This window comes from Schistocerca americana, chromosome 2 (assembly GCF_021461395.2).
Source record: "Schistocerca americana isolate TAMUIC-IGC-003095 chromosome 2, iqSchAmer2.1, whole genome shotgun sequence".
Classification (NCBI taxonomy): domain Eukaryota; kingdom Metazoa; phylum Arthropoda; class Insecta; order Orthoptera; family Acrididae; genus Schistocerca; species Schistocerca americana.
The window spans coordinates 44,351,994-44,424,082 of record NC_060120.1 but is presented as its reverse complement, the minus strand read 5'-3'; positions in this window follow the sequence as shown (position 1 = coordinate 44,424,082).

The window sequence follows — 72,089 nt, the reverse complement described above, 5'->3', positions numbered from 1 at the left end:
CATACACATTTCAGGCAACTAAATTATCGAGTCAGTGTAGACATATCCTTGATACATAGCTACCACATTAAATTCTTCTTTCGTTGATAATTTCGTGTCAAAATAGTTTCGTAGTTATGAGTTTGTTGTCATTGGCAATTTCGACAGTCACTTGTACATTTCTCCCCATAGATAGTAACCGAAACCATTAGCCGTGCTTATGAGATACTAGAGTACGCCACCACACGGTTTAGTGGCTTGACCCGGCGGATTGTAAGGGTGTTACAGACCCTTTGCCCCTGGTGAAAGACTGCGCTGCAAATACTATTACTTTCAGTCCATCAGCTGTGGTGGTGGAGTCGGCAGCTCCCACCGTTACATATCTCTTCCAAACACCCTGGCAACCTGCCACCTTCTGAAAAAGACGACTCTACCCCGCCTCTCCCCCTCCCCCTCAAAATGCTCCGCGAGCGTTCTAGCCTCACCCAGTGAAACGTTCTGATTGGCTATCCTCTACACTGTTAATTCACTTGAATATATTAACTTTTTGAGTGATTTATTTTCTTACTAACTCTGAACAGTTATTGCTACACCTTAATAAATTATTATTGTTTTATTTATCTGTAATTACCGATACTGTAAAGTGTTACGACGTTGATGTAAATCACACAGTTTGAATTTCCCTCTTGTGGTTTCCGCCAATGGCAGGATTACTGTTAATTTCGAGAGAAACTCAACCCATTGTTCATGCGTGTGCTCTGCAAAATATTCGAACATGTCCATCTTGGTGTAGCTTAGCTACATGTGTAAACAACAGGACATGTGGCCTATAACAGAAAAAGTGTCATGATGATCTCTCCATTGGCAAAAGATTCTGGATTAAGATCTCTGGAAAGAGACTCGCAAGGGTAACTGTGGTGTCACCGCCAGACACCACACTTGCTAGGTGGTAGCTTTAAATCGGCCGCGGTCCATTAGTACATGTCGGACCCGCGTGTCGCCACTTTCAGTGATAGCAGACCGAGCGCCACCACACGGCAGGTCTCGAGAGACTTACGAGCACTCGCCCCAGTTGTACGGACGACGTAGCTAGCGATGCACACTGACGAAGCCTCGCTCATTTGCAGAGCAGACAGTTAGAATAGCCTTCAGCTAAGTCCATGGCTACGACCTAGCAAGGCGTCATTAGTAACATTGCATGTATCTATGGAGTCTCACTTGTATCGTCAATAGCGATGTACCACAAGGACGGATTAAAATTAAGTATTCCAGCTGCTACGTACTTTTCTTTATAGCGTGTATTTCGGTCTCCTCCAACCACACTGTGTCGGCACTTCTGTCGACACATCAGTAACATTCTACAGGCTGGTACATGGAATGTCAGAAGTTAGATAGGGAAGCTAGAAAATCTGAAAAGATATATTGGGGGACAGTTACCTGCAATGGAAAGACGAATATCAGATAATATCCAAAGCAGCAAAAAATGGTATAACGGGAGTAGGATTCGTTATAAATAGGAAGGTAGGGCAGAGAGCGAATTGCTTTGAACAGTTCTTTTTCTCATCAGAACCGGCAGCACACGAACTACACTTTAGATACATGTGCCAATGTCGCAAGCTCCCTCTCTCTCAGTCCATCCCCTCCTCACCCCTTTCTATTTTCTTCTTCTCTCTGACTATATCCTCCTGTCCCTCTCTTTGTCCATTCCCTCCTCACCCCTTGCCCTACCTGCTCCTCTTCTCTCTTTGTCCATCCTCTCCTCACCCTCCTTACCCCTCTCTACCCATCCCCTCCTCAACCCTCACTCTACACATCTCCTGTACCATCATTGTGGTGTCCACCTTTTACTCCTCCAGCTTCTCTGTCTCCTCCACACTCACTCTCTGTCTTCCTCTTACCCCTGTCTCTGCCCCTACCCTCCTTTCCCCTTCTCTTTATCCATCCTCTCCTGCCTCCTTCACTCCTTCTTTCATCCCTCCATGCAGGCTGAAGCAAGTCGATCCGCCAGGTTCTACAGAAACATTCTCTGTACCTTACCTCCTGTTGGAGCTGTGTGAGTTGTGAATATCCAACGTGTGAGAGGCTGCAGGAATCCTTTGTAGTCCTGCTTAACATGAATGGCGAGGGCAGGAAGCTGATGCTCGGACTGCGTGCAGGGAGTGCCGTGATGGGAGCTTGCCACATCTTCTGCGAGATGGTTTTCAGCCTTTTGCACGGCCTTCCTGTATTCTGTCACCAGCAGCTGATGTCAGGTGGCGACTGGGGTGAAGGTGGCCGCTTTTGTGGCCAGAATGTTTGGTCGAATAGAAAAGGTATTCAGCACTAAAGTCATAATTACGTCACTGGCTGATTGCAATACTACAACGAACTGTTCAAGAATCACGGAATAGTTCTCCAGTTTGGAACAGATGACGACAATAGTTGCCAGAAGGACGTAGTTGCTGAACTAATGAAGCCACGTAGTCAGTGGTAGTGAATTGAAGAATTTCTCCTGTAAAACAGTTTGTAATCGCCAGAAGTAATAACAGAAACGCAGTGGTAAGAGGTGAAGTGACCTACGTTATGGATGCTGGTAAAGGAAGAGGATATACAGACGAGAAAAAGCTTACTTGTCCATTCCCTCCTCACTCCTCTCCTTACCTGCTCGTCCTCTCTCCTTGTCTATCCTCTATTCGCCCTCCTTAGCCCTCTCTGGATTCTTGAAGGCTTAAAAGCATTTCGAGCAGACTTGAGAAGATAACGAAAATATTTCTCTCTATAAGAATATAATCGATTGTCAAACAGCTATGAAAAGTGGAATGGGGAACTCAGATTTTCAAATAACTTGCCAATGTCCTTTAGACGTGAGGTTGTGGCGTTTGAAGTACTTTTAGACCTTTGTTCGATGTCACATACTTTGTAATCACAGTCAATTGTCGTTGAACGGTATTTACTCCTTTCTACCATTACTAAGGTGTCATTTTACATATACATTATGATAAAAAAAATATGTGTACATCTATACGCACGGAAGCAAAACTCCATAAATTCGTGAGAACAGAAGAAAAACACAGTAAATCCAAATTATTTTAGGTTACATCTAGTACAATAAAAGCCGAATATTTCGGGGATTGTCAGAATTACACTGCTTTGGTCAACGTAAATCTATGATGAAAAGGAAATACGAATATCTGCCAAATGAAGCAAGAAGGAATTTTTCTGCGTTTTCTGTAAAACACGTTCTGCAGCACTCACTACATTTCGTTTCTGGACCCTTCAAATAGTTGTTTATCGAAACAAGTTCCCATCTATGGTACTCAATTAACATCACCTGACGATTTGAGTATGTAAATGTGCTTTTTCAAAGCGTGCATTTACGGCTATTACTTAACATAAATATCTTAAGGATACGACACTGAACGCTCCCTCAGAGCTACAGAACAATAAATGGATTCATTGGTCACTCCTCTAATTTAAGGTTGCCGGAAACGTATTTCTATTAAAGTAATTTTTACAAAAGATTTATATTAAGGTGATTAGTAACACAATAACTTTTTTGGTCACATTGCGCTGCATAATTCTGTATTAGTACCGAGTATGCTACAAGTGTCCTCAGGGAGTCACACCTAGTGATACGTGGCTGGCGACCACGGGGCCCCGAGCTGAGTCCTGGCATTGCTTCCACTTACTTATGCCAGGCTCCTCACTTTTATGTTTCCTATCTGGCCACCCTCGGCCAGCTCTTGTTCTTTTCCGACCCTGACGCTATTAGGTTTCGAGGGCTAGCGGTCTTTCATTTTCCAACCTATACTTCTCATGCAGCGTCTGACCCGGAGCGGGCGGCTGCAAAAGGCGTCTGTATCCCATGTTAGGGGCGGCCTCCAGAACTGCGGAAGGCAACGGAATACCACCTCAGATTATCTTCCCTGCATAATGCAGTCTCCATTTTATGCACAAAAAATGGCTTCCTCTCATGTTAAATCAGTGTCCGGAGGTAAAATAGTCCCCCATTCGGATCTCCGGGGGGGACAACTTGAAAGGAGGCAAAAAATCAAAACGAGAATTGGTACGTGGAATGTCAGAACTCTGCTACAAGCAGGAAAACTAGAAAACCTTAAAAGAGAGATGGAAAAGAATCATATGGACCTCGTAGGAGTTGCTGAGGTAAGATGGAATGGACATGGAGAGTTGCAGTCAGATGAATATGTATTCTACTACTCAGGAGGAGAAGTAAAAGGAATTAATGGAGTAGGAATGATTATGACAAAGGAATTGTCTAAATGTGTGGAAAATCTAGACTATGCAAATGACCGGGTTATTGGTGTGAGGCTGATTGTCCAGGTGTATATGTCAACTTCAGAACATGATGACCAAATTGTAGAGGAAACGTACAGTGTAATAGAGAGAATAATGGACGAAAATAAAAAATGCTGCAAAATAGTGATGGGAGACTGGAACGCCATTGTGGGAGAAGGGAAAGAGGGAAACATAGTAGGCAGTCATGGTCCTGGAAAGAGAAATGACAGAGGTGAATGGTTAATTGACTTCTGCAGGGAAAGGCAGCTGATAACGGCAAACACATGGTTCAAGAACCATAAGAGGAGGCTCTACACTTGGAAATCACCAGGGGATAAATACAGAAACCAAATCGATTTTATACTGGTAGAAGAAAGATACAGGAATGGAATCAAGAAGGTGCACACATTACCAGGTGCAGATATTAATAGTGACCACAACTGACTTATGGCAGAAATAGAAATAAGAATGAAAAAACTGAAAAAGGCGACAATGGTGAAGAAGTGGGATTTAGAGAAGATAAGGTCCAACAAAGAACAAATTACAGAAATGCTGTCTCAGGACTTTCTAAACACATTACGAGACAAAGAAGCACCTGATAATGCCAACGAGTACTGGAATATGCTGAAAGAAGGAATCATTAAAGCAGGACAGCAAAATATAGGATATGTAAAAGGGAAAAGGTCAAAAGATCCATGGGTCACACAAGAAATGATTTCCAAGATGGAGGAGAGAAGAAAATTGAAAAACATGAACACTGAAGATGCAAGAAAGATATACCGAAGGTTAAATAACGAACTGCGAAGAGAAACAGAGCAGGCTAGGAAAAAATGGCTAAAAGACGAATGTGATGAAATTGAAGAACTGAACAGGAAGGGAAGATACGACTTACTATACAACAGAGTAAAGACTATGACATGGGAACAAAACAGAGCAGGAAGTGCTACTATGGAAATTTTGAGTAAAGACGAAGAGGTAGTGTACAAATATCGTGACGATGTCCTCCAGAGATGGGAAGAATATATAAAAGAGCTATATTACACAAATAGCAAACCAGAAACTCTGGAACTTGAATCACACAACAGTGTAAGTGATGAAGAGAAAGGACCGACCATCATAATGGAAGAAGTAAAGTCTGCCATTGCTGCAATGAAAATTGGCAAAGCAGTAGGTACAGATACAATACCGGGAGAAATACTAAAATGCTTGAACCACAATGGAATAAGAGAAATATTGAGGTTATGTAATAAAATATATGACAGTGGTGAATGGCCTGAGGACTTTTTGACAACAGTAATGATTCCATTACCGAAAAAACAAGGAACCAAGAAATGCAGCGAGCACAGGACAATCAGCCTTATTTCACATGCGGCCAAAGTGATGTTAAGAATAATTAATAAAAGACTTGAAAAAGCAATAGAGGAGAATCTCGGCGAGGAGCAGTTTGGGTTTAGACGGAATACGGGCACCAGAGATGCAATAGGGCTCCTACGAATCTTGGGAGAAAGGTTTATTGAAAAAGGAAGAGACCTATATATGTGCTTCATCGATTTAGAAAAGGCATTTGACAATGTGGTTTGGAACAAGCTGGCGACTATTATGAGGGAAAAGAGAGTGGACTGGAAAGCCAGAAGACTTATAAACTCATTGTACCTTAATCAAAAAGTTTCAGTTAAAGTGAGAGGAGAAAGTATAAACTGGATCAGACTAGGGAAAGGAGTAAGACAAGGATGCTGTTTATCACCTACTCTTTTCAACCTGTACTTGGAAAATATGATTGACCAATGCTCATTAGATGACAAAGGAGTAGAAATTGGAGGAAGAAGAGTAGGGTGCTTGAGATTTGCTGATGACATGGTCCATCTAGCCACAGGGGAAAAAGAATTACAGTATTTGGTGGACACCATTGCAGCTAACGGAAAAAATATGGAATGAAAATTAACACAAATAAAACAAAAGTATTAGCAATAGGAAGAAATAAGGAAATAAAAATTGTGCTGAATGGAGAAACACTAGAACAGATGCAAAATTTTAAGTATCTTGGAAGCAGGATAGACACCGACTGGAAGTGCACCACAGAAATTAAAACAAGGATAGCAATGGCAAAAGAGACGTTTTATAAGAAAAAGAGAATCTTCTGCAGCGGTCAGGACAGAGAACTCAGAAAGAGACTCATAAAATGTCTTGTATGGAGTGTTCTTCTATATGGCGCTGAAACATGGACTATGAGCAAAAAAGACAGAGAAAGGCTGGAGGCTTTTGAAATCTGGACATGGCGGAAGATGGAAAGAATAAGTTGGATGGACAGAGTAATAAATGAAGAGGTACTGAGAAGAGTGGGAGAGAAAAGACAGTTACTAGATGTAATAAAGAGAAGAAAAAGAAATTGGATTGGGCATATATTAAGAAAGAATGACGGACTGATAAAAACAGTTTTAGAAGGTTATGTAGAAGGGAAAAGGAAGCGAGGAAGGAAGAGATTCCAGATACTGGATGACATGATGGACGGTACAACATACAGCAGCCTTAAGAAGGAAGCAATGGATCGCAGAATATGGAGAGGCAAAGGTCCTGCTAATATAGCAGATAAATGATGATGATGATGATGCTATAAGTGAAGTCTGCTTATCCATCTTGTGTTCGACTTTGCAGAAATTTAACATAAAAATATGTGAACAATTGAGTGCAAATGTCGTGTGACTAGGGCCTCCCGTCGGGTAGACCGGTCGCCGGGTGTAAGTCTTTCCATTTGACGCCACTTCGGCGACTTGCGCGTCGATGGGGACGAAATGATGATAATTAGGACAACACAACACCCAGTCCCGGTGCGGAGAAAATCTCCGACCCAGCCAGGAATCGAACCCGGGCCCTTACGATTGACATTTTGTTGCGCTGACCACTCAGCTACCGGGGGGCGGACAAACAATTGAGTTAAAATATAAATATTTTCTTTAAAGCAAAGAACTCGAATAAATTAAAGCTGAATATTTAATTAGTTTCAGGTTTCCTTCTGAAACGTTGAATAACATTCGCTCCTTCAGATCTTCGCATTATTAGTTCGATTTTCAGAGGATTTCTCGCACTAAGCGATGGTCACTCTCTTCGAGCCTTTCAGAGGTTACGTGTGTTGCGAAGGCTGATAGGAATAACGATGTGCTGATGTATTGTGTAAGGTAGCCAGCGTGTTACTTCGTGTGACGATTGAAGCAGTGCTCTGTCACGGATCAAACTGTCTGCTTAGCTCTACGTTTTGGTAACAATTGTCGGTAGTATAAAGTGCCTTGTCAAATTATGAAGACTCACTAAGAATATGGTCAAAACGTCACTAAATATTCTGTAGTTAAAAACGCAAGATGGATTTCGTATCGTTAAGTGAAGGAACACTTATCGGCTCTACTGGGAGAGTAACAGAGTAAGTTTACAGGGTTGCGACACGCGTCAGATCGGGCAGGTGGCTAAAATTTATTGTGGCAGTCGCGCTACTAGCGACAGCGGCAAGAAAGAGGCGCACACGCTCACCAAAGACACAGCGCAACGCGGCGCAGTCTGTAACCTTCCTCAGAGTAAACAATTTCCTCGCGTTAAACGCTGAAGTGACAAAGTCACTAGGATACCTCCTGATGTCGTGTCGGAGCTCCTTCTTCCCGGTGTAGTGCAGCAGCTCGACGTAGAATGGACTCAAAACGTCGTTGGAAGTCCCCTGCAACAATACTCAGCCATGCTGCCTCTCTTGCCATCTATAACTGCGAAGGTGTAGCCAGTGGAGGATTTTGGGTACGAACTGACCTCTAGATAATGTCCCATTTCGGGCGATCTGTGTGGTCAGATCTTTCGCTCGAACGGTATAGAATGTTCTTCAAACCAGTCGCGAACAGTTGTGGCACGGTGTCATGGCTCATTGTCATCCATAAAAATTCCATCGTTGTTTGGGAACATGAAGTACAGAACGGCTGAAAATAGTCTCCAAGTAGCCGAGCATAACAATTTACAGTCAATGATTGGTTCAGCTGAACCAGATGACCTAATCGATTCCGTGTAAACGCAGCTCACACCATTATCGAGCACAACGAGCTTGCACAATGCCTTGGTGACAGGGCTTAACAACTGGCCGGTTTTGAGCGCGAGTACTCGCGTCTGCTTAGGCACGTGCTCGCGAGCAGGTGCAAGGTCGCGGAGTAGGGAGGGAGGGGAGGGAGGGGAAATGCGCGCGCACGTTTGAATGTGATCTCGCGTTCTTAGCAGATTTAACTAGCCATCTGAATGCTTTGAACATTTTACTACAAGGTAAAGATCTGCTAATTACTCATTTCATAGATCGAATACGAGCTTTTAAAATGAAATTGACACTTTGGGTGAGTCAGCTGGAAACAGGAAACCTAGCTCATTTTCCTAAATTGTCATCCATGCAAGATGTTCACAAAGACTGTGAACGTTATTCACAAAGTTTAGTTGATCAGCGCTTTCAAGATCTGACAGCACTAGACAGTGATGGCTGACATCGAAATAAGTGTCCAAGGAATAGAAAAGCAACTGGAATCACTCAATAGAGGAAAGTCCACTGGACCTGACGGGATACCAATTCGATTCTACACAGAGTACGCGAAAGAACTTGCCCCCCTTCTAACAGCCGTGTACCGCAAGTCTCTAGAGGAACGGAGGGTTCCAAATGATTGGAAAAGAGCACAGATAGTCCCAGTCTTCAAGAAGGGTCGTCGAGCAGATGCGCAAAACTATAGACCTATATCTCTTACGTCGATCTCTTGTAGAATTTTAGAACATGTTTTTTGCTCGCGTATCATGTCATTTCTGGAAACCCAGAATCTACTATGTAGGAATCAACATGGATTCCGGAAACAGCGATCGTGTGAGACCCAACTCGCCTTATTTGTTCATGAGACCCAGAAAATATTAGATACAGGCTCCCAGGTAGATGCTATTTTTCTTGACTTCCGGAAGGCGTTCGATACAGTTCCGCACTGTCGCCTGATAAACAAAGTAAGAGCCTACGGAATATCAGACCAGCTGTGTGGCTGGATTGAAGAGTTTTTAGCAAACAGAACACAGCATGTTGTTATCAATGGAGAGGCGTCTACAGACGTTAAAGTAACCTCTGGCGTGCCACAGGGGAGTGTTATGGGACCATTGCTTTTCACAATATATATAAATGACTTAGTAGATAGTGTCGGAAGTTCCATGCGGCTTTTCGCGGATGATGCTGTAGTATACAGAGAAGTTGCTGCATTAGAAAATTGTAGCGAAATACAGGAAGATCTGCAGCGGATAGGCACTTGGTGCAGGGAGTGGCAACTGACCCTTAACATAGACAAATGTAATGTATTGCGAATACATAGAAAGAAGGATCCTTTATTGTATGATTATATGATAGCGGAACAAACACTGGTAGCAGTTACTTCCGTAAAATATCTGGGAGTATGCGTACGGAACGATTTGAAGTGGAATGATCATATAAAACTAATTGTTGGTAAGGCGGGTACCAGGTTGAGATTCATTGGGAGAGTGCTTAGAAAATGTAGTCCATCAACAAAGGAGGTGGCTTACAAAACACTCGTTCGACCTATACTTGAGTATTGCTCATCAGTGTGGGATCCGTACCAGGTCGGGTTGACGGAGGAGATAGAGAAGATCCAAAGAAGAGCGGTGCGTTTCGTCACAGGGTTATTTGGTAACCGTGATAGCGTTACGGAGATGTTTAATAAACTCAAGTGGCAGACTCTGCAAGAGAGGCGCTCTGCATCGCGGTGTAGCTTGCTCGCCAGGTTTCGAGAGGGTGCGTTTCTGGATGAGGTATCGAATATATTGCTTCCCCCTACTTATACTTCCCGAGGAGATCACGAATGTAAAATTAGAGAGATTAGAGCGCGCACGGAGGCTTTCAGACAGTCATTCTTCCCGCGAACCATACGCGACTGGAACAGGAAAGGGAGGTAATGACAGTGGCACGTAAAGTGCCCTCCGCCACACACCGTTGGGTGGCTTGCGGAGTATCAATGTAGATGTAGATGTAGATGTAGATCTGTTCTCTCCATATTCAGCGAATATTTAAGAGATTCGTCCTGAGCTGCAGCAGGAAATTATTGACCTGCAGTGTGACAGAGAATACAGAGACAAATTTCAGAACAAGAAAAACATTTTGGAATTCTACAGACACTTCCCTCAGGATAGATTTCCTCATTTGCACAAACTGGCTACAATAATATCAATGTTCGGTTCCACGTATGTTCGTGAACAACTGTTCTCTGCAATGAAATGTAACAAGACGCGTCTGAGAAACGCATTGTCTGATCGAAATTTAAACTGCACGCTGTGCCTAAAATGCACAAAAACAATTACTCCGAACATAGACGCAATTGTAAAGGGCAAAAAGTACAATATAACCGAGAATCCCACACTTCAGTGACACCTTTTATTGTGTAACAGTTCACAAATTAATGCGAATGTAGAGGCATACACTAAGCTAATAAAATTACGTGGCACGTGTACATTCTCCTTATTTGTTTCATTTGTCGAAGTAATAATTCGTGAGTGATATCCCTGCAGGTGGCCGCGGATTTACATTGACTGCCGGCAGCTGTTGTGTGCCCCACGTGACTTTCCCCACTCTCCACTCTGGTCCGGTAGTGGGGGTAGCGTGCTCGCGCTGCTCGGTGCTCGCGCCTTGCTGCTCACAGCTTGCTCTGCGAGCACGTATGTTGTGAAGCCCTGCTTGGTGACAACATGGCTCCACGGCTTTTTTTTTTTTTTTTTTTTTCAGGACGGCGCGAAGGCAATCCCGACTACCAAAAATTATGCGTCTGAGGGACGCGCTTAGTTTTAATTTATTTATTGATGAATATAAAATCGTTACAACAGTACATGAACAGAAAAATGTAGTTCTGAATAGCTGGTCAATATTTCACATAATCGGAATCCTTTAAAAACAGAAGTAAATAAAAACAATTGAAATGTGTGACAAGTTATTCACAGAGAGCTTTTTGGTAACAATTCTAGAAAAAATCAGTATGAGTTGTGAAATGTAAACAAAAACTGAGATAAGTAAATGAAGAGAAAATGGAAAACTCAAATGGGAAAGGAGAAACAAAAGGGATACTTCTAACGATAGTATTCTCTGTAAGTAAAGAGCCCTCTGATATCTGTACAATAACGCAACCGATTCGTGGGATCTGCTCCACACTCGACCCCCACTACCAGCTCTTACAACTGAGAACGGGACACGTCTGACAGGGCCCTGTTTTCCAGTCATCTAGGGGCCAACCGCGATGGTCACGAGTCCAGGAGAGGCGCTGCAGACGATGCCATGCTGTCAGCAACGGCACTCGCGTCCGTCGTTGCTGCCATACGGCCAGATTTCACAGCACTATGCTAATTGATACGTTCATCGTACGTCCCGCATTGGACTCTGCTGTTACTTCACGCAGATTTGCTTGTCTGTTAGCACTGACAACTCTACACAGACACCACTGCTCTCGGTTGTAAAGTAAAAGTCGTCAGCCACTGCGTCGTCCGTGGTGAGAGGTAATGCCTGAGATGTGGTATTCTCGACGCACTCTTCACACTATGCAACTCGGGATATTGAATTTACTAACGATTTCCGAAATGGCATGACCCATGCGTCTACCTCCAACCAGCAATCTCCGTCCAAATTCTGTTAATTCCCGTCGTACGGCCACAATTACGTCGGAAACATTTCACATGGTTCACCAATTCGCTGCCCTTTTACACCTTGTACTCGCAGTACTACCGCCGTCTGCGTATGTGCATATCGCTGTTCCATTAATTCTGTCACTTCAGTATAAAATCCGAGCAATAAATATGGCGATAAGCTCACAGGTGCGTAAGCTAATGCCTTTTCGTAGTTAAAATTGATAAAAATGCTGCTAAAAAGATAAAAATGGTCGGTCTTACATGAATTTGTAATTCTAAACTTGTGTACGTGAGTTCATGTTTGCCGAAAGAAGCGACGGAACGGTTCTGTCGTACGCCGTACTAAATACTTGTACTACCAATGACAATCAACTTGAAACAGTAGTCCTATTATACTTGGAGATTAGGAATTTCGAGTGTGCAGTTCAGCTTGTTATATCTTCACTGAAATCATTAGCTCGAAATCGTTCATACAAACGTCCTCTGCAAAATATACTGCTGCACGTGAAATAGCCTGTATTATATCGATCACTGCCCATTTACAGCGATTACAACTCACTGTCATTATTTCCTGTTTTAGTTTTAGTTTTAGAAAGACATCCTTACCAATACCTTCAGCTGCTTTTTCTGGAATGGGATTTATCATAACACTCGTGCCTTCTGCAAAAAGCACTAGTTCCGCTTGCTCAACATTAAGTGGGAGGTTATTCACATGAATAAGGAACAGCAGAGGACCTAAAATTGAACTCTGTGGGACTCCCTTTGTGATAACTCCCCATTCACTAGAATTTACCACCCTCCCAACATTATTTGTGATATTCAGCGCAACAAAATGGTTCAAATGGCTCTGAGCACTATGGGACTTAACTTCTGAGGTCATTAGTCCCCTAGAACTTAGAACTAGTTAAACCTAACTAACCTAAGGACATCACACACATCCATGCCCGAGGCAGGACTCGAACCTGCAACCGTAGCGGCCGCGCGGTTCCAGACTGTAGCGCCTTTAACCGCTTGACCACCACGGCCGGCTTCAGCACAACATTTTTGCTTTCTGTTCATTAAGTATAATTCAAACCAGCTGTGTGTATAGCCTCCAATTTCATAAAACCTGAGTTTTTCTAAGAGTGTGACACGATACACGCAGTCAAATGCCTTGGAGAGATCACAAAAAATACCAAGTGGCGATAATTTGTTATTTAGGGGCTTGTACTATTTAATGGGTAAATGTCTAGATAGCATTCTCAGTCGAGTGGCCCTTCCGGAATCCGAACTGTGACATGCTCAGTAAATTATTTTCACTTAAATGTGAGACCACTCTTGAATACATAACTTCATCGAATATTTTAGAAAATGAAGTCAGCAATGAGATTGGTCTATAATTATTTAAGTCAGTCTTGTTCCCTTTCTTATGAAGAGGTTTGACAATTGCGTATTTCAATCTGTCTGGAAAAATTCCCTGTGCCAGCGAAGCATTACATATATCGCTAAGGACTCCACTTATAATTTAATAAGTGGAGTCCTTAGCGATATATGTAATGCTTCACAACACAATGTTTCCATTCAAAAATATCATATAGAAAACACTCGACTGCAAAACTCCTCTTCTCAGAGTAGCCCCTACCCCACATACTCAGTTCTTCATTGAATTTATTCCACCACACACAATTTACACTCGTACAAAAGTTATGTTATAGAAAAGTTACTGTCTTCAAAAAGTCACTGGGATTTACAATTTAAGTTATTGATCACACTAAGCTTCATCGAACATCGTAGTATTGTGGAGAGCTCATTTGACAGCGACACTAGTCCAGAATTACTCCACAATCCGATGTTTGCGCCAATGCAACTCATTAACACTGGGCAGTGGCGTAAACTGCAACGGGAGTTTTTTCTCCAACCCACGAGTGTAGCACTTAAGAGAAACTCACATACTGTTTGATCGCGCTACACAAATCCACGTTCGTGCAGTCGCGGTTCAAACACGCCTCTAACGACCCGATTAGCGGCCGAATAATCTCTCTGCGATCACAGCATGCAGCCGCGCATACCAAGCTTCAAAGACATTGTTAGAATAACGCACCGCTTAGGACTGGTACGTCAACCTAACCATGCCTGTGAAATTTGGCATGTGCAGTAGCATACGGCGAGAGGCTACTTTTATAACATTGTCTTTGCCATTCTTCTTTGCTCTATCGTATCCAGCGGTTACAGTATTTACATATTAACATTATAATCACGAAGTTATCTGATGAAAGTGCGATCTTCAAGCAGCAAGAATGATAAATCTTTATTTTATATTTGGGAAAGAGAAAGATGTACGCACATGACTCTGTGTTGGAACTTCCAGGTTCTTTTGTGTGTGTTTGTGTGTGTATGTGTGTGTGTGTGTGTGTGTGTGTGTGTGTGAGGAGGGGGCGTGGAAGGGGGGAGGGTGCAGGATGGTGTTCAGTAGTTTTACAAGACCGTGCAGTGGCTAGACTAGTACGAGCCTGCCGTTTACGAGTATGTACGTTTCTCTTGCTAATTACTTTTTAGTTACAACAGGAATCATTATGTTGTTGAATCGGGCTCAACGCCACAAAAAAACCGAGTCTGACTGCCGAAGAATTGTTGTGATTGTAGTAAGAAAACAGTTTTGTCACCGTTTATCGCTCGGAAAACTCACAAAAACCGAGGCAGGAGTTCAGAACCCCTTTGCAGCAAAGAACCATGACATCAACGAGACCAAGCGGCAGAATTACATTTGGAATGGGAGGGAGGGTAAAATTCCATAACAGTAATTTTGCATATAACTGAGTCAAGCATATAGTTGCCGCGAGTTAACTGATAAGTCTTCTGCTAAATCATGATAGTATATTCACTATTAGAATTGGGAGTTACAGTTTTTACCTACCGCCCCAAGGATGATGATGGACGCGAGACCAAGCAAATGTGAACCGAATTTTCCATCAATCGATGGCGATATCGTTCCATTGCTGCAACAGCATCCATAGTACCCCAAACGAGGGAGACAGGTAGACTATGATTTGCTCGTATGTCTCACCACCTGCAGGCTGTCGAAGAAGATCCAAGTGTCAGCGCATGATACGTCCAACACACTGAGGTGACAAAAGTCGTGGGATAACATTGTGCCCACATACAAATGGCGGTAATATTGCGTGCACAAGGCACAAAACGGCAGTGCATTAGTGGAGCTACAATTTGTACTCAGGTGATTCACGTGGCAGCGTTTCCGACGTGATTATGGCTGCACGACAGGAATTATTAACAGACTTTGAACGTGGAATGGTAGCTGGAGTTGGACCCATGGGACATTCCATTTGAGAAATCGTTGGTGTCAAGAGTGCGCAGAGAATACCACATTTCAGGCATTATCTCTCAGCACGGACAACGCAGTGCCCGACATCCGAACCTCAAAGGCTGAGAGCGGCGACGTTTACCTAAAATTGTCAGTGCTAACAGATCAGCGACTTTAAACGCGCATTTGTAGTATGGGCGTGGATATATTGTAAAAACGTAGATACAAGTTCAGAATGTAAATAAAGAATTACTTAAGACATTAATTAGTATAAGCGGTTGTATCGGTTGTGACGAGCAACAGCTGAAACATTTAAATAATTACGCAGTTCAGTTGTCTTGCCGAGAAGACGTCATCTTCTTTTGTTACGGAAGCCTTCCTAATCTGACGCATATCTGCCATCGATGCAGATAATTATTTGTCACGTCACCATTATTATACACTCCTGGAAATTGAAATAAGAACACCGTGAATTCATTGTCCCAGGAAGGGGAAACTTTATTGACACATTCCTGGGGTCAGATACATCACATGATCACACTGACAGAACCACAGGCACATAGACACAGGCAACAGAGCATGCACAATGTCGGCACTAGTACAGTTTATATCCACCTTTCGCAGCAATGCAGGCTGCTATTCTCCCATGGAGACGATTGTAGAGATGCTGGATGTAGTCCTGTGGAACGGCTTGCCATGCCATTTCCACCTGGCGCCTCAGTTAGACCTGCGTTCGTGCTGGACGTGCAGACCGCGTGAGACGACGCTTCATCCAGTCCCAAACATGCTCAATGGGGGACAGATCCGGAGATCTTGCTGGCCAGGGTAGTTGACTTACACCTTCTAGAGCACGTTGGGTGGCGCGGGATACATGCGGACGTGCATTGTCCTGTTGGAACAGCAAGTTCCCTTGCCGGTCTAGGAATGGTAGAACGATGGGTTCGATGACGGTTTGGATGTACCGTGCACTATTCAGTGTCCCCTCGACGATCACCAGTGGTGTACGGCCAGTGTAGGAGATCGCTCCCCACACCATGATGCCGGGTGTTGGCCCTGTGTGCCTCGGTCGTATGCAGTCCTGATTGTGGCGCTCACCTGCACGGCGCCAAACACGCATACGACCATCATTGGCACCAAGGCAGAAGCGACTCTCATCGCTGAAGACGACACGTCTCCATTCGTTCCTCCATTCACGCTTGTCGCGACACCACTGGAGGCGGGCTGCACGATGTTGGGGCGTGAGCGGAAGACGCCCTAACGGTGTGCGGGACCGTAGCCCAGCTTCATGGAGACGGTTGCGAATGGTCCTCGCCGATACACCAGGAGCAACAGTGTCCCTAATTTGCTGGGAAGTGGCGGTGCGGTCCCCTACGGCACTGCGTAGGATCCTACGGTCTTGGCGTGCATCCGTGCGTCGCTGCGGTCCGGTACCAGGTCGACGGGCACGTGCACCTTCCGCCGACCACTGGCGACAACATCGATGTACTGTGGAGACCTCACGCCCCACGTGTTGAGCAATTCGGCGGTACGTCCACCCGGCCTCCCGCATGTCCACTATACGCCCTCGCTCAAAGTCCGTCAACTGCACATACGGTTCACGTCCACGCTGTCGCGGCATGCTACCAGTGTTAAAGACTGCGATGGAGCTCCGTATGCCACGGCAAACTGGCTGACACTGACGGCGGCGGTGCACAAATGCTGCGCAGCTAGCGCCATTCGACGGCCAACACCGCGGTTCCTGGTGTGTCCGCTGTGCCGTGCGTGTGATCATTGCTTGTACAGCCCTCTCGCAGTGTCCGGAGCAAGTATGGTGGGTCTGACACACCGGTGTCAATGTGTTCTTTTTTCCATTTCCAGGAGTGTATTTTATTGAGGCGCAAACTCACTACGCGTAATCATAGTTGCACACAGCGACACAATTAATGTGTCTTTGTAATTTAATTTAGTATAATATTCTATGAATACAGCGATATTGCCGGCCGGAGTGGCCGTGCGGTTCTAGGCGCTACAGTCTGGAACCGAGAGACCGCTACGGTCGCAGGTTCAAATCCTGCCTCGGGCATGGATGTGTAAGATGTCCTTAGGTTAGTTAGGTTTAATTAGTTCTAGGCGACTGAAGACTTCATACGTTAATTCGCATAGTGCTCAGAGCCATTTGAACCATTTTGAACAGTGATATTATTTAATCTTGCGTTTCGTTTATGTTGCAAGCTATTGCTCCAATTAAACGGCGTCTTGGCAAGGCTAAAGGGTCCGTGTTACAAATTATATCAAAGGTCCAATACGAACCAGCGCTTTGGAATTATTCAGTCTACGAAGTCCGATAAAGAAATATTTTCAGAGAAATCACTTACGGTGAAACTTACAATGAACGGACCGTAGGCAAAAAGTCATTGTCAAGCACCCAAACTTTGTGTCAACTTATCACATACTATCATCGTTATTTACTATTATTAGTCTGTTCTCTGATATTCGCTAACCAGACAGGAAAAGCCACGATAAATCAAACTGGCGACTTCGTATCTTGACATTTTATTGTATTTTCGTCCGCCCCAGTAGCTGAGTGGTCAGCGTGACGGATTGCCGTCCTCTGGGCCCGGGTTCGATTCCCGGCTGGGTCGGAGATTTTCTCCGCTCAGGGACTGGGTGTTGTGTTGTGTTCATCATCATTTCATCCCCATCCGGCGTGCAGGTCGCCCAATGTGGCGCCGAATGTAATAAGACCTGCGATATGGCGGCCGGAAAGTCATTGTCAAGCACCCAAACTTTGTGTCAACTTATCACATACTATCATCGTTATTTACTATTATTAGTCTGTTCTCTGATATTCGCTAACCAGACAGGAAAAGCCACGATAAATCAAACTGGCGACTTCGTATCTTGACATTTTATTGTATTTTCGTCCGCCCCAGTAGCTGAGTGGTCAGCGTGACGGATTGCCGTCCTCTGGGCCCGGGTTCGATTCCCGGCTGGGTCGGAGATTTTCTCCGCTCAGGGACTGGGTGTTGTGTTGTGTTCATCATCATTTCATCCCCATCCGGCGTGCAGGTCGCCCAATGTGGCGCCGAATGTAATAAGACCTGCGATATGGCGGCCGGACCTGCCCCGCGAGGGGCCTCCCGGCCAATGACGCCAAACGCTCACCATCATCATCATTGTATTTTCTACATTGCTTTTCTTTGTTGCAAGGATAATGGGATCATATCTGACGAATCATTGCCACTGAATATTTGTAAAGACCAGAAAAAAAGACGAACCACAGGAATTGTTGTCAGGCCAGCTGAATTGTTGCCAGCGCTGCTAACCGAGCGGGAAGGCGTGCCGCTCCCCGGCAGAAATCCGCCCGGCGGATTGGTGTCGAGGTCCGGTGTACCGGCCAGCTTGTGGATGGTTTTTAAGGCGGTTTTCCATCCACCTCGGCGAATGCGGGCTGGCTCCAGTTATTCCGCCTCAGTTACACTGTGTCGGCGATTGCTACACACACAGCGTTTCCACGTACGTATATACCATAATTACTCTACCACGCAAAAATTTGGGGTTACACTCGTCTGATATGGGACGTTCTCGGCGCTAGTCAAATAGTTAAATCCAGCTCAGAGACCATTCTTGTCCGTGACGTCATATCAAACGACATGACGGGGGCAGAGCAGTTTCAGTTGGAAAATATTGCCAGTATATTTGACACTATTATCAAGCAAATGACAGAAAACAAAAATCACTTGACATCAATGCAAAATCAGATGACTGAAAACAAAAATCAGATGCCTCATGAGAGTATTAAAAATGCGACATGACGAGATTAAGGCTGAATTAAGAGCACTAAAAACTTGTAACGACGCTTTATGTGAAAGAGTAGACGCGTTTAACACGAGACTGAGCGGCCAAGTGTCTGAACCTGACTCACAATTTTCCGAATTGAACTTACAGCAGGAAAAAGCCACAAAAGACGTAAATGGTATTCAAACTGAAGTCAAACATTTAAACGCTAAATGCGACGCTGTTGCCACTCGAGTCTACATCTGCATCTACATGGTTACTCTGCAAATCACATTTAAGTGCCTGGCAGAGGGTTCATCGAACCACCTTCACAATTCTCTATTACTCCAGTCTCGTATAGCGCGCGGAAAGAATGAACACCTATATCTTACCTTACGAGCTCTGATTTCCCTTATTTTATCTTGATGATCGTTCCTCCCTATACAAGTCGGTGTCAGCAAAATATTTTCGCATTCGGAGGAGAAAGTTGGTGATTGGAATTTCGTGAGAAGATTCCGTCGCAACGAAAAACGCCTTTCTTTTAATGATGTCCATCCCAAATCCTGTATCATTTCTGTGACGCTCTCTCCCATATTTCGTGATAATACAAAACGTGCTGCCTTTTTTTGAACTTTTTCAATGTACTCCGTCAGTCCTATCTGCTAAGGATCCCACACCGCGCAGCAGTATTCTAGAAGACAAGCGTAGTGTAGGCAGTCTCCTTAGTAGGTCTGTCAATAAAACGCAATCTTTGGTTAGCCTTACCCACAATATTTTCTATGTGTTCTTTTCAAATTAAGTTGTTCGTAATTGTAATAGCTCGGTATTTAGTTGAATTTAGAGTAGACTGATTTATCGAGTAACCGAAGTTCCTTTTAGTACGCATGTGGAAGACCTCACACTTTTCGTTACTTACGGTCAACTGCCACTTTTCGCACAGAATTCAGGTATTTTTTTCTAAATCGTTTTGCAGTTTTTTTTATCTACTGATGACTTTATTAGTCGATAAACGACAGCGTCATCTGCAAACAACAGAAGACGGCTGCTCAGATTGTTTCCCAAATCGTTTATATAGATAAGGAACAGCGCAGAGCCTATAACACTAGCTTGGGGAACGCCAGAAATCTCTTCTGTTTTACTAGATGACTTTCCGTCAATTACTACAAACTGTGACCCCTCTGACAGGAAATCACAGATCCAGTCACATAATTGAGACGACATTCCATAAGCACTCAATTTCACTACGAGCCGCTTGTGTGGTACAGTGTCAAAAGCCTTCCGGAAGTCCAGAAATACGGAATCGATCTGAACTCCCTTATCAATAGCACTCAGCACTTCATGTGAATAAAGAGCTAGTTGTGTTTCACAAGAACGATGTTTTCTAAACCCGTATTGACTGTGTGTCAATAGACCGTTTTCTTCGAGGTACTTCATAATTTTCGAACGCAATATATGTTCAAAAATCCTGCTGCATATCGACGTTAACGATATGGGCCTGCAATTTAGTGGGTGATTCCTATTACCTTTCTTGACTATTGGTTTGACCTGTGCAACTTTCCAGTCTTTCGGTATGGATCTTTCGTAGAGCGAACGGTTGTATATGATTGTTAAGTATGGAGCTAATGCATGAGCATACTCCGAAAGGAACCTATTTGGTATACTGTCTGGACCAGAAGACTTGCTTTTATTAAGTGATTTAAGTTGCTTCACTACTCCGAGGATATTTACTTCTCAGCTGTTCTCGATTCGAATTCTGGAATATTTACTTCGTCTTCTTTTGTGAAGGCCTATCGGAAGGCTGTGTTTAGTAACTCTGCTTTGGCAGCACTGTCTTCGATAGTATCTCCATTGCTATCGCACAGAGAAGGCATTGATTGTTTCTTGCCGCTAACATACTTCACATACGACCAGAATCTCTTTGGATTTTCTGCCTGGTTTCGAGACGAAGTTTCATTGTGGAAATTGTTACAAGCATCTCGCATTGAAGTCCGGGTTAAATATCGAGCTTCTGTAAAAGATCGCCAATCTTGTGGATTTTGCGTCTGTTTAAATTTGGCATGTTTGTTTCGTTGTTTCTGCAACAGTGTTCTAACCCGTTTTGTGTACCAAGGAGGATCAGCTCCGTCGTTTGTTAATTTATTTGGTATAAATGTCTCAATTGCTGCCGATACTATTTCTTTGAATTCAAGCCACATCTGCTCTACACTTACATTATTATCTTGGAATGAGAGGAGATTGTCTCTCAGGAAGGCGTCAAGTGAATTTTTATCTGCTTTTTTGATAGGTATATTTTTCGCTTACTTTTCGAGGATATGGGGATTACAATATTCAATCTCGCTACGACAACCTTGTGTTCCCTAATCCCTGAGTCGGTTCTGATGCTCTTTATTAACTCAAGATTATTTGTTGCTATGAGGTCAAGTGTGTTTTCACAACCGTTTACTATTCGCTTGGGCTCATGAACTAATTGCTCGAAATAATTTTCAGAGAATTCGTTTAGCACAGTTTCGGATGATATTTTATGCGTACCTCCGGAATTAAACTTGTATTTTCGCCAACTATTATCGTATGAGTCGGGTCGTGTTTGAAATCAAATTCAAGTTTTCTTTGAACCTTTCAGCTACTGTATCATCTGAATTGGGATGTCGGTAAAAGGATCAAACTATTATTTCATTCCGGTTGCCAACAATGACCTCTGCCCATACTAACTCACAAGAAGTATCTACTTCAATTTCGCGACAAGTTAAACTACTTCTGACAGCAACAAACACGCCACCGCCAACCGTGTTTAGCCTATCCTTTCGGAACACCGCTAGGTTCTCCGAAAAAATGTCAGCTGAGCTTATAACTGGATTTAGTCAGCTTTCAGTGCCTATAACGATTTTAGTATCAGTGCTTCCTGTTAGCACTTGGAGCTCTGGTACTTTCCCAACACAGCTACGACAATTTACAACTGTTATACCAATGGTTCCTGCATCTACGTTTTTCCTGTGTTCACCCTGCACCCTTTGTGACTGAAGCCCTTCTTGTGTTTTCCCGAGACCCTCTAACCTAAAAAACCACCCAGTCCACGCCACACAGCCCCTGATACCCGTGTAGCCGCCTCCTGTGTATAGTGGACATCTGACCTATTCAGTGGAGCCCGAAACCCAACCACCCTTTGGCGCAAGTCGAGGAATCTGCAGCCTACACGGTCGCAGAACCGTCTGAGCCTCTAATTCAGACCCTCCACTCGGCTCTGTACCAGAGGTCCGCAATCGGTCCTGTCGACTATGCTGCAAATGGTCAGCTCTGCTTTCATCTCGCAAGCAAGACTGGCAGCCTTTACCACTTCTGTTAGCCGCTCGAAACCAGAGAGAATCTCTTCCGATTCAAAGTGACACACGTCATTGGTACCGACGTGAGCCACCACCTGCAGGTGGCTGCACCCTGTACTCTTCATGGCATCCGGAAGCACCCTTTCCACATCTGGAATGACTCCACACGGTATGCACACGGAGTGCACATTCGATTTCTTACCTTCTTGTCAGCCAAGTCCCTAAGGGGCCCCATAATGCACCTAACGTTGGAGCTCCCAACTACCAATAATCCCACCCTCTGCGATTTCCGGGATCTTGCAGGCTGAGTGGTTTCCTCTGAAACAGGACAGGCAACAGCATCTGGCTCAGTGACAGTGTCAGCCACAGACAGCACCTGGAACCTGTTTGTCGGACAAACGGAGGAGGCCTTACGTGCGGCCGCCTGGGAAGTCTTTCGCCGCCTGCTTCGCTCCGGAGCGAAATCTCACTCGACCACAGGTGAGTGGTCAGCCTCAGCGCGAGCCGTAGCTGGGTTGGCCACCAGTGAAGACCGATCGGAGGACTCTGACGTGCTGGACGTCCGTTGGATCCCCACGGCCGGCCCACAACAGTGGTGCTCATCCACTGCAGCCTCAAGCTGTGTAACCGAAGCCATCACAGCCTGAAGCTGAGAGGGCAGTGCCACCAACTCGGCTCGCATCCGCACACAACAGTCGCAGTCCCTGTCCATACTAAAGACCGTGGAAAACTGAACTACGCAGATAAACACACTATCGGCACGTGCTGCGCAACTCTACTCTAGACCCTGACGAAACGCAGGAACTGTGTCTAGTAATACGCACATATTCAAAAGCCTAACTACCAAAGCACTCAGGTGAAATTAAATAATTTGATCCTGGTCTGTAACTTTTAATATGTCACAAAATCGGTTTACTTTCCGACGCAAACTAAAAACGCGACATCCGTGGCTATTACATATTACATTTACTCAAGAAACTGAACTGTTAAAGCACACAGATGATATAATAAACTTAGCTCCTGGTTAGGAACTCGGAAATGACAAATGCGGTTATTTGCCAGTTGCTGGGTCTGTCTCGGTCGGCTACTGCTGCCCTATCCGTCAGTTCAAGACTCAATAAAAACACGCATTACTGTAACTGAAGGCAAAGTTAACACTACTTACAGACAAACTGCAATTACACACTGATAACCATTTTGCCAACAGAAATAAAGAATTTCATGACTGGGTTGATCAGAAAAATAAATATTTTGACCAACGTATAGAGGAAAAATTACCGACGATTGTGCATTACACCGAATCCGAATTTGTCAAAACCAATAAACATGTTATAGCTGAGGCAGCTCAATCCAACGCAGCACAGCAGAAACAACTAAACGATGACATACAAGCGGAGCGTAGTAATGCTAATGATCATAATGCTCTCTTTGGTAATGAAAAAAGACTTATGTATGACACGTATCCTCCATACACAACACGCACATCACAGCAACAACAATACACATGACACCTAATTAAAATCGTGACATTTATAGGCAGTACATTCCCTTCCATTCACCAGCAATTCACTACAATAATTACAGTGAAAGCAATCGACATAACAGTGCCAAAGAGAAAGAAAATCAGATTAAACATCGGCAATTTCAACCTTTCATCCAAGATAAACGTACTGTAAATCCTACAATTTTCTGAAACCGTTTAGAAATGCGTTCCCAAGAGCATGGAGTGGCCGGAAGACAATTTCTTACGTTGTAGGTTACATCCAGGGTGACGCAACTGTCTAGGCATATAATGAAGCCGACAGATGCGTGATATACCCTTTTTTTCATCTATCTTCTGACTAGTTTGATGGGGCTCGCTACGAATTCCTCTCCTGTGCTAACCCCTTCATCTCAGAGTAGCAATTGCAACCTACATCCTCAGTTATTTACTGGATGTATTCCAACCTCTGTCTCCCTCTACAGTGGTTCCCTTCTACAGCTCCCTCTGGTACCATGGAAGTCATTCCTTCATGTCTTAACAGATGTCCTATCATCCTGTGCCTTCTGCATATCACTGCGTTCCACATATTCCTTTCCTCTCCGATTCTGCGCAGAACTTTGAACATCCGTCTGTAGCACCACACCTCAAATGCTTCGATTCTCTTCTGTTCCGGTTTTCCCACAGTCCATGTTTCGCTACCATGCAATACTGTACTCCAGATGTACATTTTCAGAAATTTCTTCCTCAAATTAAGGCTGATATTTAATATTAGCAGACTTTCTTGGCCAGGAATGCCATGCTAGTCTGCTTTTGATGTCCTCCTTGCTCTGTCCATCATTGATTATTTTACTGTGTAGGTAGCAGAATTCCTCAGCTTCATCTACTTTGTGACCATCAATCTTGATGTTAAGTTTCTCGTTGTTCTCATTTCTACTACTTCTCACTATCTTTGTCTTTCTTCGATTTACTCTCAATCCATACTCTGTACTCATTAAACTGTTTATTCCGATCTGCAGATCATGTAATTCTTCTTCTCTTGCAATCAGGATAGCAATGTCATCAGCGAATCGTATCACTGATATCCTTTCGCCTTGAATTTTAATTCTACTCTTGAACTTTTCTTTTATTTTCATCATTGCTTCCTCGACGTATAGATTGAACAGTAGGGCGAAAGGCTACATCCTTGTCTTACACCCTTTTTAGTACGAGTACTTCGTTCTTGAGCAGCCATTCTTATTATTCCCTCTTGGCTGTTGTACATATTGTATATAACCCGTCTCTCCCTGTAGCTTACCCCTACTTTGAATGTAACTCCATCTTCTACCTGGAGTGTGGGACTACGGCTGGCCAATATCCAATAAAACAATACCAATCGCCGTTATTTAGGTTTTATTTGTAGGCTACCAGTTTCAACGATACATTACGTTATCTTCAGGTCTGCTTCAATCGAGTAACGTTCGTGTTAAAGATACAGCAGCAGTTTTAGCAGGTCAGGTGTCCAAGGACCACGCATGCCCGTAAAATCGTTAATCGTTACGAGACCGGTTAAAAGTGCTGCTGTATCTTGTAACACGAAGGTCACTCGATTGAAGCAGGCCTGAAGATTACGTAATGTATAGTTGCAACTGGTAGTCTAAAACTAAAAATAAAATAAAACCTAAATAACGGCGATTTGTATTGTTTTATTGGGTACCCCTACTTTTCTGAGAATTTCGAACATCTTGCACAGTTTTACATTGTCTAACGCTTTTTCCAGGTCGACAAATTCTATAAACGTGTCTTGATTTTTCTTTGGTCTTGCTTCTGTTATTAACCACAACGTCAGAATTGCCTCTCTCGTGCATTTACCTTTCCTAAAGCCAAACTGATCGTCATCTAGCGCATCCTCAATTTTCTTTTCGATTCCTCTGTATATAGTTCTTTTAAGCAACTTGGATGCATGAGCTGTTAAGCTGATTGTGCGGTAATTCTCGCACCTGTCAGCTCTTGCCGTCTTCGGAACTGTGTGGATGATGCTTTTCCGAAAGTCAGATGGTATGTCGCCAGACTCATATATTCTACACACCAACGTGAATAGTCGTTTTGTTGCCACTTCCCCCAATGATTTTAGAAATTCTGATGGAATGTTATCCATCCCTTCTGCCTTATTTGATCTTAAGTCCTCCAAAGCTCTTATAAATTCTGATTCTAATACTGGATCCCCTATCTCTTCTAAATCGACTCCTGTTCCTTCTTCTATCGTATCAGACAAATCTTCCCCCCTCGTAGAGGTTTTCAATGTATTCTTTTACCTATCCGCTCTCGCCTCTGCATTTAACAGTGGAATTCCCGTTGTTGTTGTTGTTGTTGTGGTCTTCAGTCCTGAGACTGGTTTGATGCAGCTCTCCATGCTACTCTATCCTGTGCAAGCTTCTTCATCTCCCAGTACCTACTGCAACCTACATCCTTCTGATTCTGCTTAGTGTATTCATCTCTTAGTCTCCCTCTACGATTTTTACCCTCCACGCTGCCCTCCAATGCTAAATTTGTGATCCCTTGATGCCCCAGAACATGTCCTACTAACCGGTCCCTTCTTTTTGTCAAGTTGTGCCACAAACTACTCATCTCCCCAATTCTATTCGATACCTAATCATTAGTTATGTGATCTACCCATCTAATCTTCAGCATTCTTCTGTAGCACCACACTTCGAAAGCTTCTATTCTCTTCTTGTCCAAACTATTTATCGTCCATGTTTCACTTCCAAACATGGCTACACTCCATACAAATACTTTCAGAAACGACTTCCTGACACTTAAATCTATACTCGATGTTAACAAATTTCTCTTCTTCAGAAACGCTTTCCTTGCCATTGCCAGTCTACATTTTATATCTTCTCTACTTCGACCATCATCAGTTATTTTGCTCCCCAAATAGCAAAACTCCTTTACTATTTTAAGTGTCTCATTTCCTAATCTAATTCCCTCAGCATCACCCGACTTAATTCGACTACATTCCATTATCCTTGTTTTGCTTTTGTTGATGTTCATCTTATATCCTCCTTTCAAGACACTGTCCATTCCGTTCAACTGCTGTTCCAAGTCCTTTGCTGTCTCTGACAGAATTACAAAGTCATCGGCGAAACTCAAAGGTTTTACTTCTTCTCCATGAATTTAATACCTACTCCGAATTTTTCTTTTGTTTCCTTTACTGCTTGCTCAATATACAGATTGAATAACATCGGGGGGAGGCTACAACCCTATCTCACTCCTTTCCCAACCACTGCTTCCCTTTCATGCCCCTCGACTCTTATAACTGCCATCTGGTTTCTGTACAAATTGTAAATAGCCTTTCGCTCCCTGTATTTTACCCCTGCCACCTTCAGAATTTGAAAGAGAGTATTCCAGTTAACGTTGTCAAAAGCTTTCTCTAAGTCTACAAATGCTAGAAACGTAGGTTTGCCTTTCCTTAATCTTTCTTCTAAGATGAGTCGTAAGGTTAGTATTGCCTCACGTGTTCCAACATTTCTACGGAATCCAAACTGATCTTCCCCGAGGTCCGCTTCTACCAGTTTTTCCATTCGTCTGTAAAGAATTCGCGTTAGTATTTTGCAGCTGTGACTTATTAAACTGATAGTTCGGTAATTTTCACATCTGTCAACACCTGCTTTTAATGTCACCAATGGTTGTTTTGACTTTCCTGTATGCTGAGTCTGTCCTTCCGACAATCATATCTTTTTCGATGTCTTCACATTTTTCCTGCAGCCATTTCGTCTTAGCTTCCCTGCACTTCCTATTTATTTCATTCCTCGGTGACTTGTATTTCTGTATTCCTGATTTTCCCGGAACATGTTTGCACTTCCTCCTTTCATCAATGAACTGAAGTATTTCTTCTGTTACCCATGGTTTCTTCGCAGTTACCTTCTTGGTACCTATGTTTTCCTTCCAAACTTCTGTTACTGCCCCGTTTAGGGATGCCCATTCCTCTTCAGCTGTTCTGCCTACTGAGCTATTCTTTATTGCTTTTTCTGTAGCCTTTGAGAACTTCAACCGTATCTCGTCATTCCTTAGTACTTCCGTATCTTTGCGTATTGATTCTTCCTGACTAATGCCTTGAACTTCAGCCTACGCTTCATCACTACTGAGACCTGGTGGCCAAGGAAGGCAGGATTCGGTTACGATTGTGGACGGGGACGTAATCAGTTGCTATTGGTTGGCTTTTCTTTTAATCAGAATTTATTTAAAGTCAACAACAAATTAGAATAATGGAAATAATTTAAGAATTGCTTCACGGCTGAAGGCCTTAATGGCAATAATTAAGAACTGATTAAACTTGCTGCAACTTACAATTACATTTATTAAAATATAAAAGACAAGTGACCAAGGTCTTAAAGCTCGCTGCAAAAATACAATTGCCAAATTAAAATTCCAAGACAAGTAACGACACTCACAGCTGAAGGCCTTAATGGCAATAAATTAAGAATTGTTTAACTTGTTACAGCTTACAAACCACAGTTATTAAAATATTGAAAACAAATCACCAAGGTCTTAAAGGTTTACTGCTAAAATACAATTGGCACATTAGAATTTTAAGACAAGTAGCGACAGTCACGGCTGAAGGCCTTTAACGCCAAGAATGGCAATTATTTAAAAAAATTAACAAACTTTGGAAGGTGGCTACATTGAGCCACAGCGCCAGAGATCGCGCCAGAGAGTACTGTTCCGCCACCTCCACTGGTGTGATTATTGAGAGGTAGCGGCAGGCAGTTCTTGCCGAGAAGTTGTGGTGGGCACTGCTTGTCGTGAAGTCGGAGTGGATATGTGGTAGTAGGGAGTGTTTGTTCCATGTTTTATGCAGTTATTTGATGGGAGAGATGGCAGATGTTATTCTAATGAAGATATTGTAATGATCAGAGTGCATTTCGTCAATATATATGAAGGTAAAAACCACTATGTTCTTTTATTATTTGTGTGTCTCAAATAATGCATCATTACAGGTTCAGTCAACAAAGCATCTGGCTTGTGTTCTTGTATTAGAGTGTAATTCTGATTTCATTACGCGATTATAGTAATTGTAATTTTCTTTTATCACGTTAGTAAAATTGGTATTTAAAAATTCTTGTCTTGTTGAAGAAGAACCGTGCCAGTGTGCGTTGAGGCATACTTCCACATACAGAACAGTGATACTTGTGCTTGGTTTAGTAGGTTTTATAGTTGCTGGGGACTTAATTAATTAATTGTGTTAATGAAAATTTTCATTTCATTCTTTGTTGTTGTTCTATGCAGTCAGATAGCGTATTTATACTAGTCAGGGCCAACCGTTTACGAGACACAGCGTAATCGGACATACAGCTACTAAAAAGCTAAAAAATAGTTTCATTTTATTTAATTAAGCCCCCATGCACGTGGCGACCGCTGCTTCGGATCGTCCCTTGGAATCTTCTGATTGTAAAAATAGTAGACCGTAGTATTGTTGTAGTAATTTGAGTTTAGTAATTGTAGTCTGTATTGCATGTGTTGATTTGGTAATTGTCATTCTTCTAATGGTATTTTTCAAAATTTAAATTTGTTGTCTTGTCTACGGGTTTGACAATTTAGTGCAATTATTTCAATTGTTCGATTAATCGTGTTTGAGGGAAACTTTTCATGTAAATGGTATTGTTGGAGATAAGGAGTCATTGTGTGTAATTTTCGTACAGTGACGAATTTTTTGTGTTTTGTAAATGATTACGCATTCAATGAAACAGGCAAAAATGATGAATAGTCAGAATAACGCAATTGTTGACATGGCGAACTCGCCAACACAGGACAACAGTATGATGAATAATGGTGTTGAAAACAATTTAATAAGCAGGGAAAATAGTCAGGAAACCATTTCAAAATTTTTCTCAATCAGAAAATTCACAGAATATGAGATTAACGACAGAAGATTCTGGAATAGTATCGAACACAGATAGCCTTATGGCTATGCAGAAGGAAGTTAGTTTTGCGGGAAATGTTAGGGACGAAAGGAATTTCGAACAAGTTAATATGGAGCAGTTGATGAGTGTAATATTAAATTTTCGATCTGAATTTAAAACTGAGATGGGAACAATTAAAACTGATATGGGAACAATGGAAACACGGTTAGGATCTGAATTAAAAACAGTGGCAACACGTTTAGAAACAGAGATGGAAACAATGGAAACACGGTTAGATTCACGAATAGGGACATGTTTCAAGAACATGAAAGATGAATTAAAGAAAGAAATCAGAGAAGAAGTACAACCGATTTTGAATGCTCATAATAATAGATTAGTTGCAGTAGAGATTAGACAAAGGGAACAGGATAGAGAACAGGAAGAAAGAGATCGCGTGATAGTACAGAAATTTTCAGAGTTAAATTTACAACGTGCAAAAGATAAGGAAGAAATATTTGAGAGAATCGAGGAATCCGTACCGAATGACAGAATAAATAATCTAACACAACAATATGAACAGTTAACTACTAAATGTGTTAATACTGAAACGCGAGTCACGAAACTTACGGAAGACGTAAATAAACAGAAAGAACAAATAAGTGACTTATCGGAAAGAGTTGAGGAAATTTCAGATGAACTGACAAATCTTAGTTTACATGGGGACAGAGATTCAGATGATACAGCACCATTGCCATTTGCAGAAACCGAAGAGTACCAGAACATAAATAGGCATGTTGAAAATCAGGGAGAATTTAATGAACGCGTGAAAAGGGAATTTGAGGCATTAAAAAAGCAAGTCAAACAAATTGAAGGCGAAATTGTAGGAAAAGACAGTAGAAGAAATTTAGAATCACAGATACCAGAGGGGTTTGAAGAAAATAATTTGTTTCATTTACGGGATGTAACAAGAGAGCGCCAGGCGCGAGAACTTTACAATAATCGACATTCGGACTGGGACAGACGCGGTAGGTCTTTGTCGCCACGAGGCGAAAATTTTGACTATAAACACTTTTTGACTGTTCGGAAATTTAAGATCTTCCGCAATTCCAAGAATGACATACATCCATGTGCATGGTTAGATCAATTTATGTACGCACTTCCACCAAATTGGCCACTAAGTCACAAACTGGAATTTATGTGTGGATATTTAGAAAACGAACCGGCGACGCGGATGCGCGCACTCATTAGAGATTGTAATAATCTGAATGATTTTTATCATGCATTTCTATCGGCATATTGGTCCGAAAACACACAAGACAGAGTCAAACATTGTCTGATTATGCAGTGTAACTTTAAACAGTCTGAGTTCCGCACACCAGCGGAATATTTTGAAGACATGATTCGAAAGAATCAGTTCCTTTCCAACCCTTACAGCCCGACTGAATTAATTCGCATTTGTTTAACTAATCTGCCACAATCCATAAGACAAATTGCTTTAGCCGGAAGATGTAAAGACGACATTGAGACTTTTAAGACTTTGTTGCAAGAACTTGAGTATGACAACGATGACGGGACCTCTTGTAACTTTTTCAGTAACAGTAATTACAATAGATTTTCAGAGAAAAGGGATAGTGGTCGGAACGGACGTTATAGCGGTAATTTTGAGAATGACAGACGTAACAGACAGGACAACAGATACCAGCCTTATGACAATAACAGACGTTCTAACAGAAATTACACAGACAATAGCGGTAATTCGTACCGGAATGATCAATCATACGGAAACAGTAATCGGTATCATCAGGACAGAAATTATTCATACAGTAATAGAAATTCTTACTACAGAAATAACCAGGGTAGTAGATACAAGAATAATTTCAGAAGTGACAGTCGAAATTATACAAGAAGTAGTTATGCAGACAGACAGGAAAATAGAAATTTTAATAACAGACACAACCCAGAATTTGCATCTAACAGACAGGAAGGACCTAATTGGCATCCTCCACGTGACAGAACTTCAGAGAGACAAGTGCAAATCGTAGAAATTGATCCGCGAAATGACGCGAATAATCAAAGACGTGACGCAAACAATCGACAATGACTTGTAGCTTCGGCTTCTGGCAGCAATATAGACGGTTCAGAAAGTAATGACACTACGACTTTACACTACGTACGCCTGGAAGACATGAGAGACATTTTGTTAGACGAAAAGGAAAATAATGTAGACGCATTTTTACATCCTGTTATTGAAGTATGTGTGGGTAAGAATAAGTTCACTGCAGTTTTAGATTCTGGGAGCCCATTGAATGTCATTAGTGAATCAGTTTTTCGTATATGTGAAAGAACTATTGCCTGTCCTGTGTTACCTATTTCTAAAACTACAATTCGAGGTGCGATTTCTGGAAAAAGTGTGGAAGTCAAACAACAGACCAATTTAAATCTCATTTGTCAAGGATACGAATTTTCTGTTAATTTTGTTATTGTTCCATTATTCAGTACCCAAATTATATTAGGTATGGAGTTTCTTAACGCACATAAGGCAATTTTGAACTTTAAAGAAGGAAGTGTAAATTTGACTGTTGCCGGAATGCCGAAATGTTTGAAATTTTTCGAGTGTTTAACAAGATCTGAGTCAGATACAAAATGTTTAAGGTTTCTTACTTCTGATGTTTTCGTTGAGCATTATGACGACGATGTGTTCATTCATGACAATGACAATCGATACAGAGACGCGATGGATGATATAATTAATAGCGAAGAATTAATTAATGAAAAGGTTAAGAAAGCTGAAGTGCCAGATGACGATGCAAGAGAAGAGCTGCACCACATTTTGACTTCACATGCTACAGTGTTTAGTCATCATACAGGAACTATACAAGGCTTACAATATTTATTTAAAGTAAAAGAACACACACCATTTCGCGGGAAAACGTACACTATTCCTTTGGCTTACAGAGACAAGGTTAAGAATGAACTTCAGTACATGTTAGATCAGGGCATTATTGAGCCTGCAGTCAGTCCTTATACTAGCCCATTACACGTTGTTCTTAAAAAGGATGGGTCAATTCGTTTGGTTCTGGATTCCAGACAGATAAATAACATCATCATTCCTGAAACTGACCGCCCACAAAATTTAGATGAACTTCTTCAACATTTTCATGGAATTAAAGTTTTATCCACGATTGATATGCGCGCAAGTTTTTGGCAAATAGAACTCCACCCTCATTGTAGAAAATATACTGCCTTTTTAGCCTTTGGTAACTGTTACCAGTTTCGGAAATTACCGTTTGCACTTACTATATTTTCTGCAGCATTCATTTGTAGTTTAAACGAAAGCTTACCTGTTTATCTTAGTGACTATATTACTTCATATGTTGACGACATTCTTATTGCTAAACGTTCTTGGAGTGAGCGCAACAAAATTTTGGATTCATTATTACGTATTTTTGCACGAGTTGGCATTACTGTGAACTTGGAAAAATCTGAATTTGGTCGTTCTCAGGTGAAATTTCTCGGTATTCTTTCTGATCCAAAAAAATTAGACGGTATTCGTAATTATGCTGTTCCTACCACAAAACGTGATGTTCGTAGTTTCCAAAATTTTTGTGGAATGATATACTTTTGAAAAATTTTTGTAGAATGACATACTTGTGAGAAACTCACAGCTAGATGTAAACATGCGGAGAGTACAAGGATACCGCGCTATGTTTTGGCGGCGGCATATACTCAAAGCAACAGTCAAGTCTGCGCGCCGCACAAGGCAGTCTTGACCGCGAACAATTGCTTCCTACGTCACGCGCCTACAGCTGATCGAGCGCTCAGTGCGAATGCACTGACAGCCGTAAACAAATACACAGTCTAATTTCTCCGATTAAATTCAGTATAAAGCTACAGTGACTTGATGAATTATATTATTAACATTCAGTATTTTTCAGGATACGGTTGTATAAAATATTTAAGAACTTTAGGTAAATTCTGTGTGTCTCCGACGTTAAGACGACTTGCTGTCGAGAAATTTTCAGGAAGAATGTAATTTCCAAGAAGAAACTAATAAACTAAAAAGGTAACTATTAATTGAGTTCATTTTTCAGGTAACATATTTCCACTTAGGTACGTACTTTAGACGTAATATGCTGCTCGCGATTACGTGATTCATACTTTGTGCTAATTTCATGTTCTATGAATTTACATGTGAAGCGACGTGCTTGCGTACGTTAACTGATTTTGACAATGATTATTAATGAACTGGGTTGTAACTTGTGTATATTATGTATGCATCGCTTGGCTGCACGGCTTTTTCACTGATGTCATATTTTTTAATTATGTGCCTGTTGTGCTTATTTATTTAAATTATAATTGTCACCTGATTTATTGTGCTGATGTGGTTAGGTATGTAAGTTATACTTTGTGATTTATCTGCTTGCGCCTTCATGTTTACTTATTAAGATGACATATGAATATTTATTTGTTTATGCTGATATGATGCTAATGACCTGTTTGCTGCTATGCGTATGGATTGCATATTTATACGTTTCTGTTTTGTCGTCACAACTACTCTTTAATTTGGTATATAGAAATGCTGATGTACAGTGTACGAATACTGAGTTTAGGTTACAGTATGGTGGTAATTATAGATTGTTCGCTTGGCAGAGCCTCGTTGTAAGAATTGTGCTGTATCCACTTGTTGACATTCTGTTCTCTACTGGTATATTTACTCGCTATTGCTTGTTTTGCTTACGCTCAGTGCCTTATATTTTTAAGATAAGAAAATGAACTGCTATAATTCGACGAACGACATTGGTACAAAGAACTTCGTTGAAGTCACATGAGCTGAGGTTTTATGGAAGCTGTATAACTTTATGCTAATAGGAAGGAAGCTAACGACATGACATACCGAAACTAGGTTTAGACCATTGACAGTTATTACACTGCATTTTTCGTGAGCAATTGAAATACTCCACATGTTTGCTTCTGTTTGCTATAATTCTTGAAGTGGTGTGCACACTGTGAAATATTATGATTATTCACACTCCGTAATCGTACTTAATTACTGAGAGTTATCCGAACTAAGTCTGTTAGAGGTCATGTATGCTTTTCTTTTGTTTATAATTCATAATGAGTAGAAGATTTGGGTCAGATGGATTACACAGAGGTTGTGTGTTGGCATGTGTCTTCAGATTGTATGGGAGGATGAACTGAAGTTTGCACTAGGATTTTATCTGTACTTATTCGAGGAGACTGACTAGAGGAAAGAGTTGTTATGGAAGTGAAGTGATATTGGTAATAAGGTTCATATGTATCGACGTATTGAAGAGGTATTATTGAGGTATAGAGATTATATGAAGTTGATGATTATTGGAGTTTTTGTGGACAAGAGGTAAGGTAAATGCTATTAATGATAAGGTTTATGTGTATCGATGTATTGAAGAGGTATTATTGAGGTATTATTGAGATTAAGTGAAGTTGATGATTATTGGAGTTTTGGTGGATAAGAGGTAAAGTAAGTGAGATGCATATTTTTTTTTGTTGGTCTTATGGAACAAGGAGGATGAAGATAGCAGACTAGAACACTAAAGTAGAAGGAAGATAGTCTATACACACACTTTGTTAAATCACTAAGCAGTATATACTTTTTTTTTTAAGAGAGGAAGTATTTGCATATCTTGGCTCACTGACAGTTGTTCAACAACAGTACATTTGATCTGGCTTGGCAAACATTGGTCTTGACATGATGACTATGACGTTGACCTAACTATTATTGACTGTTATACATTGCTGCCACTACTACTTGATACACATGATGAACATCAGATTTTGACAGAATTACATTTACACAGTTAACACCATTCAATTACACAGTAGTACTTAATGTGGATGAAAGATGAATGAGTGTGTTTTGCGTGTTTTCCTTTCCTAATCCTACCCACCTATCTTGTAAATATTATTTTATTTGTTTGTTGTGGCTTGCACTGACACCCATAAATATTAGGTTTACTGATATTTGTGTATTTGTAATAGTTAATATGACAATTATCTGACATTATTTGTGTGTTTATTAGAATTTATATGTTTAGTGTAAGAGCATTGTAAGAGCATTTGTATGTGTATTCAAACTATTGTTCATGCCTGACCTGTCTCATTAGTGATGGTGAATATTATGAACTGTTACCTGCACTTTTTCAACGTAATGTGTGACACCTAGGACATGTTTAGTTTCTGCTGATGAACAGTGTGATTAGTGATAGTGAATATTATAGAGTGCTCTCTGGACCTGCTCATCATTGCTAGGTGCAACTTGTAACGCCGGAAATGCATATACTCCTATTTCCATCTATTGTACTATTATTTTTTTTCCTTGTTTTGTTACCTCAAGATATGACGTTTCTGTCTCTTTATATATTGTAATTGCTTTACTGTTTGTATATATATATTTATGCATTTATGTCGATGTATAATTAGTTTGTTGTGTAAAGAGTATTTGTATTTTACGCTGGGTCTTGCCTAGGGAAAACTGCTATCGAACGATTACATCGATAGGTCGTGTGAAGACTCAAAGTGTGTAGGATCTTTGGTAGTGTTAACTCTGCCGCGTGGAGCGCGGGCAGAACAGAGAAGGAGTGTGGCGGGAGTAGCGAGTGGAGCAGGTGTGTTGTGTGACGCTCCCGCGAGTTGCCGCGCTTTCGGGGTTTGGCAGCATGTAATTGCGCTAGACTCGCGATGATAGTTTCTGACATGGTGTCGCGGACGGGAAGCATTAGCTGGCGCACATCAAGAGCCCGTTTCGCCTGGTGACCGTGTCGAGAAGAAGGCGCGCCAACATCCAGCTTCTGCAACAGCGACGGCCGACAATGAGTGACTGTCGCCACCTCCTCGATCGACGGCTTCAAACCTTCAATCAACCAACAAGGAAGACTAAAAGCACGTAAAGTTTCAGAACTGTATGGCAGACCTCAGCTTTTCAAATTGTTCCATTTGCCTCGCAAAATTACAGCAACTTAGCATGAACCTTTGTTGCTCATTGTCCCAATTGCATTGCCAAGCAGGGTCCCTTCCTTTTCCGAAATGAACCCGAGTGTCGTTGAAATTCAAACGCCAGCATTAAAATAATATAATTAGATTTCACTGCTTTAATTTCAAAGTTCAGTAGCTGGCTACAATATTCAGATTACACAAGCACGAATTAAGAGTGCGAGCTTTGTTACCGTATTTTAGCTTACCTGTGACTGCAGCTCAGCTTGGTACGTACTAAATTTTACTATTGTTAATTGTTCTGAATCATTTAATTCAAGTTCAAAGTTAAATCTCTTCTTTCTAAATTGCGTAGATTCAAGTAGTTTTTGAAATGATTGTTGAGGTAGTCCAAGACTAACCGTATTTTACTGAATTTCGATGTGCTTCAGAAAGAAAGCTCACTATTAACTTCAGTCACTAAATTAACTTTCGATTTTCCGGTTATTAATTCTTTTGCTAAATTAAGTCAGGGTGTAGCGAAATTTATTACTTCTGACAAACTTTCAGTTTTCACACTACACGTGTCAACCTTCAGTTGCCACGCTTCTAGTGCTAGTTATATGTGTAATAACCTTTCTTTTTCAGTTACTATAGTAATTGTCCTTAGGACTGGCGACCGTGATTTCCCCCAAATCTCAAATATCTAATTACCGCTAGTTAATTGTTAACGTAACGGCCGCACATTTACTTTCTTTATTAACTTTACCCCTCTTCAAAATTAATTTCCACCAGTTTCATTTGCATTTTTCCTTTCATTTAGATGTAACCCTTTCCTCCCTCTTTACCGACAGGTTAACTTCGGTGACGATTGCTTTTCCAAAACTCCCATTAGGTACACGCGGTTTCATTTTTCACTGTCATTAAGGTCGATAAGTGAGGGGGAGGTTACACGTGGCGACCTGGTGACAGGACAATCTTCGGATTTGAGGTTGTTCTGGACACGAATTTGGCATTGTGCAAATCTCGTAACAAAGTACTGGTTACGTACAGGCCGTTACGTCAGCGAGAATAAGTAGTGGGAGTAATCCTAATTACATTTGAGATTTGTCAGTTATATTGAAAATTATTAAAATGAGTGAAGGCAACAATTACCAAAATTTGGTAGACTTGGATACGGAACAATCGGTCGAACAGTGGGAAACGCGCACGGCGGTTCCCATTGTTCAGGGGCAGGCGGCTAGCATGAAAGACGCGACCGCCGAAACGCAACAAAGAGCAAAAATGGAATTCCAAACTTTAGAAAATGTTTCGGAATCGGAAGCGAAAATCAAATCTGTACCCCTTGATGATGAATACGGGGGAACATGTATAGAGGAACCAGCTACGGAAGTAAAACCGGTAGTCTCCGGGAATTTAACTGATTTATTGAATGTTTTGATTAATGAAATCAAGAGTCAATCGGCAGAAATTATAGCTCTGTCTGCCAAGCAAGAAGCTCAGTCTGAAAAGATTGAACGAAAGCTAGACAATCAGAACAAAGCTATTAATGTTGTTAACAACAATGTTGGAGTTGTTAATACAAAAGTTGATAAAATCAAAGAAGATATTGTTGTAATTAATACCGAAATCGGTAATCTTAAACAGGATATGATAGGCGTTCAGGCGGAAATTGCGAGCATAAATACTCGTTTTGATTCCGAAATTAGCAGAATCGAGAAAAGTGTAGGAGAAGCAGTTGCTCCGATCATCGAGAATAAGGTGACGGAACAAATTCAATTAGTGAAAAAAGAGGATCAACAGAAGGTGGAAACTTTAAAGGCTTTAGTGTCCGAAGTAGACACTAAAGTGAGGGAGCAGGCTAATACCTGCGAAGAGAAAAAGAGGGAAGTGGAAACGCTTGCGACAACCACTTGCCAAGTAATTATGAGAGTGTCGGAATTAGAAAAGAAACTTGACGAAAAACAGAGCTATGTGCCAATCTGTGCACATAGTTCGGAATTGTTGACGAAAGAGGAGCGGTTCGACCCCTTGAAAAAAGGCGGTATACACGCGACGGATTTCATTAAGAATTGTGAAAGAGTTTTACCCAGATCATGGACTAATGAGAGAAAAATTAATGCGGTTATTGATGTGCTGGCTGGTGATGCCAAGCGTTGGGGCTTAAACCTCGACATTACGAACCTGACTTTTGACGAGTTTAAAAATTTGTTTCTGGCTGAATACTGGTCAGAGCAAAAACAGCAAAGTGTCTGGCGCGAATTTGTCGTATCGAGGCCTTTCGATGCGAATTCGCGCGGTTCGATGAGGGAGTTTTGTGAGGGCTGGATCCGCAAGTTGGAATATTTGCGTGATCGCCGCACGGAATCCGAAATAGTCTGGGAACTCTACAAGAAGCTTCCAGATGATACAAAACGCTACGTAGGAAGCAATTACAGGACAATCAATGATTTCCTGGAAAGAGTGGAGGACGAGGACAATTGGCGCAATAATCGCGACAGTGGTAGAGGCCGTGGTAACAACGACGGGTACCACAGCAAACACAACAACGATAACCATGGGAATAATGCATACCGCAACCATGGCAGCAATAACAATAATGGTTCGGACCGTAATAACAATCGGTACAATGCAAATAATAACTGGAATAACGGAAACCAGTATCATACTAGCGTGATACGGGCTTCGCGCAATAGTAATAACGTCAGAGGGTGTGATCAGCCGCCTCAGCAGCATCCGGGGAGCGTATCTGCTGGGACGAGACAGGGAAACCATTAGCCGCGCCGGTGAGGGGCCGAGCGGGCGTGGAGAAATTTTGGCGGCCCAATAACAGGAGAAAACCCAGGTATCGTCATTATGAAAATTCCGTGTGGAATAATCAACGGCGGGAGAGTGTGCCAGTGTTAAGAGAAAAGAGTGCGCCCACAAGTAGTAGATCAGCTGTATACACGGCAGTAGAAAATACATTCGCTGTCAGTGAGAACAATTTAAGTAGTGTTCCGGAAATCGATCATAAAGTGGCAGCTGTAATACCCGCAGCGGAACTGGAGATTGAGTTTAAGAATGATTCGCAATTGTTGAGAGAAGATCAGATGTCGGATAACACCTCCGTCATCGAGCGAGGGGATGCAGAGAGGGATGAGGTCTGGTTAAGGCAGTTCGGTCGCTTATACGACGAACTAAGAGATTACAGGGGTCTGTATGGGAGAAGCGTTTATGGGGAGCGCGTGAAGGATTTTCCGCGTCTCGTCCCGCAGGAAGATAGTGTTTGTGAAATGATAGAAAGTTCTGGCCCTAATCGGCAGACTTTACTAGAAATAGTTGATGTTAAGGGGGAGCACGAGCAAGATTCGTCGTGTTTCGTCCCGCAGGAGTTATATGTTGAAGTAGTAACGGAAAGTTCTGGCCCTAACCGGCAGACCTTACCGAAAGTTTCAGTGGTAGAAGTAACCGACCCATCCGACGCAAACCTCCAGTTTAAACATTGCGAGAGTATTAAGGAGAAAGATTGCGAAAATTTTAGTGATAGCCGGACACGATTGGTAGAAAAGCACATAGATTACAACGTGTATGAGGTTAGAGCTGACATTATACGGTCAGACGATAGCAGTGTGGGTTGCGCAGATCTAGCGGAAGTAATTGCAGAAACTACTGGGTACATTCCTCCAGGTAGATTGGCAGATGAGATCGATCTGACCAAAGAGGAATCAACGAAGGTGACAATTAGTGAATCGATAGCAAAGCAACACTCACTAGTTGACGAGTTACAGGAAAAGGTTTCGGTATTGGAGGCGAAGCTACAGACTAAGCCTCAGGACAAACGTGTTGAAATTAAAACTGTATTTGAACAGAGGCTGAAAAAGCCGCCAGATAAACCGGATTTAGGACCAAAGCCGGATGGTTTATTCTGGAATGACCTGGATATAGACAAGGATTTACTGTGGGAAAATAAAGAAACAGTCGAGGACAAGTGTAGACAGATAGTAGTGTCTGCTAATATGCACGGCCTACAACTAAACGTGTTGATTGACACCGGTGCAGAATTGAGTGCTGTATCTGGGAAAATATTCGAGTTACTGAAAGACAGACCTGGCATCGTAGTTATGCCAGTAACAGGAGTGAAAATTATCGGTGCTACTGGGAAGGCCAGTAAACCGGTCACAAAACAGATTTTTGTCAACTTCGAGATATGTGGGGCACGATTTGAACAAGAGTTTGTCGTCGTGCCAGACTTAACTACGGAAGTAATTATCGGGTTAGATTGGCTATTAAAGTACCGTGCAGTGATTAACTGCGAAAGCAAAACTTTGACATGTATGTCACTAGATAAAACAATGGTAGTTGGTTTTGACGAGGCAGGAGACGGTGTGCATAGGCAATACCAGCCTATACACATTGTTAACTGGCCGGATGACATTGACGTAGGAATGAGTTTGAACTGCCATAACATGAGGAATTTCGGCATTGACAAAAGTGTAGAAAGTGAATTGGAAGAGATAATCAAATTCCCTCCACGGATTAACATTAGTATTGGTGTGAAAAAAGATCGTTTGCGAGAAGTAATGAAGCTAAAAGCCGATGCTCGCATACGTCGTCATGACGCTAAAGCGCGTTTTGCTAAGTTTGCAATCGGAGACTTAGTACTTGTAAAAGCTCATGAGAAATCGAGCGAGATAGACCATGAAAACTCTAAATTTAAGTTTGTTTATAATGGACCATATAAAGTCATTGGTATGCCTCACACAAATGCTTACGGAATATTGTAGACTTGAAATTGTACCAACCTAGGATCGATTAATACCACACAATGGGTAATTTATACAGTATGTAAAATAGAGTGTAAGATTTAACGATTTGCTAGATTGCCATGCTTTTGACTGACCAAGGTCATTAAAGAAGTTGTAATTAATAAGTAATTAATTTTGATTAATCAATTTAATTTTAATCAATTTAATCATGATCTAATCAACTGAAAAATCCAAGCTGCTAGTTTAAGTTTTCAGCTGAGTCACAGTAGATTAAGGAATGTAAATATGATTTTGTAAATAGCTGTAAGATTTCATGAATATGTGTTTTACTAGTCATTGCCGATGTACTTAGACGCTGTTTTAAGTTTCAGGCTAGTACATGCGTGTGATGATGGACAGTGTTGAGTTATCCACTGTGATAGTATTAAGGGACTCCTTGAGATTACTCGGGAGTGAGTTTTTCCTAAAGAATTCAGTGAAACGGACGTTCTGGAAACGCCGTCACAAGGGCGAGTGAGATCAAGCGTGCCGCACACGCGGGCGCAACAATACTGGCGAGGCGAGCCGCTGTCGGCTCTTGTGCCGCTGTTGGCTCTTGTGCCGCTGTCGGCATTCTTTGTACTTGCGAGTACGAAAGGCGGAATAGTTTTTCTTCCCGGACAGCTGATGTGAAAGAATTCTGCTGTCAATATTTATGTTTTTTTCGATCTACTGAATATTATTTTCTTGTTTAGCGTTAAGTGGAATCTCATGACGAGATATTAATTATGTAAAGGTTATGTAAAAATGTGTATTCTATGTAATTAATTATTAATTTGCGTATTTTGATCTACCTGTTTTTATGACCATGTACTCTGATTAATTTTGCAAATAGTATTCCATTTCTCATAGTGTTACGAATTTTAATGAATTTGGAATAGCTAAACCATTTTCTATATCTTCTATGAATTTTAATATGTTGTCAACCTGTTTTATTTTGTGCAAGATGACAGAGTGGAATAAGATTAGGAGTGTCCCCACTCAATTATTATGGTCTAAAAATTGATTTATGATTAATTAGACGAATGCTAAATTTTGTTGATGTTTTGAGCATATGCATTTCCGCTGTTTCTTTTTTTGGGACATTTTCTGAGTCTGTTTACGTTACACGAACATCCTCAGACAATGTGGGGCACGTGTAACGCCGGAAATGCATATACTCCTATTTCCATCTATTGTACTATTATTTTTTTTCCTTGTTTTGTTACCTCAAGATATGACGTTTCTGTCTCTTTATATATTGTAATTGCTTTACTGTTTGTATATATATATTTATGCATTTATGTCGATGTATAATTAGTTTGTTGTGTAAAGAGTATTTGTATTTTACGCTGGGTCTTGCCTAGGGAAAACTGCTATCGAACGATTACATCGATAGGTCGTGTGAAGACTCAAAGTGTGTAGGATCTTTGGTAGTGTTAACTCTGCCGCGTGGAGCGCGGGCAGAACAGAGAAGGAGTGTGGCGGGAGTAGCGAGTGGAGCAGGTGTGTTGTGTGACGCTCCCGCGAGTTGCCGCGCTTTCGGGGTTTGGCAGCATGTAATTGCGCTAGACTCGCGATGATAGTTTCTGACATGGTGTCGCGGACGGGAAGCATTAGCTGGCGCACATCAAGAGCCCGTTTCGCCTGGTGACCGTGTCGAGAAGAAGGCGCGCCAACATCCAGCTTCTGCAACAGCGACGGCCGACAATGAGTGACTGTCGCCACCTCCTCGATCGACGGCTTCAAACCTTCAATCAACCAACAAGGAAGACTAAAAGCACGTAAAGTTTCAGAACTGTATGGCAGACCTCAGCTTTTCAAATTGTTCCATTTGCCTCGCAAAATTACAGCAACTTAGCATGAACCTTTGTTGCTCATTGTCCCAATTGCATTGCCAAGCAGGGTCCCTTCCTTTTCCGAAATGAACCCGAGTGTCGTTGAAATTCAAACGCCAGCATTAAAATAATATAATTAGATTTCACTGCTTTAATTTCAAAGTTCAGTAGCTGGCTACAATATTCAGATTACACAAGCACGAATTAAGAGTGCGAGCTTTGTTACCGTATTTTAGCTTACCTGTGACTGCAGCTCAGCTTGGTACGTACTAAATTTTACTATTGTTAATTGTTCTGAATCATTTAATTCAAGTTCAAAGTTAAATCTCTTCTTTCTAAATTGCGTAGATTCAAGTAGTTTTTGAAATGATTGTTGAGGTAGTCCAAGACTAACCGTATTTTACTGAATTTCGATGTGCTTCAGAAAGAAAGCTCACTATTAACTTCAGTCACTAAATTAACTTTCGATTTTCCGGTTATTAATTCTTTTGCTAAATTAAGTCAGGGTGTAGCGAAATTTATTACTTCTGACAAACTTTCAGTTTTCACACTACACGTGTCAACCTTCAGTTGCCACGCTTCTAGTGCTAGTTATATGTGTAATAACCTTTCTTTTTCAGTTACTATAGTAATTGTCCTTAGGACTGGCGACCGTGATTTCCCCCAAATCTCAAATATCTAATTACCGCTAGTTAATTGTTAACGTAACGGCCGCACATTTACTTTCTTTATTAACTTTACCCCTCTTCAAAATTAATTTCCACCAGTTTCATTTGCATTTTTCCTTTCATTTAGATGTAACCCTTTCCTCCCTCTTTACCGACAGGTTAACTTCGGTGACGATTGCTTTTCCAAAACTCCCATTAGGTACACGCGGTTTCATTTTTCACTGTCATTAAGGTCGATAAGTGAGGGGGAGGTTACAAACTGATGAGCTACTTGTATGGAAATGAAGTCACTTCTTGCTGTCTGCACCTACTCAACATTGTTGGGTGCCACTGATGAACTGATTCTACTGAACTAATGTGACTTGTTGCTGTGTGTACCTCTTCAACTTTACTGGGTGCCACAGATGGAACTGCTTCTACTGAAATGATGGTCACTTGTTGGTGTCTGCACCTGCTCTCAACATTGCTGGGTGCAACTGATGGACTGTTTCTGCTGAAATGATGTCACTTGTTGGTGTCTGCACCTACTCAACATTGCTGGGTGCAACTGATGAACTGTTTCTACTGAAATGAAGTCACTTGTTGCTGTCTGCACCTACTCAACATTGCTGGGTGCCTCTGATGGATTGCTTCTACTGAACTAATGTGACTTGTTGCTGGGTGTACCTGCTAAACTTTACTGGGTGCCACAGATGGACTGTTTCTACTGAAATGATGTCACTTGTTGGTGTCTGCACCTGCTCAACATTGCTGGGTGCAACTGATGGACTGCTTCTACTGAAATGATGGTCACTTGTTGGTGTCTGCACCTGCTCTCAACATTGCTGGGTGCAACTGATGAACTGTTTCTACTGAAATGAAGTCACTTGTTGGTGTCTGCACCTGCTCAACATTGCTGGGTGCAACTGATGGACTGCTTCTACTGAAATGATGGTCACTTGTTGGTGTCTGCACCTGCTCTCAACATTGCTGGGTGCAACTGATGGACTGTTTCTGCTGAAATGATGTCACTTGTTGGTGTCTGCACCTGCTCAACATTGCTGGGTGCAACTGATGAACTGTTTCTACTGAAATGAAGTCACTTGTTGCTGTCTGCACCTACTCAACATTGCTGGGTGCCTCTGATGGATTGCTTCTACTGAACTAATGTGACTTGTTGCTGGGTGTACCTGCTAAACTTTACTGGGTGCCACTGATGGACTGCTTCTACTGAAATGATGTCACATGTTGGTGTCTTTTTTTGTATAAACTAATCATTGAAAGCATTTTATGTGAACATTTGTATAAACTGATTTTTTGTGTATTGTGTAAACTATTATGTAAAGCCACATGTATGAAAGGAAGTTGTATTGCTTACTGTATTTCATATATTAGGTTATTGAAAGGTCAGTGCAAAGCCAAAATTTTAACTAATTATGTGATATTTAGGTATTAATATTATCTTTTATTTTTGTCTGTATTTTTCTGGACGAATTTGGTGGTATTTTCACCACCAATGCTGGCAAAAATACCATCAAATTCTAACCCGTGGAGGAGGGGCATATGAATGGTGGCTACACTGAGCCACAGCGCCAGAGATCGCGCCAGAGAGTATTGTTCCGCCGCCTCCACTGGTGTGATTATTGAGAGGTAGCGGCAGGCAGTTCTTGCCGAGAAGTTGTGGTGGGCACTGCTTGTCGTGAAGTCGGAGTGGATATGTGGTAGTAGGGAGTGTTTGTTCCATGTTTTATGCAGTTATTTGATGGGAGAGATAGCAGATGTTATTCTAATGAAGATATTGTAATGATCAGAGTGCATTTCGTCAATATACACTCCTGGAAATGGAAAAAAGAACACATTGACACCGGTGTGTCAGACCCACCATACTTGCTCCGGACACTGCGAGAGGGCTGTACAAGCAATGATCACACGCACGGCACAGCGGACACACCAGGAACCGCGGTGTTGGCCGTCGAATGGCGCTAGCTGCGCAGCATTTGTGCACCGCCGCCGTCAGTGTCAGCCAGTTTGCCGTGGCATACGGAGCTCCATCGCAGTCTTTAACACTGGTAGCATGCCGCGACAGCGTGGACGTGAACCGTATGTGCAGTTGACGGACTTTGAGCGAGGGCGTATAGTGGGCATGCGGGAGGCCGGGTGGACGTACCGCCGAATTGCTCAACACGTGGGGCGTGAGGTCTCCACAGTACATCGATGTTGTCGCCAGTGGTCGGCGGAAGGTGCACGTGCCCGTCGACCTGGGACCGGACCGCAGCGACGCACGGATGCACGCCAAGACCGTAGGATCCTACGCAGTGCCGTAGGGGCCCGCACCGCCACTTCCCAGCAAATTAGGGACACTGTTGCTCCTGGGGTATCGGCGAGGACCATTCGCAACCGTCTCCATGAAGCTGGGCTACGGTCCCGCACACCGTTAGGCCGTCTTCCGCTCACGCCCCAACATCGTGCAGCCCGCCTCCAGTGGTGTCGCGACAGGCGTGAATGGAGGGACGAATGGAGACGTGTCGTCTTCAGCGATGAGAGTCGCTTCTGCCTTGGTGCCAATGATGGTCGTATGCGTGTTTGGCGCCGTGCAGGTGAGCGCCACAATCAGGACTGCATACGACCGAGGCACACAGGGCCAACACCCAGCATCATGGTGTGGGGAGCGATCTCCTACACTGGCCGTTATTTAATTAAGCCCCATGCAACTTCCTGTCAAACAGCAAGGCAATAGCAAAAGTTAATTTAAAAGACAGGCAGGTGAGACAAAATGATAGTGGTGAGACAAAATGATAGTAGACTTGGTACCACAACCGTTTAAACTTGCTGTAACGCCAAGAATGGCAACTGCAATAAAAAATTTAGAAACATACAATAAAACAGCAAATATAATAACAAGGTTAATTCAAAAGGACAAGCAACTGATCACCAAACAGGTGAGACAAATGATGGTAACTTGGTAATACAATAATGAAATAATAACACAATAATAAAACACAAGGGCCAGTCGCACACGCTGCTCCAGGAATCGACCTCTGAGTAGGTCAGGCCAAAACACTTTCGCGAGCGATGAGAAAGGCAGCATTCACTTCACAAAATGGTAACTCAGACTAGCTGCAGTCTAACGAATGACTAATGATAATCTGCTGACGCTACCTAACGTCCGATAACCAATGCAACGATGGAACACCACGCCAAAGCCAGAACCGGCGGTCAGCACTACGTGCTCAGGATTCTGTGAATAGAGCGTCTGAAGGAAGAGAGGAACCACTACTACCAGAATAGAAGAAACACCAACCGACCTACAAATCAAGGAAACTGTCAAAACTACACGCCTTACCACACAGCAGCGACAAGGCGAGGAAACGTACACTGCCGTTACATACACTAACCTCCAGGGCAGCTCAATGGCGCGTTAGCGGCCACCAGGCAGGGAAAATACCGCTGGTTGAACTTAACAAATAGTAACACATAGAATGCAGCAATTAGTAACAAGAAGTCGAGGAAAGCTAATTAGATCCGCCTTCTCCAAGCACGCCACTCGCTGCTCTTTGTCTCGGCGATACTGCGAGCAGCAACTCGAATCCATGTTACTGGAGAATCGCGAGATCTCACAATGGTGGAGGTTTCACTGCTAGGATTAAAAGCCACTCAACTTAAAGCTTCTTGGATCCGGTTAACGACTAGGTTTTGTACCCTCGCGACCACAGCCCTTCCATCCGGCAGTGCATGCGCGCCACCAGCTCCTTCAGAGTCCCCAACCGAACTGCTCGCTCGCACGACCCGGAAGAACCACGACGTCACCCCAAAGATAGGCCCACAGTTACTACACATCGATAACGCCGCTGCTGCCACTAGCGGACAGGCAACGCTTGCGAAACCAAGAGGCGTCAGTCAACACAAGAAGAATACAAACAACCGTAACCATGTCAAATAAACGGTACAGTCTAGGCTCCAGCAGAGGACGGAAACCTACAACAGCACCAACGCGAGCCTCAGCACGGCTCAACTACTGTATTGTGATCTGAGTAATGTCTGCTCCTGGGTACGCCTTACAATCCAGTATCTGATTTCGGAATCTCTGTCTGACCATAATGTAATCTAACTGAAATCTCCCCGTATCACCCGGCCTTTTTCAGGTATACCTCCCCATCTTGTGATTCTTGAACAGAGTATTCGCTATTACTAGCTGAAACTTATTACAGAACTCAATTAGTTTTTCTCCTCTCTCATTCCTTGTCACAAGCCCGTATTCGCCTGTAATCTTTTCTTCTATCCCTTTCCCTACAACTGCATTCCAGTCCCCCATGACTTTTCATATCCCTTTACATACTGTATTTCCCTTTCAATATCTCTTCATCTGCAGCTTGCGACGTCGACATGCATACCTGAGTTGTCTTTGTCGGTGTTGGTTTACTATCGATTCTGTTAAAAACAACCCTATCATCGACCTGTTCATAATAACGCATTCTTTGCCCTGCCCTACCTTCCTACTCATAACGAATCCTATTGCCATTATACGATTCTCTGATGCTGTTGCTATTACCGTATACTTATCTGACCAGAAATCCTGGTCTTCTTTCCACTTCATTTCACTGACTCCTACCATACCTAGATTTTCTAGTTTCCTTACCACGATCAGGCTTCTGACATTCCACGCATCGTCTCGTAAAACGTTATCCTTCCGTTGATTATTCAATCATTTCTCATGGTAACCTCTCCCTTGGCAGCCCCCTCCCGGAGATCCGAATGGGGGACTATTCCGGAATCTTTTGCCAATGGAGAGATCATCATGACACTTCTTCAATTACAGGCCACATGTCCTGTGGATACACATTACGTGTCTTTAACGCAGTGGTTTCCATTGCCTTCTGCATCCTCATGCCGTTGATCATTGCTAATTCCTCCGCCTTTAGGGGCAATTTCCCACCCCTAGGACAGGCGAGTTCCCTTAACCTCTGTCCGCTCCTCCGCCCTCTTTGGCAAGACCGCTTGCAGAATGAGGGGTGATTTCTTATGCCAGAAGTCTTCGGCCATCAATGCTGATTCTTAAGAAAAAATTAATCAGCGGCGGGATTCGAACCCGGGGCCGAAGACGTTTTGAATACGTATCAAAGACGCTACCCCCTTTTTTTTATAATTTTGTTCAGCATTGTTCGTTTCTTTTGGTCTGGGCGGACGTCACATGACGTCTGTTTAAGTTGATCGTTCCTTCTTTTACTCAGTTTTTTTTTTTTTTATTACAGAGGACAAGCGGCCTTCTGACACAACACGCTGAACTATCGTGCCAGCAGATACAGAAACAGCTAAAACTTTAACAAAAACAGAAACATTTATCAGCCTGTACAAAATCAACAGCAAAACTGGAACAATAACTACGGTAATGCGTACCAAAATAATGGTCCACCACCTCAGTACAACATCAACGTGGCAATTGCCGCCACAGCCTGTGCAAAATCAAAATTGGACTTTACCCTCCTATCAGCAGGTAAGTCAAGGTGCTCAGCCACAAAAGCCACAACAGATTGGAGACTGGAATACACAGTACCCTAATGTAAACACAATACAAGTGTCAAGTGAAACTGCACCTCCGCCTGTATCATCACCTGCATCAATTACGACGACGTCAAACTACAGACAGTTACTACTGTGGCCCACGTCGTAGCTGAAGAAGGTTTGGGGAGCGGCGTCAATGTAAAATCATTGTTTGATACAACCACTGACGAACAACACAATGATTTTGTAGCAAATACTTTTTAAGCAGCAACCACTGTTATTTATACGCTCCCATCATGATGAGAGCTTGTCTGATGAACTACTGCAGCAAAATACACAATGGTGTTCATCTAGCAACGAAATAGTTTTATCTACAACTACTGGTGTAGTAGGAGGTGTTCTAACCAGTATTTTGTTTGGGCACAGGAGGGCTCTGAGTGTTTTGTCGTATAATTTCTGTAAGAAAGTGAGTGAATTTGAACCTGTACATTTTAAGTGCCATAGGTAATAAGTCTAGTAGAGTTACGAAACAGGTTTTTGTGCCCATGGAGACAGGTAATGGCACAGTACAATGGCCATTCCTCGTGGTCCATAATCTAGTTACTAACTGCGTTATAGGTTTAGATATGTTATGCGAGAAGGACAGTATTATTGACTTCACGAAGCGTAAATGTTTCCTTAGACATAAAGGCAGTGAAAGCACGATTGACTTGGATACCAGGACTCTCAAACATGACAAGTATTGTACTGGGTACAAAATTCAATTTTCGCAAGAGAGCGACGAAACAAACATACAGACACTCGCACCTGATACAGAATATGATGATTTGAAAACACTGATTAGCCATAAGTGAAGTGAAACCTTTGCTATTACTGAAATGATAATTAGATCAATACCCTAAGCTGTTGACAGGCGTTGATATAAATCAACGAGGACAGTTGAAAACGTGTGTCCCGATCGGGACTCGAACCCAGGACTTCCTGCTTACATGGCAGAAGCTCTATCCATCTGAGCCACCGAGGGCTCCGAGGATAGCGAGACTGCAGGGATTTATCCCTTGCACGCTCCCCGTGAGTCCCACATTCCCAACTTAAATGTCCACACACTACATTCGTAGTGACCCTGCCCGCTAGACTCATTACTCGCGGCAGACAGTCTTACCGAGTCCCGTAAAGGTTCGGGCAACGCGTGTGCATCCGCACAGAAGAAGAAGGTCAACTGGCGGTTAGCCTTAACTATATGGAGATGGTATCTGTTCTTTCGGACATGTCTGAAAGAACAGATACCATCTCCATATCGGCTATTACAGGTGATGAATGCAATGAGCTTTATCAAGTATTATCTAGCTATATACAGGTCTTTACTAAACGACCAGCTGTAATAGTGACATATGTTCATAATACCGAAGTCAAGCCTCACCAAATTTTCTATCATAAAAGCTATAATGCACCACTATCTCAAAGACCTGCGGTGTGTCAATAACTTAAACAGATGTTAGAGTGGAAGCTCATCGAACCTTCCACATCTTCCTCCTGTAGTCCACTACTTGTTGTCAAGAAACCTAAAGGAGATATTAGAGTGGCGTTGGACGCATGTGCCATAAATGAAATTATACTATCTGTACGCACTAAACCAGAAAATTTAGAGGAACAATTATGGAAAGTTTCAGATGCTAAGTACTTTTCTACGATCGACTAGACAAATTCGTTTTGGCAAGTAGTAATCACTCCTGATTCCAGAATATATACTGCTTTCACATTTGGAGGGCGAACATATCAGTTCTGTGTTCTTCCTTTCGGATTGAGCGTCAGTTCAGGCGTATTTATTACTGCTTTGGATACTGCGCTCGGTGACGTGTTAGTTGAGACTATTACACATTATGTCGATGATCTTTTGATAGCTACTAAGACTTGGAATGAACATCTTGACACCCTCGAAAAGATTCTGGACAAATTTGCACTAGCTGCGGTAACAGCTAATCTAAAGAAATCAAAATTTGCTTGTAGTGAAATTAAGTATCTTGGACACATAATTAATGCACAAGCTATACGCCCTGATCCAGGTAAGTTGTACGCTATTAGTAATTTTCCTAGTCCTCTCCTAGAAAACAAATGAAGTCATTTCTAAGACTCTGTTCTTTCTTTCGACGTTTCCTGTCACAACAGTAAGCATATCCTAGATTTACTTAAAAAAAATCATCTATGGATCTGGTCTGAGCAGTGCCAGCAAGATTTTGATAACATTAAGCACACATTGGCGAATGCAAACATTTTAGACCATCCAGACTTTAGTTTCGATTTTTGTATGACGTATTATGGGTCATGCAGTGGCTTGGGTTGTTGCCTGTTTCAAGTAGCTAGAAACGGAGAAGAGGAACAGGTAAAAATCATTGGATTTGCAAGCCAAACTTTAAGTGAATGTGAACGTACTTATTCAACCACTGAACTTGAAACTCTTTCTATTGTCTGGGCTTTCAAAAAATTTAACTATTATTTGTATGGTAAACTCACGAAAATTTATACAGATCACCAAGCGCTGACATTTTTGTTAACGTGTTACTTAGTTCATCCTAGATTATCATGCTGGGCTGTATCTCTGCACAATTACTTATTTGAGATTGTATACATTAAAGGTAAAGGCAACATCATTTCTGATGCTTTGTCTCGTCTTCCTTTGAATGATTGCAACACTGATCTTGAAAATGCGAACGACAACAGGGTACTCCTAACGCAGGATAAACATTATTATCAATATTATATTGATTTGTGTAGAAATATGGCAGCTTTACAAAAATCTGATCCGCACTGGAACAAGGTAAGAAATTTAGTCATAGATCAACCTGACCATCCACTGTCTAGCCTTTATCTAATATAGAATGATGTTATTCTATCGTCGTCATCCTGAAGGCTCTGACTGGTGTGTATGTATTCCCAAGGATTCTGAACAGAACTTAATCTGGAGAACACACTTAGTTTGGGGACATTATGGAACGAAGAGGTGCCTTGCGAAACTTAGCACGCATTGTTATTTCACTAACATGAGACTAAAAATGCACAGTGTACTTAAAACATGCATATCTTGTCAGAAATCTAAACCTCAGAACCTATCTTCAAAGACAGATCTTCATTCCATACTACCCAGAAAACCCCTGGGGACTGTAGGTGCGGACATTTGCGGTCCACATCTAACAAGCAGTGGTGGTGCGAAGTATCTTTTGGCATTTTATGACATAGTTTCTAAACATGTTAGCCTGTACGCCATAAAATCTGCAACTGCTAATGCAGTCATTAGACTATTCCCACGTGAGGAAAAACTCAAGGTAATTTTATCTGACAACGCAACGAACTACACAGGGTACAAACGGCGTTAATTCTTAAAGGACAATAGTATTAGGAGCATGTTCATCTCGAAATTTAGCAAAAATGTTCAAACGTGTGTGATTTCCTAAGGGACCAGACTACTGAGGTCATCGGTCCCTAGACTTACACACTACTTAAACTAAATAATGCTAAGAACAACACACACACACACACACACACACACACACACACACACACACTCACTCACTCACACACACACAGGACTCGAACCTCCGGCGGGAGGGGTCGAAGTTTAGCCCACAATCTAATCTTACTGGAACGAATTTTCAGACAACTGAACAGATTCATGAAGACATAAACACCTACACAGCGTTCTAATTGGGTAAGTTACTTGTCACTATTTGAAGAAGTTCACAGCAACCTGAATACAGGGAGTTACAAAAAGGTACGGCCAAACTTTCAGGAAACATTCCTCACACACAAATAAAGAAAAGGTATTATGTGGACATGTATCCGGAAACGCTTAATTTCCATGTTAGAGCTCATTTTAGTTTTGTCAGTATGTACTGTACTTCCTCGATTCACCGCCAGTTGGCCCAATTGAAGGAAGGTAATGTTGACTTCGGTGCTTGTGTTGACATGCTACTCATTGCTGTACAGTACTAGCATCAAGCACATCAGTACGTAGCATCAACAGGTTAGTGTTCATCACGAACGTGGTTTTGCAGTCAGTGCAATGTTTACAAATGCGGAGTTGGCAGATGCCCATTTGATGTATGGATTAGCACGGGGCAATAGCCGTGGCATGGTACGTTTATATCGAGACAGAATTCCAGAACGAAGGTGTCCCGACAGGAAGACGTTCGAAGCAATTGATCGGCGTCTTGGGGAACACGGGACATTCCAGCCTATGACTCGCGACTGGGGAAGACCTAGAACGACGAGGACACCTGCAATGGACGAGGCAATTCTTCGTACAGTTGACGATAACCCTAATATCAGCATCAGAGAAGTTGCTGCTGTACAAGGTAACGTTGACCACGTCACTGTATGGAAAGTGCTACGGGAGAACCAGTTGTTTCCGTACCTTGTACAGCGTGTGCAGGCACTATCAGCCGCTGATTGGCCTCCAGGGGTACACTTCTGCGAATGGTTCATCCAACAATGTGTCAATCCTCATTTCAGTGCAAATGTTCTCTTTACGGATGAGGCTTCATTCCAACGTGATCAAATTGTAAATTTTCACAATCAACATGTGTGGTCTGCCGAGAATCCGCGCGCAATTGTGCGATCACGTCATCAACACAGATCTTCTGTGAACGTTTGGGCAGGCATTTTTGGTGATGTCTTGATTGGGCCCCATGTTCTTCCACCTACGCCCAATGGAGCACGTTATCATCATTTCATACGGGATACTCTACCTGTGCTGCTAGAACATGTGCCTTTACAAGTACGACACAACATGTGGTTCATGCACGATGGAGCTCCTGCACATTTCAGTCGAAGTGCTCGTACGCTTCTCAACAACAGATTCGGTGACCGATGGACTGGTAGAGGCGGACCAATTCCATGGCCTCCGCGCTCTCCTGACTTCAACCCTCTTGACTTTCATTTATGGGGACATTTGAAAGCTCTTGTCTACGCAACCTCGGTACCAAATGTAGAGACTCTTCGTGCTTGTATTGTGGACGGCTGTGATACAATACGCCATTCTCCAGGGCTGCATCAGCGCATCAGGGATTCCATGCGACGGAGGGTGGATGCATGTATCCTCGCTAACGGAGGACATTTTGAACATTTCCTGTAACAAAGTGTTTGATGTCACGCTGGTACGTTCCATTACTGCGTGTTTCGATTCCATAATTAATGTGATTTGAAGAGAAGTAATAAAATGAGCTCTAACATGGAAAGTAAGCGTTTCCGGACACATGTCCACATAACATATTTTCTTTCTTTGTGTTTGAGGAATGTTTCCTGAAAGTTTGGCCGTGCCTTTTTGTAACACCCTGTATATGTGACACAACCTATACACCTAACGAGCTTATGTTCGACCGCAAAAAATCAAATGAGTGCAGTGATCCGTGCCAAAGATTTCATTTCAGCAGCTGTCGCACGTTGAAAAAGTAAGAGAAGTACAAACCACGCAGGTACAGCATGCTAATGCAAGAAACAGATACTACTCTAGTACTATGAAGCAAAAGCAGGAATCCAAGTAGGGATGCAAATGGAATTGCGTACTCACCACAAATCTTCTGCACTGAAGCAGTGCAACGCGAAGTGGCGTCTGCTGTACGACGGTCCACACATAATTGTCAACACTGGTGCATACCTGTTGCAGAACCCAAAAACAAATAGAATCATTGGGCTTTACGCTAATCGAGACTTAAGAGTATTTCATTCTAAGCAGTAAATGTATGTCTGTAAATAATGAGTAAGTAAGCTGTATATTTATAAAACACACGTACCACTCAGTACTACTGCAAGGAAATTAGGTAGCATAATACATTTTATTTCAACTGATCCAGCCAGCAGCTGAAGAAATAAGAAGAGCTCTCGACTTCGACGAACGTACATAAACAACATCGTTCTAAATTTTAACGCAAATGTTATGATGAAATTCACGCAAGTGTGATGAAAACATTTTTGAGGCAACATAATTGACTAACTGTAGCGTCGGTCAAGGACTATTCATGACTGATTGACGTGTACACAAAAACCACACGACAACCAAACACCATCACCTAGGAACGGATTAGATACACTTCACACTGCATAGCACATGATTATGTGAAACCAAGACCATATACACACTCCTAACACACTCGTAAAGTGAGAATTCAGTAGATTTGATTTTAGTGTGTTGTTTCACATGTTTGTCAAATGGTTCAAATGGCTCTGAACACTATGGGACTCAACTGCTGTGGTCATCAGTCCCCTAGAACTTAGAACTACTTAAACCTAACTAACCTAAGGACATCACACACATCCATGCCCGAGGCAGGATTCGAACCTGCGACCGTAGCAGCAGTGCGGCTCCGGACTGGAGCGCCTAGAACTGCACCTGTTTGTCCATTAGTATATGTGCACTTGGGCTTGTTTGCTGATGTATCCAGATGTTGTGGCTAATCTATCCAATTTCAGGTGACATCATTGGCGAATGCTAAATTTGGTTCAAAAATCTGTAATGCTTGTAAGATTATGTAAATACTTGTAATCCATGTAAAGCCAAAATGAAATATATTTATGGGTACTTACCTATCTTAATGCAAAGCAAAATGTAATACGTTTATATGTAAATGTGATCCGAATCTGTACTATGTATCAAAATGTGTAAAACCACGAGATTTACGTGAAAGAGACTGCTTCAAAGACATTCCGCATACATCGCAATGCTTCTAACCGTGATGAAGTATGTGTGCAAAATTGTTAGAAACTATTCTTCATACATCGCATTAAGAATGATCGCTATAAAATATGTATGTAAGAACTTGCTAACAAACATTCTTTGTACATGGCCAGATAAACTGTGAGCGCGATGGAACTGTACATGTAAAGTGCAATAACATTTGTTGTGCATCGGCTAATGACATTTACCGTGATGCAACCGTGCAAAATAAGGAACTGGTAAACCACTGGACCTACGATCGCGACGCACAAAAGCATTGAAGACAACTCCACGAGTGGAGGAATTTTGAACGGGACTTCCAGGGAACGTAATTTTCTTGGAATACGACGGCCGGAGTCATACGTCCATGCCTTCACGGAACTTATGTTGTGGAATTGAAATCCACTGTTATTCAGTCACTTGACGCATGACCTAGGAAGAACAGTGTTATCAGTGAAAACAAACAGTGCAACAAGTGAACATAGTCACATATCGGTTGTCAAATCTGTGAACAGTGACGTCGAAATGCAATAACATTTACGTTATGCCATCTACCAAAACAATGCTTACCTTTGTGTTATTATTGTATGAACAGCAAACGACGACACGTTGTACAAGTACAGGTAATCTGAAACAAAAAGACACTTTAAACGCAATACTTTCCATGAGAGACAATGACCAATAATGAAATGTATTTTGCTTTAACATATGAAGTAGTTTTAAGATTATTGTACCTTTTTTAGAGGTTAGTGCATATTTTTTGTAAAACCTTCATGGAATTTCCTGTCACGGTGATGTCTCGCGCACACGCACATTCGAACTGTAAATAAACTGTGCTCACTGTGTCGCGAGTTCAACTAACGGCTACTGCCGCACTGAAATGCACCCGACTGCACATGCGCGGCAGCCGCAATACCACCATTGAAACCTTCTTGGCGCACGCGCCTTTTCAAATATTGGATACCATGTATTGTATTTGAATATGTATGTAAATATTGTACTGAATGTGCATGAGGGTGAATTGCTCGCCTGTAGGTGCGTCCTTTCGCCTCGCAATTGAGGGGGCAATTTTAGGGCACATTTGCAGGATGGGCTTGGATGTACACCAAAAACGTAGATACAAATTCAGAATATAAATAAAGAATTACTTAAGATATTTATTAGTATAAACGGTTGTTTCGATTGTGGCGTGCAACAGCTGAAACATTAGAATAATTACGTAGTTCAGTTGTCTTGCCGAGAAGACGGCCCCTTCTTTTGTTACGGAAGCCGTCCTAATCTGACACATATCTACCATCGATGCAGATAATTATTTGTCATATCGCCATTATTGTATTTTATGGAGGCGCAATCTCACTACGCGTACTCATAGCTGCACACAGCAACAGAATTAATGTGTATATGTAATTTAATTTAGTATAATATTCTGTGAATTGAGTGATATTATTTAATCTTGCGTTTCATTTATGTTGCAAGCTATTGTTCCAATTACACTGTGTCTTGGCAAGGCTAAAGGTTCCGTGTTAGAAATTATATCAAAGGTCCAATACGAACCAACACTTTGGAATTATTCAATCTAACAAATCTGATAAATACATATTTTCAGAACTATCACTCACGGTCAAACTTACAGGCAAGAAGCCATTGTCATGCTCCCAAAGTTTGTGTAACCTGATCAGGTACTATTATCATTGTATATTATTATTCGTCTGTTCTCTGACAGTCTTTTAACCAGACAGGAAAAGCCACGATAAATCCAACAACACTTCATCATATAATCGCAGAGGTCACAATGGGACGTATGATGAATGTATTCGTTAGCCGATATCCGGCATCATTGGGCCATGGCAGCATACGACCGCCGCGAATGCCTTTGCTAACAGCACGGCATAGCCTGCAGTGCCTCTCCTGTGCTCATGACCATTGGTTGGACTCTAGACGACTGGAAAATACATGGCCTTGTCAGATGAGACACCATTTCAGTTGGTAAGAACTGATGGTAGACATCGAGTGTGATACAGACCCCACGAAGCCATGGACCCAGGTTGCCAACAAGGCATTGTGCGAGCTGATGGTGCTCCACAATTCTGTGGGCTGTGTTTACATCCGTCTTCTGCACGTTCGCCTACTTCGAGACCGTTTGGAGACATTCACGCACTTCATGTTCGCCAGCCGCGGTGGCCGAGGGGTTCTAAGCGCTTCAGTCCGGAACCGCGCGACTGCTACGTCGCAGGTTCGAATCCTGCCTCGGGCGTGGATGTGTGTGATGTCCTTAGCTTAGTTAGGTCTAAGTAGTTCTAAGTTTTAGGAGACTGATAACCTCAGATGTTAAGTCCCACAGTGCTCAGTGCTATTTGAACCATTTTGAATTTCATGTTCCCAAATAACTATGGAACTATTACGAATCATAATGCGCCATGTCACCAGGCCACAGTTGCTCACGGCTGATTTGAAGAACATCATGGACATTTCGAGCGATTGGTCTGGTCTCCCATATAGTCTGACATATACCACATAAAACATTTATGGGTTGTAAGCGATAGGTCGTTCATGCAAAAAATCCTTCACCCTCAACACTATCGCAGTTACGGACGGCTATAAATGCCATATGCTCATTATTTTTGGAGGGAACCTCCAGTGAAGTGTTGTGTTCATGTCACGTCGGGGTAGTGTACTTAGTCGAGTGAAAGGATGTCCGACACTATAATGGGAGAGGTAACCCATGGCTTTTGTCACCTCAGTGTAGAATCACGTGAACAATTCTTTATGAGTATTCCGTCAGTGAATTCACTGCATGCATGAGCTTTCACTTGCCATTCACCACCGTCGTAGAACTCTTAGCGATTGCTTGCTGAACAAATTATCACAACAGTTTTTGTATATTCGGTGTTGTTTACATACTTGGCAACAGCAGATACGAACAGAAAATTTTCACAACCATTGTTTGCGGGAAAAATCTTCAGTCGTGCCTCAGGAAGTGTTTTGCGACACAGGCTATTCACCTCGTCGAATATTAAGAACCGCCGGCCGGGGTGGCCGAGCGGTTCTAGGCGCTACAGTCTGGAACCGTGCGACCACTACGATCGCAGGTTCGAATCCTGCCTCGGGCATGGATGTGTGTGATGTCCTTAGGTTAGTTAGGTTTAAGTAGTTTTAAGTTCTAGGGGACTGATGACCTCAGAAGTTAAGTCCCATAGTGCTCAGAGCCATTTGAACCATTTATTAAGAACCTTGCAAGTAGTAAGCGCAAATTAACAATACACCATGTTTTCGGAATGTTTCTTGACGTCAAGTACACAATTTTCTTAGTTGCAGCGAGCGTCTATTACATTATATGAGATACGATATGCACTGATAGCAGCTCCGCATACTGGCCCAGATAGACTACTCAAAAGCACAGGTGCTGCAACCAAAAACATATATTTGACGACAAGGAACGCTGCAAAAACTTCGTGTAGTCTTAATGCCCATATATTACCTAAAAGGACTTTAATATTCAACAAGAACAGCCATGGTGCCAATACACATCCTTGAAGCACGCCTGAAGTTACTTCTACATACAGTTATGTCGACCATTCTCCATCCAAGATAACATGATACATCCTACATACTAATAACTCCTCAAGCAGTCATGTCGTTGGTCTGGGTCCAAGTCTGTTTCGGCATGAAGCATGTTTAATGTACCTCGGTTGAAGAGGTAAATCTGTTCAAGATAACTCATCACGTTTTAGTTCAGAATGTATTCTACGACTCTTCAACACACAGATGTCAATAATATTGAATGGTTGCTTGCTGATCAGTTCTGCTACCTTCTTCATAATTGGATGTGGTCTGTGATTTCTTCCAACCACAGGGCAGAGCGTTGCGTTCGAGAAATCTACAGTGTATGTTAATGAAAGAGTGGGCAGCTATCCTTATTATTCTGTGTATAATCTGTTAGGAACTGCGTTGGGCCCTGGGACCATGTTCAGTTTCAGTAGTTTTAGCTGTTTATCAATGTCATCGATATCTATACCACACATTTTTGCAGCGGTGCGATAATTAACTGGGATAGTACTCTTGGAACTTTCATTGTAAAAGAACATTTGAAAACGTAATTCCACGTTTCTGTTTCTTGGTTGCTATCCCGAATTTCAGTTCCTGTTTATCAATGAATGTCTGGACACTAGCTTCGGTGCTACTAACAACCTTATTATGAGACTTTCTTAGGCTTTTGTAAAAGGTCTTACTTTAAGAGTGTGCTATTGTAGTCATTGCAAGCTTCACACATTACTCTTCTGATAACCAAATGCATTTCATTTAGCATATCTACAATCCTGAGTTTTTCTTCAATACGTTGTGCAGTGATCATTCTTTCTCTAGAGACTTTGTAGCACGGTGGGTTCCTCTCATGATAAGGTAATTTAGTAGGTATAAAGGTATCCTGTGTTTGGTCAGATATTCCTCTATCTTCCAAACTTGATCCACATTCTCCCACATTCTTCTTCCCAGAAGTAAACGTTTATGAAGTTCCTCATGGAGGTGACACTACTGCAACTTTATTTACTTCGTAGAACATGTGAATCTTTCAGACTGTTTTAAATGTAATTTACTCGTATATTTCGGTAATCATTGTTTATGCAACTGTGTCATGGTCGCTGATACCAGTTTCCCTGTGGTCTCTTCGTTGCCATAAGATCTCATATAAATATTTCAGAGGAACATTTAATATTGTTTGACAGGATGCCTTGTCGCCCCCGCCAGATTTAAACTGTTATAATCCTAATCGGTAGCTGTATGATGTAACGACGACAGTATGATGTTAGTATCTGCGAGTTGAGGGTTTCTCTAACGCTCCTGGCTGTAATTGAAGGGCGAGTGTGATATTCCATAGCAAATTTATCATAAGTCTATACCCACCCTTCATACCGAGTTTTGTCCAATTGTCCGGAATATAGCTTTTATTCCTATCTCGGTGGATATGACTTTTTGTCTGCGGCAAAGAATACGTCATGTCAATACGTTATTTGCCTCTACAGTTAGATTTACGTCAAAAGTCTCACTGCTCTTTATTTTTGGTTTTAGTCAGCTTTCTTACCTGAGCTACACCAGTTTTTAGGAATATTTCAAACTCTGGCATTTTGTAGCAAGTGCTCCGGCAGTTGATCACTAGTGTTTTAACAGTATCATCTGTGGCGAGCATTTGTTTGTATCATTGATATTTCGGGATCCCCCACAGCTATTATTGTCTGGACTGAATAGAGATCAACCTAATCATAAAAAAATCTCGTGTATTAATCGACACACAATTAGCTACCACCGACTGATGTGTAGAGCAACTTTGCGCAATATAGGACGCACTCAAAACTTTCAACCCTATGACGCAGATCCAGACATTCGCAGCCTAGCCTGTCACAGAAGCTTCAAGTGTCTGGTTAAACCTTTCACTCGACTGAGAAACAAGGGGCCAGCATCAGTTTAGGCGAAAGTGCTGCAGGTTGTGGGCTTCGTTGAAGATATCAGATACCACTTCGTCAACACAACGGTGCCGTTATCTCGTCGTAGAGCACTTGCAATAAGATGGTTTAACCGAAACCAGTCACTAACAATAAACAAAAGGGCGACTTGGACTATATAAATATTAATTTACACTTTTTTCCATGTCTTATAACGAAAACCAAGTCCCTATAGCATCTATATCTTGTTTGCCAGTGGCAACGTGGTATTTGATCTTACGATATCTTCCAACTGGCGCCGCCACTGGACTGCCTATCTTATCAGTACACGCAGCTGATTGCGATACATCTTAAAGATATCTCTGTATCTGAAGCGAAAAATGTTTTTTACTTTCAATATGCAGCTTTCAGCACTGTTTCTTCTGGTTTGTGGGTGAAGTCAAGACAACATAGCACCTGTCACTGGTGCTATCGATAAACTGTGATGAAACTTGTACTGCCCCAATAGTGAAATTGTAATGCGCTGGGCGTGATGATCAACCACACGGGAAAGTTCTGCAGAGATAATGAAAAAAAACCAACTGTATATTTGTCATATTGCGTTTACGTCATTACAATGCTTTATTGGTATCATCATCACTCAGAAAGTCTGTTGTCTCTCAGGCATGTGAAACAGGACAGCATAAGTAAATCAGCAGGCCAAAATAGCATTAAACTATTAGTTTTTAAGTTATTGTATGGACTGTCTTGACGACAACACTCACTGTTGAGCAAAATTATCAAGACAAGGGAAAAACTGTAGACTTAAAAAAGAATTCTTCTTAGATTGCCTTGTGACTGATTTTGTTTCCAAACCCAGACTCAAGTTTTAATTAATAAGCTGCAGACTTTCCATTTCTTCTGATGACAGGCAGCTGAGATTCTTAGTAATCTGTAGTTCATCAACACTTCAAGCGAAGAACTGCTGTCTCATTCAAGTTAATGTTTCCTTCTGGTTCATAAGTGTGTTGTATTTAGATTGGAATGTGACTAATCTAACTTGAGTCTAAGCTCTCACGATGAGAACTGTTGTATTTATTCGAATGTTCTTTGTATTGCGCCGAAATTGTCGGCCAGTTTCTGTCTATGCTAACACAATCAAGAAATTGTACGTGTTATGACCACGTATCGGCTGACTCGGGTCGTCTGAAAAGACAGACGACTAAAGGCATTAATTAGTCACCGTAGTCCGGTGCAGGGTTGCAAAGTTACATTTCTGCGAAGCCAGGGGCTCTCGCTAGGGTAAGCTGCTTGCCGCACGTGCCATACGGGCACACTAAGAATTTGTTTCCTGTATAGCAGTTGCCATGTATCTCAACGCAACAAACGAAAAAACAGTCATTTTTTTTCCTTTTACTTTTACGACGTACTTTATTGCGGTACGGAGTAGTGAGTACCAAAGACATATCGGTGAAGTAGCAAATGGAAGCTGACAAGTAAACTACATTCATTGTTTTACATTAGCCTCTTCTGTCTGTGATGAGAAGGCTGGTTTTACCAAGCGGACATAACAGCGCTGTGTAATAAAAATGCTTGTGTGTGGAAAATATAATTGCCAATGTTGCTAAAAGCAAAAGTCTTTTATTTATTTATCTGTGAAATTCTGTTGTACAAAAGTCGCATCATGGCAGAACGCTAAATCACGTCCGATCGCTGAATCCATGCTACACGGAAACAGTAGGAGTTGGGAGGACCACAACTAAATTACAGAAAAGAAATACTACGAAATGCAGAGATAAGAGTCGTTCTTCACTATTTTCAAACCCATCGGGACCAACATTAATCCAGAAAGGACAAATACATAAAATTTAACATTGTGTGTACAGAGGATCACTGTGAAACCTGTAGCTAATTTCGGTTTTTGTAACGGACGCCTTAAAACAGTATAATCATACACTTCTTTTTATTCGTTGGGTAGTGAATCACAACATGGTGTAGTTTACGCCATATGTTTCTCGAAATGGTTGAAAAATTGCGACAAGTCACTTTTATTATTATTATTATACAAATTTGGCCATTAAAGACCGTGAAAACAGTTATTTCTTGCGCTTCTGGGAAGTCTTCTTTCTCTCAGTCCACACTTCTTTCATTCTTGCGCTGAAGGCGGCTTTTCTCTCTTTAGACCATTTAGTTCCACAAGTCTTCTTCACACCGAAACCCGTGAATGAATTCAGTTTTTTTCTAAAAAGGTTTCTGTTAAATATTGTTTCCTGACCTATGTCCATTTCTTTTAGATCTCTTTCTGTGTTGATAAACCATAAATTTTTATTTTTTAGATTTGCGATGTACGAAAATATTTGTTTTGTAAGCCTATTCGGGTTCATCCTCACTTTTTATAATAGTTTATTAATTTATTTGGCTGCTAACACTTTGAGGCTGGTTTGCCTATCTTTATGTAAAGTACATATTAGTTTGTAACGTGACAGATTGGTTGTAAGTTGGCGAGGCCACTTTACGTGAAAGCAAAAACTATTTGGTCTTGGGCAACGCGGAAATGTCAATGCATTCCACTTCCGAAAAGGTGCCACTCCACACAACCCTCACAAACTGCCCTGAAGACGAGTCAAGAACGAAGAAAGGGAACAAGAGATCCTCTTACTACCATACTAACACATACATAAGCAGTCCCTACTTCCTTTGACCAACAAAGGAAATATCCACCTTCGGATTGGCTGCAAAAATAAGAAATCTGAGAAAGATAAATTAGCGCTCCGCAAATTTGGAAACTGTCGCATTCGCTCCGAATACGGCAATACATTTATTGGCCAATCACAGCGCTATGTCTAAGCATCTACACTCGACATACAGGCTATTTTTTCATGATATTGAAAACTTTCAGGTATGATGAAGAAGCCTATATGTATCAACTATCAATCCGAAGTAAGTGACGCTGGTCCGGAAACGACAATGTCGAAAGTCACAAGCGAAAATCGTTCTGATACCTCTGACAGCGATCCTATTCTACTGCAAGTTCATTGCTTTCCTTATTTTGGCAGGAGGTAGAATGAACCAAAACAAGATGAAAACTCCGGTAAACATGGGCTCTAAAGTGCGTACCTTAAGGGCTATGAGCACTTGTTCATCTTTACTACTATGAAACATATCTCTTCTACCTAACAAGTGCTGATATCTCTTAAAACATGCATTTCAGATCCCATGTTCACTGGATAATTTCTCTTGTATTGATCCATACTCCCTCCGACGGAAATACGGAAAGCAAAGAGCTTGCAATAGAAGAGCTCGCTTATACCTTTAGACTTGGTCGTTTGCGGACCATAGTCTCTTATCTCAAACTGATACATTTTCACTTCTTTATCATCCCTGAAAGTCTGTAGTGTCATTACGGAATCATCACCTATATTTAATTTTAGATGTGGACACTGGCTGGGTACAGCTTAAGAGAGAAGTGTACATAAGTATTCGAAACGATGTCGGTGACCTGGTCAAAGGGTGAGTTATGAAGTATCAAAACTATCGAAGGAATTGAATTCGGGGTAAGGAACGTGAGTACAGTGTAGCTTTTAAGTCCACGTCGAAAGCTATAACATGGTAGCGTCACGATTTCCCAAATCTACCTGTTAGGAAGCCAATATTGAAGCATTAACACGGTACCGAAATTATGTTGCACCTCTTCGGTCAGCAGTGGACAGAAGGGCCAAGCTTCAAACTTATGAAAAATGGACCACACCACTATTAAAATGTTCTGGGTATGACTGTTTCGATATTTGGACTTTTGCCACCGCCGATACATATACAGTTTGTAAACTTTCTAAGGCCAAGATAGCATAAGAAATTCTTTATTTTCAAACAACCGTTAACTTCACGTCTTCAAATTTTTGTTGTAACATGTGTTTACTTTAAGCTGGATCTCACGCCAAGTTGTCATGTGGATAAAATGTAGCAGGTTTGTCATAAATAAAACATTTAAAATGAGAAAGCACCTTTTGCACGTGCCCTTTCCATATATGTGGCGCTCAATAGATGATTCTTACTTCATAAAAAAACACAGGACGCAATAAAATACGCAGCAGCACATCTGTTTACTTTAGCAGATCCACCTCAGACAGCGTGTAAGGTACAATTTGTATCTTACATGCCGTTTGCAATGATCAGAACATTTCTAGCTGAAGTACACAGATGTGACACTGTACATTTTATTATGTACTGGTATGAGTTACAACTTCACACTTTTATAACATCTGTATAATAAAATTTTTGAACAGTTGAACACGATAGCAAAGTCTGTCGAAACAAACAGTTCATAAATACAGAAATTTTATGTGAACTTGGATTTAGGAAGTTTTTACCAAGTAAAACAAATCGATCCTTCTCATTTTTCAACATGAGAAAATTCAGTCATATGTAAGGTGATCTAGAACTCCACCGATAAACTTCTAGGGGTTGTTCAGGAATACCTTCTCAGTACTTTGGTACAAGGGACCTATGATATCCTGCAGCTCATTCCAGAGTAATAAAGTAACTAAAATGTATTCAGTTTGTGACCCCAGTCACCCTTGTTTCTGTGAAAATACCCTGATATGAACTATAACGACTGGAATATGGATTCATTCTAACAGTGACGCTCTTCCATTGCATGCAGCGATCGCCAGTACGAGACCTACGCTTCATCACTTAATTCAACCCTACTGCTGTTTATCACTGTTAACGTACAGCTAACATTGCCGGGAAAACAAACCCGAGAGATAACAGAGCAGCGCTGACTGCACGCCCGAGAGCCAAAGTGGGCGTTACTGTTGTCAACAGCAAATACCGTGCCTGGATGGAACAACTTTGTTTCCAAACAAGACAGAAAGCAAATGCCATCGACATTTGTACTGTTGCGCACTATTTCCAGTGCAATAAAAAATATAGCTAATCAGAGTAAGAAACCAAACGTAACGCATTAACATCGTTAAATATTTGTGTCCTGTCGGCTTATGTTACGTGGAAAATGTCCAAATGTGTGCGAATTCCTAAGAGACCAAACTGCTTAGGTCATCGGTCCCTAGACTTACTCACTACTTAAACTAACTTTTGCTAAGAACAACACACACACCCATGCCTGAGGGAGGACTCGAACCGCCGGCGGGAGGGGCCGCACAGTCCGTGACATTCCGCTTCCGGCCATCCGGATTTAGGTTTTCCGTGATTTCCCTAAATCGCTCCAGGCAAATGCCGGGATGGTTCCTTTGAAAGGGCACGGCCGACTTCCCTCCCCGTCCTTCCCTAATCCGATGAGACCGATGACATCGCTGTCTGGTCACCTTCCCCACAAACAACCCAACCCAGTCCGTGACATGGCATCTCAAACTGCACGGCCACTCCGCGCTGCTGTTGCGTGTAATGTTATATTGATAATTATTACTTCAGATCCGTCTAATCACAACAGAATTAAACGAAGATTCCTTCTCATATGCGTTTGGCCTTTGTTATTTGCAAGCCCTCTTCAGTGACCTGTAATATACACGTATTTTTGTTTAAAGCATTTTTCTTTCCATTTTGGACATTATACATGTTGTGCTGGCAGAAGAGCCAACACCGTGTTACTAGTGGAGGCCGAAATGCACGCGTCTTAGCTCACGCAGGCTGGCGTGAGGAGGGAAGGACTCTACTGACGTGAGGTCTGGAACATGACAAGGAATGAGAATTCAGAAAGTGGACGTAATTAGTTTGATACTTAACTTTAATCCATTAATGATGAACGTCGCTCTTGACGGTACATGATTCACAATATTATCTGTTCAGAATAGTAACTGAATATGGCGCCTTACTAGGTCGTAGCAAATGACGTAGCTGAAGGCTATGCTAAACTGTCGTCTCTGCAAATGAGAGCGTATGTAGACAGTGAACCATCGCTAGCAAAGTCGGCTGTACAACTGGGGCGAGTGCTAGGAAGTCTCTCTAAACTAGACCTGCCGTGTGGCGGCGCTCGGTCTGCAATCACTGATAGTGGTGACCCGCAGGTTCGACGTATGCTAACGGACCGAGGCCGATTTAAAGTCTACCACCTAGCAAGTGTGGTGTCTGGCGGTGACACCACAATACACTCTAAGACAGAAAGAAACGGTGCACTACAAAAGAATGATCCGAAGAGGATGGAAATCGGTAGACGTGACGTACGTGGACAGACCAACACATGATTGCAATTTCAGAAAAACCAGATGATATATTCAAGAGAAATAGCTTCGCAAAGTGAGCAAGTAAATAAGGCGTTGATCCACCTCTGGCCCTTATGCAAGTAGTTTCTCGGCTTGCCATGCATTAATTGATTGACAGAGTTGTTGGATGTTCTCCTGGGGATAGCGTGACAGATTTTGTCCAACTGGCATCATCAAAAAACCGAGATGTTGCAGGACCCTGCACATAAGGCGTCACACGTTTCCAATTGGGGAGAGATCTGACGGCCTTGCTGGCCAAAGTAGGTTTCGGCAAGCACGAAGACAAACAGTAGAACCTCTTGCCGCGTGCGGGTGGCCCTTATGTGCTGAAATATGAGCCCAGGATGTTGTGGGGCGGCGGTTGGTGAATTTTTCTATTATTGCCGTTCTCAACACAGGCTCTCTAACTATAATGTTGGCAACCAGAAAGTGATTAGCGAAAACGTGATGCCTATAATTAAAGTTCACTGTACCTACTCTGATGGAGAAATAAATTTATTGATCATTGAAGTTCATTACGCTGAGGATTTAGGATGATGTCTGGGATTCATAGAAAATGCAGTTTACTATAACACTATATTCTGAAAATGATAAAGCGTAAAGTTTCATACTGTAACCTCCCCGCAATAAAGTTAGTCAATATTAACTGAATAATAAAATGAGCCAAGCGTAACCTCCTTGCAAAATTAAAGAATAATAATGGCCCAAATGTAAACTCCCCACAAAATTAAGGAATGAAGATTGATCGTAAAACCACACAATATTGTTAATTAAATAATGAACCATGAACTGAGTGTAACATCTGAACAGAAATAATTAAACCTGATAAATCTTATAAGGACAGCTGCGCTGACCTTCGGCCCTGTGAAATAATTAAACCCGACAAATTCTTACCGCAGTAAAACTGCATCTATATCTGCTCTTATTTTTCGGCACAGCTCCGTGCAATGCTGGCCTACATTTAATTTTGATTCTTGGAGGGAATGCATAGGAAATATTCTTTAAATTTAAATGAATCTTTTTCTTTAAAAAGTGGAAGAATTCTTTAAGTTGAAATGATTACTTTTCTTTAAAAGATTTACTTTATTAAAAAAAATATTATTGGGGCATTTCTTGAACAGATTAATTACAATTAACACACGTTATTAGCTGAGCGCAATGCTGCTTCATTACCTTCAATAATAATACACATCGTCCACCACAACCCTGACCAGATTCGGAATAACAGCACGCCGTCGACGCATGGCGACGCCTGCTCAGTACAACCGTCCGCTCGGTACAACTACTGCCGACTGACAACTACTGCAGACAGAGTGCAACTCGCAACTGAACTCTCGCGCGGTCAAGCGCAGACTAGCAACGATAAATAACTCTCTGGCCAGAGACTCTCTCATGCCTCGCCATCGCTGGTAATGAATACATATGAAACGTGGGCAAAAATTTGGCAGCGATGGTGGAGTCATTTGGACTTGCCATGAGCAACAAATTTTTTCTTAACTAATTAACTTACAATTACAGAATATATACAGATATATATAGGTGTAGAACATGAAGTAAATATTATGCACATGTACTGTGTACAGAACATATCAGGCAAAGACAAAATATATACATACAATGAGTACAGAACATATCAGCAAATCACAAAAAATGTATATGCAATCAGTAGAAATCATGTTAATAAAATGACAAAAGTGCACATGCATTGTAGTTGAGAGCAAATCACAAAAATGTATATGCAATGAGTAGAAATCATATTTACAAATGACAAAAGTGCACATGCACTGCAGTTTAGAACATATTTGCAAATCACAAAAATGCATAGACCATAAATACAAATCATGATAACAAAAAGATTTTTTTTTTACTATGTCACAAGAATTAGGATAGGAAAGGGAAGGATTGCGTCATGGTTGTAGCACTTTAGGTTGCACGCAGCTGCACTGAAAGTCCATATCTTTCTACAGAAGCACAACACCAAGTGAGGCAATCTAAAGATCTTTTCCCAGAAGTACTAATCAGCGTACCCAAGACACTGAAATGCCGTAGTAATATTCCATGTTATCCTTTTGGTAGTACATTATGTACACCAAACAGTGGGACCATAATAGCATCTCATCGCTCATTGTGGTGGACAGCATGTCGTGTCAACACCACGTTCTTGTCTGTTACAGCAACGTAGAATTAGTGCAAAAACCAAATATAGTGCTCCATGATCATGAGGATATACAGGACAAACGGATATTGCAGTAATTCCATGTTATTAGGTTAGAAGGTGAAGGACATTAAGTTAAATACTAGTCTTCATTGAGAATTACACTAGTAATGGGTGGCACTCATTGCCCAGTCATTGAACATTTCTGTACCATGTATGTAGTTTTACAGAATAATGTTCATGAGTAACTTTACAGAGAACATTGGCACTCATTGCCTAATTACAAACCATCAGAAGTCATTTACAGAGAACATTGGCACTCATTGCCTAATCACAAACCATCAGAAGTCATTTACAGAGAACATTGGCACTCATTGCCTAATTACCATCAGAAATCATTTACAGAGAACATTGGCACTCATTGCCTAATTACCATCAGAAATCATTTACAGAGAACATTGGCACTTATTGACTAATTACAAACCATCAGAAGTCATTTACAGAGAACATTGGCACTCATTGCCCAATTACAAACCATCAGAAGTCATTATTGAAAATGAGTTAATAAATGGCATAATTAATCTAATTATAGTAAACATTGTCCTCATAGTTCATCTTATTACATTAATCAGTGGCATTCATTTGCCAGTTACAAAGCATTTTTTTGTGCTAGCAATGCATTGCGTTGGGATCGATAATCAATAACAATATTTGCTTTTGAGTTATTGCTGCAAATGAAGATGTGTAACGTCATTCATCATGAGTCATCTGTATCAAGATTATGAAACAAGTAGAGTATATGTAATCACATTCATAAACGACGTAGGTTTAATAAACAACTATTTATACCACATTAATTTCATGAATAATTTCTCCTGCAAAATATACAAAATGGATTATGAAACTGAAAGAAGAAATGCATATTATACTGAAAAGTAGTGAACTTCGAATTAACAGGTAGTGAAATGTGTATAAAAAATATGTGTTCCCTAGCTGTCCTTTCCAAAACCTTCAGTCATCCTACTATGCAATATAACACATACTGTCAAAACGAACTGCAACAAATACTTAAATAACTACATAGCATAAACACATAAACTTCAACATCCATCTGTAAAAAAAAAAAAAAAAAAAAAAAAAAAAAAAAAAAAAAAACCTTCATTATCCATCACCTCATTATCCATATTATCATAACTCCATTATAATCATCACCTGTAAAAAAAAACTTCATTATTCATAGCTGCATATTCTTCATCATTACTCATCACCATTCATTATCATCTGCAAAAAAAAATCACTTCATTATTCATTACACAATTATTCCTTATTCCTAGCATATTTCATCACTAAAACTAAGATGTGAAGTTCTGTCTGACTGCCTGCATCAATCGCTTCGTATTCTGAAAGAAAAAATTAGTTAAGACTGCTATTCTACGATGTGTATAGTACATTCTTGTTAATGCTTGTTAATTCTGATCCATTTACTCTTCCTCATAAGGTTTTTGCATCTTCTTTCGTTTATTCCGTAGGTGAAATTCCCATTTCTGTTTAATTTATTTCCTGTACACGTTATTTCTTTCTGAAAATGATGAACAAAGATTAATGTCTTGCATTTAATTCATATACCCATTAGATAAAAACTGGTTTATAGTGATACAATTAAGCATACAGCATAGCATGGCAGAAAACGTATTATGTCAAAAAATATAGACAGTGTTCAGATGCAAAAATGTACACAGAATATCATAATGCAGCAGCAAAAAATGTAAAAATAGTCACGATGTTGAGATATCGTAGGGCAAAAATCTCAAAGTCAACTGATGTTTGCTTTATCTTAACTATTTCATAATGCATACAAACAAACAGGAAAACTATCATACATACATAAAAAATGGAAAATGTGCACTGTCTGATGTGTAACGACAAGAAAAGCGGCCTGCTAACCTTACCTTACCGGGCACTTGCCAAGAAAAATACGACAATCATCAGTAAGTATTCATGTGAATATAATTGCATAAGTGGTCATAAAAATTAGGAAATGGCACTACAGCATGTTAAATCATAAAGTATTTTCATTCAATAAAAGGTTTAATATTCGGTATGTGGTGGTTTCCTTTGGATTTTTTGGTTCTCAAAGTTTCGACGTGTACTACATTGGGGTGAGGAATGCTGCGAATCCGACATGGACCTGCGTATAGAAGTTCAAATTTACTGCACCTACCTTTTATTTTGTTGGATAAATAGTGTGTACG